At 45.7% G+C, this 72,089-nt stretch overlaps 1 protein-coding gene across 1 annotated transcript; it reads left to right on the forward strand.

Moving 5' to 3' along the window:
* The first annotated feature begins 21,748 nt into the window (after positions 1–21,748).
* LOC109770790 (uncharacterized) lies at positions 21,749–34,585 on the forward strand. The gene is given in 5 exon segments (XM_020329501.3): positions 21,749–21,962; positions 33,649–33,716; positions 33,891–34,046; positions 34,262–34,285; positions 34,287–34,585. Coding segments are annotated over 5 exon segments (627 nt in total). The 3' UTR covers positions 34,452–34,585.
* The last annotated feature ends 37,504 nt before the right edge of the window (positions 34,586–72,089 follow it).

Below are 72,089 nucleotides of genomic sequence, written 5' to 3' on the forward strand. Positions count from 1 at the left end.
AAAGAAACTAAGTGGGCGTGCATCCAACTTGCTTGCTCACGAAGACCTAGGGCAATTTGAGGAAGCCCATCATTGGAATATACAAGCCAAGTTCTATAATGTAAAACTCCCACTAGTATATGAAAGTGACAACATAGGAGACTATCTATCCTGAAGATTATGGTGCTACTTTTGAAGCACAAGTGTGGTAAAAGGATAGTAGCATTGCCCCTTCTCTCTTTTTCTCTCATTTTTTTTGTTTGGGCCCTTTTCTCTTTTTTATGGCCTCTTTTCTTTATTTGGGCTTCTTTGGCCTCTTTTATTTATTTTTTTCGTCCGGAGTCTCATCCCGACTTGTGGGGGAATCATAGTCTCCATCATCCTTTCCTCACTGGGACAATGCTCTAATAATGATGATCATCACACTTTTATTTAATTACAACTCAAGAATTACAACTCGATACTTAGAACAACAATATGACTCTATGTGAGTGCCTCCGGTGGAGTACCGGGATGTGCAATGAATCAAGAGTGACATGTATAAAACATTATGAACGGTGGCTTTGGCACAATACGATGTCAACTACATGATCATGCAAAGCAATATGACAATGATGAAGCGTGTCATAGCAAACGGAACGGTGGTAAGTTGCATGGCAATACATCTCGGAATGGCTATGGAAATGCCATAATAGGTAGGTATGGTGGCTGTTTTGAGGAAGGTATATGGTGGGTGTATGATACCGGCGAAAGGTGCGCGGTATTAGAGAGGCTAGCAATGGTGGAAGGGTGAGAGTGCATATAATCCATGGACTCAACCTTAGTCATAAAGAACTCATATACTTATTGCAAAAATCTATTAGTTATCGAAACAAAGTACTACGCGCATGCTCCTAGGGGGATAGATTGGTAGGAAAAGACCATCGCTCGTCCCCGGCCGCCACTCATAAGGAAGACAATCAATAAGTAAATCATGCCCCGACTTCATCACATAACGGTTCACCATACGTGCATGCTACGGGAATCACAAACTTTAGAACAAGTATTTCTCAAATTCACAACTACTCAACTAGCATGACCCTAATATCACCATCTTCACATCTCAAAACAATCATAAGGAATCAAACTTCTCATAGTATTCAATGCACTTTATATGAAAGTTTTTATTATATCCCTCTTGGATGCCTATCATATTAGGACTAAATTCATAACCAAAGCAAATTACCATGCTGTTTAGGACTCTCAAAATAATATAAGTGAAGCGTGAGTGTTCATCTATTTCTTCAAAATAAATCCACCGCCGTGCTCTAAAATATATAAGTGAAGCACTAGAGCAAACGACAAACTACTCCGAAAGATATAAATGAAGATCAATGAGTAGTTAAATAATTATTTAGCTATGTGAAGACTCTCTCTCATTTATGAATTTAAGATCTTGGTATTTTATTCAAACAGCAAGCAAAGCTAAAGAAAATAAAATGATGCTCCAAGCAAAACACATATCATGTGGTGAATAAAAATATAGCTCCAAGTAAAGTTACCGATGAACGAAGACGAAAGAGGGGATGCCTTCCGGGGCATCCCCAAGCTTAGGCTCTTGGTTATCCTTGAATATTACCTTGGGCATCCCCAAGCTTAGGTTCTTTCCACTCCTTATTCCATAGTCCATCGAATCTTTACCCAAAACTTGAAAACTTCACAACACCAAACTCAACAGAAAACTCGTAAGCTCCGTTAGTGAAAGAAAACAAAACACCACTTAAAGGTACTGTAATGAACTCATTATTTATTTGCATTGGTGTTAAATCTACTGTATTCCAACTTCTCTATGGTTTATAAACTATTTTACTTGCCATAGATTCATCAAAATAAGCAAACAACACACGAAAAACAGAATCTGTCAAAAACAGAACAGTCTGTAGTAATATGTAACTAACGCAAACTTCTGGAACTCAAAAACTTATACCAAAATAGGAAGACCTAGATAATTTGATTATTGATCTTCGGCAATTGGAATCAGTATTTTATCACGTTCTGGTGATTTTAAACAATTTGTTTCGTGAACAGAAAGTTTCTGGAATTTTCAGCAAGATCAAATAACTATCATCCAAGAAGATCCTATAGGTCTTACTTGGCACAAACACTAATTAAAACATAAAACCACATCTTAACAGAATATAGATGGGTTATTTATTGCTAAACAGAACCAAAAATCAAAAGACTCAAATAAAATTGGGTTGCCTCCGAACAAGCGCTAACGTTTAACGCCCCTAGCTAGGCATGATGATTTCAATGATGCTCACATAAGACATAAGAATTGAAACATAAAGAGAGCATCATGAAGAATATGAATAGCACATTTAAGTCTAACCCACTTCCTATGCATAGGGATTTTGTGAGCAAACAACTTATGGGAACAATAATCAACTAGCATAGGGAGGCAAAACAAGCATAACTTCAAAACTTTAAGCACATAGAGAGGAAACTTGATATTATTGCAATTCCTACAAGCATATATTCCTCCCTCATAATAATTTTCAGTAGCATCATGAATGAATTCAACAATATAACCAGCACCTAAAGCATTCTTTTCATGATCTACTTGCATAGAAATTTTACTACTCTCCACATAAGCAAAATTCTTCTCATTCGGAATAGTGGGAGTATCATAAGAGACTTGAATACTATAAATTGTTTCCACATTAAAGGAGTAATATTCATAAAAAGGGTAATCATAATCATGAGAAGTTTTATAAATATAATCATCACTACTTTTTATAGCATAAGTTTCATCACAATAATCATCATAAGTAGCAACTTTGTTCTCATCATAATCAATTGAAACCTCTTCCGAAATAGTGGATACATCACTAAATAAAGTCATGACCTCTCCAAATCCACTTTCATAAATATTATAAAATTCAACATCCTCCAAAATAGTGGGATCATTACTTCCTAAAGTTGACACTCTTCCAAACCCACTTTCATCAATATAATCATCATAGGTAGAAGGCATGCTATCATCATTATAAATTTGCATATCAAAACTTGGGAGACTAAAAATATCATCTTCATTAAACGTAGCATCTCCAAGCTTGGTACAAACATTAATTGCAGCAAATATATTCTCAAAAACATCATCTTCTTCAAACATAGCATCCCCAAGCTTGGGCCTTTTCATATCATAAGCATAATCACTCTCATCATTAGTAGTAAGGATAGCACCAATAGTATAGCAATTATCATATTCTTCCAAGCAAGTGTCAAAAAGATTTTCAAGATCATAAGAAGTATCATTATCTTCCCAATCATAATCATCACAACAAGTAATAGGCATAGCGAGATCATCATCAAGTGCATCATCTTCCACAATTATTTTTGATTCATTTTCATGAGGCACAACAATAATAGGAGCAACATTATTTGGGAGAGATATCTTTTTACCTCTATTCCTTTTTCTTTTCTTCTTCTTCACCACATCATGTGTGGGTTCAATCCTCTTTTTGGAGCTCCTTATTAATGAGATTGGTTGAATAGAAGGCTCCTCCTCGTTACCTGATTCATCATAAGAAATAATAGGAGGATATTGGGAAGTCTCTTCCCTTTCATTAGTATTTTCTTCACCTTCTATTTGTTTTCTTTTCTTTATGTAGTTGGCAATATAAGGATGTTCAATGCAATTCACCGCACAATACATATAAATCTCTTCTAGATCAAAATGAAGAACTCTATCAAGGGCAAATTCTGGAATGACCTTAGTTATACGTTTCATATCTTCATAACCCAAGAGCAAACTAAGTTCATTATGATGTGCAAGGGAAATCAAGTCATCGCAATTTTTGGACACGATACGATCATGAAACAATTTGCATTGGGTATTGAAATGATCATGTTCATTGCAAAGTTCACAAGTACGGCGAAGAAAATTTAAATTTTTAGCACAAACATCTAGCATTTCTTGCAACAATTTAGTTTCTAAATGCTTATGCCTCTTGCGATATCTATCTTCCCTATTTGGTGTGTACTTGAAAACCCAATACACTCCACAAAAATCGACATGCTTATAAGAGATATTTTCATCATGACTAGTGCAATCATCATTAGTACTATGGATATTCAAGGAGTTCATACTAACAACATTGCAATCATGCTCATCATTCAAAGATTCAGTGCCAAACATTTTAATGCATTCTTCTTCTAACACTTTGGCACAATTTTCCTTTCCATCATACTCACGAAAGATATTAATAAGATGAAGCGTATGAGGCAAACTCAATTCCATTTTTTTTGTAGTTTTCTTTTATAATATAAACTAGTGATAAAACAAGAAACTAAAAGATTCGATTGCAAGATCTAAAGATATACCTTCAAGCACTCACCTCCCCGGCAACAGCGCCAGAAAAGAGCTTGATGTCTACTACACAACCTTCTTCTTGTAGACGTTGTTGGGCCTCCAAGTGCAGAGGTTTGTAGGACAGTAGCAAATTTCCCTCAAGTGGATGACCTAAGGTTTATCAATCCGTGGGAGACGTAGGATGAAGATGGTCTCTCTCAAACAACCCTGCAACCAAATAACAAAGAGTCTCTTGTGTCCCCAACACACCCAATACAATGGTAAATTGTATAGGTGCACTAGTTCGGCGAAGAGATGGTGATACAAGTGCAATATGGATGGTAGATATAGGTTTTTGTAATCTGAAAATATAAAAACAGCAAGGTAACTAATGATAAAAGTGAGCGTAAACGGTATTGCAATGTGTTGAAACAAGGCCTAGGGTTCATACTTTCACTAGTGCAAGTTCTCTCAACAATAATAACATAATTGGATCATATAACTATCCCTCAACATGCAACAAAGAGTCACTCCAAAGTCACTAATAGCGGAGAACAAACGAAGAGATTATGGTAGGGTACGAAACCACCTCAAAGTTATTCTTTTCGATCAATCCATTGGGCTATTCCTATAAGTGTCCCAAACAGCCCTAGAGTTCGTAGTAAAATAACACCTTAAGACACACATCACCCAAAACCCTAATGTCACCTAGATACTCCAATGTCACCTCAAGTATCCGTGGGTATGATTATACGATATGCATCACACAATCTCAGATTCATCTATTCAACCAACACATAGAACCTCAAAGAGTGCCCCAAAGTTTCTACCGGAGAGTCAAGACGAAAACGTGTGCCAACCCCTATGCATAGGTTCATGGGCGGAACCCGCAAGTTGATCACCAAAACATACATCAAGTGGATCACATGATATCCCATTGTCACCACAGATAAGCACGGCGAGACATACATCAAGTGTTCTCAAATCCTTAAAGACTCAATCCGATAAGATTACTTCAAAGGGAAAACTCAATCCATTACAAGAGAGTAGAAGGGGAGAAACATCATAAGATCTAACTATAATAGCAAAGCTCGTGATACATCAAGATCGTGCCAAATCAAGAACATGAGAGAGACAGATCAAACACATAGCTACTGGTACATACCCTCAGCCCCGAGGGTGAACTACTCCCTCCTCGTCATGGAGAGCGCCGGGATGATGAAGATGGCCACCGGTGCGGGCTCCCCCCTCCGGCAGGGTGCCGGAACAGGGTCCCGGTTGGTTTTTGGTGGCTACAGAGGCTTGCGGCGGCGGAACTCCCGGTCTATTCTGTTCCCCGAAGGTTTTGGGTATATTGGTACATATAGGAGGAAGAAATACGTCAGGGGAGCCACGAGGGGCCCACGAGGGTGGAGGGCGCGCCCAGGTGGGGTGGGCGCACCCCCCTGCCTTGTGCCTTCCTTGTTGATCCCCTGACGTGCACTCCAAGTCTCCTGGATTGCTTTCTTTCCAAAAATAACTTCTCCGAAGGTTTCATTCCGTTTGGACTCCGTTTGATATTCCTTTTCTTAGAAACACTGAAACAAGGTAAAAAACAGGAACTGGCACTGGGCTCTAGGTTAATAGGTTAGTCCCAAAAATAATATAGAAGTGTTTAATAAAGCCCATAAACATCCAAAACAGATAATATAATAGCATGGAACAATCAAAAATTATAGATACGTTGGAGACGTATCAGTACACAGAAGTGCTAGAGTTAAGCTTAAGAAAAAATTTCATGATGACTTATGAAAGGACTCTTTTGGAATAGTAGAGGTCTAGCTGACTTGGCTAAACAAAGGTTCTTAGCGGAGACAACGATAGAACAGCACTTAGACTTCATTGCACTTTTGGAAACTGGACGAGATAATTTCACATCACAGTTTCTTCAAACTCTCTCCAGTGGTATCGATTTTGACTGGCACATCTTACTTCCTAGAGGAAGATCCGGCGGGATTTTACTAGGAGTGTGGTGTGAGACGCTAGAGGTGCTTAATGTGGTTCAGGGAGATTTTTCGGTTAAATTTAGGGTGCGATCAAAATTGGATGGGTTCCGGTGGTCTCTTGTAGCTGTATATGGGGCAGCACAACCTGAATTCAAACCAGACTTTTTGGCTGATTTGGTGCGGATTTGTGGAGATGAAAATCTGCCAATACTAGTCGGGGGGGGGGGGGATTTTAATATTACCAGGAGGAGAGATGAAAAGAACAATGACAATTTTGATGGACGTTGGTCTATGATGTTTAACATGATTATCGAGAGTCTTAATTTGAGAGAAATAGAACTCACCAGTAGACAATTTACATGGGCCAACTCGTTACCCACTCCGACTTATGAAAAGCTGGATAGGGTACTTGCTACTGTGGAGTGGGAACAAAAATATCCGTTGGTGTCGGTCCATGCGATGCAGAGAGCGATCTCGGATCACACACCACTTTTATTAGTCTCGGGTGAGGCTACCCATGTGGCAAATAAAAATACCTTCTCCTTCGAACAAAGATGGTTTGGGCGAGAAGGATTTTTGGAGATCATTGCACGCGAATGGGCTAAGACGGTTAGTGGAAGGACGCATGTTGAGAGATGGCAAAATAAAATTAGACATCTCCGACAGTTTCTGAGAGGTTGGGCCAGAAATGAGACTGGGATTTACAAACAAGAAAAAGAGCGTCTTACTCAATTGATTGAGGCACTAGACTTAAAGGCTGAAGCCACTCTTCATTCTGTTAATGAGCAACGAACAAAGTCCAAGGCTGAGCAAGGTCTACGAGCTCTCTTGAGAGAGGAGGAGCTTAAGTGGGCATTGTGCGCGAAAATGCTTAAGGTTGTCCAAGGGGACGACAATACACAATTCTTCCATATGGTTGCAAATGGTAAACATAGGAAGAAGAAAATCATACAGCTTGAATAGGACAAGGGGACAATAGTGGGACATGAAAATCTGAAAGCATATATCTCTAATTATTATAAGAAACTTTTTGGACCCCCGAATACAAGTACGGTGTCACTTGATGAATCTGTGATTGATGATATACCGCAATTACAGGCAGCAGAGAATGATATTCTCTCTGCACCGTTTACTGAAAAAGAGGTTCTTCAGGCAATATCACAAATGAAGCCGAATAAAGCACCAGGACCAGATGGGTTTCCAGCTGAATTCTATAAGAAATGTTGGCATATTATTAAAGATGATCTCATGCCTATGTTTCACGATTTTTTTCAACTTAAGTTTAGTACGATAACGCTGCTACCTAAGAAAGATGAGGCAGTTCGGATCGAACAATTCCGGCCCATACGTCTGCTGAATGTGAGTTTCAAAATTTTCACAAAGGTTGGAACCAATAGATTGACACAAATTGCTCATTCAGTGATCCAACCAAGCCAGACAGCGTTCATGCAGGGGCGACACATACTGGAAGGGGTGGTCGTTCTGCATGAAACGCTTCATGAGATCCACTCGAAGAAACTGGATGGGGTTATCTTCAAAGTGGATTTTGAGAAGGCATATGATAAAGTAAAGTGACCTTTTCTTCAGCAGGCAATGCGCATGAAAGGTTTTAGTGAAGCCTGGAGGAACCAAGTGGATACCCAAGTCCAGAAGGGTAGTGTCGGAATCAAGGTGAACGATGATATCGGTCACTATTTTCAGACACATAAGGGGTTGAGACAAGGGGATTCCATGTCTCCTCTTCTGTTTAATATTGTAGAAGATATGCTGGCCGTCATTATTGGCAGGGCCAAGCAGCATGGCCATGTAGAGGGTCTAGTTCCTCATCTAGTCGATGGAGGGGTATCCATTCTACAGTATGCTGATGACACTATCCTATTCATGGAACATCACATGGCTAAGGCACGTAATATGAAACTTATCTTGTGTCTCTTCAAACAATTGTCTGGCTTAAAAATTAATTTTCATAAGAGCGAGTTGTTCTGCTTTGGGAAGGCCAAAGACGAGGAACACACCTACAGACAATTGTTCGGATGTGAATTAGGTGTTTTACCATTCAGTTACTTGGGTATACCGATCCATCACCATAAGCTATCCAATAAACAATGGAAGTGTATGGAAGAATGAATTAAAAAAAACTTAGCTGCTGGAAGGGCAAGCTTATGTCATATGAAGGTCGGCTAGTCCTTATTAACTCAGTACTGACTAGTATGCCGATGTTTCTACTTTTGTTCTTCGAAATCCCAAAGGGGTTCAGAAGCGACTTGATTTCTTTAGATCTCGTTTCTTTTGGCAGTCTGATGAGGCCAAGAGGAAATACCGTCTTGTGCGATGGGATATCCTTTGCTGACCTAAAGACGAAGGGGGTCTCGGTATTGAGAACTTAGAAATTAAGAATAAATGTCTTATGAGCAAATGGTTATACAGGTTAGAGTCATAGCCGGAGGGTATGTGGTCTCAAATCCTGCGCAATAAGTATTTGCACTCGGAAACACTAGCCCAGGTTACCATGAGACCGGCTGACTCGCCATTCTGGAAGGGACTTATGCGAACGAAGGACTTGTTCTTTCATAGGGTCAAATTCTTGGTTGGCAATGGGATGTCAACAAGATTTGGGGGGGGGGGGTACGTGGTTAGGAGAGACGCCCGTGGTCGTCCAATATCCTACCCTCTATAATATTGTGCAACGTAAGGAGGATTACGTAGGCACAGTCCTTCAAACTATTCCCTTGAACATCCAGTTCAGACGTGTGTTAGTTGGTGAGAGATGGACCGCCTGGATGCACTTGGTTCGGAGATTGATAGAAGTTCAACTCTCCGACCAGCCGGATTCGACACAATGGAAGTTAACTAAGAATGGGATGTTTATGGTGAAATCATTCTATATGGACTTGATTAATTCTGGCTCACTCTCAAGGTCGTTGCACATTTGGAAGGTTAAGGTTCCTTTGCGTATTAAAATCTTTATGTGGTTTGCCCACAAGCAAGTGATACTCACAAAGGATAACTTAATTAAAAGGCGATGGGTAGGAAGTTCACGGTGCTGTTTTTGTGATGATGATGAAACAATACAACACTTATTTCTTGAATGCCCACTTGCCAAGCTACTTTGGAGAACGATTCATATAGCTTTCAACATTAATCCTCCAGTTGATATTGCGTCATTGTTTGGGACGTGGTTAGCTGGGGTTGAACAGATTACTGCGGCTCGTAATCGGATTGGAATATGTGCGCTATTATGGGCTATATGGAACTGGAGACAACACACTTTAACTTTCTTTCAGGTTATCTTCAGACCTACAGCTTGGATCCATATGTGGTCCTTACTCACTCCTATGGACTCCAGGAAGCCTTTGGTTACTGGGTGCAACCAATGGGAGATGGTAGCTCGGGTTTTATTCAACCGGTTCGGATGGCGCTCGCATAACAGGATAGGAATCTAGGGAGCCTATCCTTCTTATTACCGTATCGGTTGTCTTTATTACCATGTAATTTTCCTTTTTACTTTTTTCTGCTCCGTTTATGAGCTGTAAGACTTTTATGACGATATTTTGTGGATTGTTAATAAGAAGACTGCATGCATCATCATGATGCAGAGGTCAGGGGCATGCCTCCATTTCCAAAAAAAATATGTCTGGGATATGCACCGTAAAGTGATCCACGTCCTTGACCCGCTGGCTTGCTCACACGGCTATACTGAATTTAAGGTTTCCCATGAAGCTATTGCTAGCAAACTTCATGTTGCTCTTTTCACATGCCTGTTCAATTTTTTATCAATTGGCACACTGACTGCGTAAACTTGGTAAAGAAGTGTGAAACGATCACATATGAGACATTTTTAAGGTCAGCTTCAACACCGAAATATTGAAAGAGTATTATTATTAACTAAAAAAAATTCATTACACTGATGCGGCCAACTTTGTCCTCCTTACATTTATATGCACATTGTAGATCTGAAACTGGACCTGCCATGTTACACATGATTAGGAACATCGATGCTACTGGTATCAAGGAAAAATTAAACAAGGTGGCTTGCTTTTCTCATATAAACTTTTAAAAATATTAATCTGTGCACTTGTTTTTTCTTCCTAAAATCTCTTCTACCCTGATATTTGCAGGATAACATTAAAGTGCAGAAGCGTAAAATCATTGCTGAACTTCTTCAAATTGAAGGAAACACATCATCTGTTCCAACACAAATTTCTGATTTGGTGCGACATGACATGTGATCCATTCAAATAGAAGGAACCAATCATGCTAGAATTTATTTATCAGGTTTAATCTAATATCCTTTTAGTTGCCTATGCTCCAACTTGTATTCCTTATGATTCTGTATTTTGATTGGATCTCCAACTGATATTGCAAATAAATTGAATTGCTTTGTTTGTTTTTCCTTTACCCAATTCCCTGCATCACACATGTCCCAATTTTTTTGTTATCTATGATGGTGACTCTTGATGTATTCTTTTTTCAACTTAGTTAAAATGAATTATATCTTCATTGCCACTGTTTAACACATTTGATATTGAGCCTCCTTTTATGTGTACCATAGTCCCACGAATATAGATTGTAGAAATCATAAGCTTCCAAAACTGAATCAAATGTAAGTCCAATTGCAGGAGAAACAACAGATTCAGTTTTCCTTTCAGCAAAACCACGGAAAGCACTCTAAGGCACTGATCCGTTCTGCACTGGCTGCCCTTTCATCCAGCTTATCTCGATGCCTTTGCCTGTCAAAGTTCAGTCTAACGTTTGAATACAGTAATTCAGATTTTTTTTACTTGCTATCGTAATTTTGTCTATTGCAACAACAAAATTATAAACATTTGAAATACGAATAATTACCTTCGAACCCAACCATTCTTCTCTCTTTCTACATCCATTATATTGGCCGTCCTAGTTACATGAGCGTCACAATTAATATCTTGGTTTTCTAACTCCAATCTTGTGCTGTTGTTAGACGAGATATCATCTCCATCTTCATGCAGCACATCTTCCTCCTCATGCACCGTACGCATTGGAATCCTCTCCACAGAACCAAAAACAATAGATCTGTCCACTAGAACAATTGGTCTGAAGAATTCGCAGTCCTGAAGAGTACTGCTTCTTGTTAGGATGATCTCCTCCGTGTGGGCCCAACGGCCCACCGGGCCCTTAGATCCGCGCCCTGATCGGGGCGCCCAGCCCACTATGGCTGGCGGGCCCCTGTCACACTGCGCCATATAAAGAGGTGGGGGCCGGCGGCTCGCAACACGAGGTTCGCAGCAAGACGCACCGCCACCAATCCCTTCCGATCTAGGGTTTTCTCAGTAGTGACGGGAAGCACCGCCACCACCTCGTCCAGTCTCCGCCATCATCATGCGCCACAGCACCACCATGGCCTCCGGCTCGAGCTCGTCAGGCCAGGCAGAAGGTAGGTCTACCGGATTGATCTAGCCTACCCGATCCCATGGATTCAACACTTCCTTCAAATCATGGTGGCATAGTTATAAAAATGTTTACAAATCAAAACAGTGAATTTTCAGATCTTAAGATAGAAGTAGAAATGACATGGAAAACACATACCTAGTCTGATACGACCAGCTGTCTCCCATTTGCCCGAAACCACAGTAACTTCACTTACTTCTCCTCTTTCCTGGATGCGCCAGGTTGAGCTTTGGAGGAGAAGATGAACATGAAACTTTCGGGGGAAGGAGAAGAACTCTGTGGGCACCTAAAGGCATACGAGGAGTGGTCTCAAAACGAATCTGAGCCAGGTGAATTAAATGTCCTGTTCTAGCATGCACTGAAAGTGCATCCATCATTCAATAATGGACCCCTCTCACCGCGTATCAAACGATTGTATGCAGCTCGTATATGAGCATAGAAATGCTTTCTTTCAATTAATGTGGCGATCTGGCGAGAGTAACGCATGACGAAGATTTCAGAGGGGACAGCACGTCAGAGCCACAAATCCTCGTCCATGGAAAGTGTACGTTGTCTAAACATGTGAAGGTAGGTGGTGGTAATTAAGTTAATAAGATGTACTGGATAGAGGTGGTGGTGTTGTTTCTGTAAGAAACACGTGCAGAACCATTTTATTTTATTTCAGTTCCCTATGTCTGGTGTTACGATGTGTGGCATTGATATCAAGAAAACCGATTGAAGAAATCATTTTCCGGAATCCTTGTGTTTTCTTTAGCAAGGGCAACCCCCAATTTTCACCGGACACGGATCGTCTGATGTGCCTTCAACGTGCTGGCCAAAATCGGTCATTGGTTCACTGGCCAGCCCATCCAACGGAACTTTGAAGTCTTTGAAGAACTTACTTGTTTCTCTATACACTGAAACTTGCCGCGCCAAAAATTGCAGCGCAGCGGCCTCGTTGCTATCCAGCTATAGCCGTTGTGTCGCCGTCAAGCTGCCGCCACACACCGCGTTATACCCAACGGAGCTACCTCCGCTGTCGCTGCATCACCGTCGAGCTGCAGCCGCTGCGTTACCGTCACTGCCATGTCACCATCGAGATGCCGCGCGCAGTTGCATCACATCCCATCCTCTGTCTAGTCCTCTGAAGTCTCAAGTGCCTCAAGTTTGCCAGTGGTCTGTAGTTGTGCCTGTTTCTCACCCCAAAAATTGCAGCTGCGGTGGACGCATTGCTGAATCAAATAGAGCCATTGCTTGCTGAAATACTAGGACTCAGAACACATAGTAAACCTTGCACGTACAGCCGTGCCAAGCACAATTCAAATATAGCATAGTCTGTAGTTTTATCAGGGAAACTGAAGTGCTATTGCAATTTTAATCCCCTAATCAGCCAAGCATTCTTCTAATAGAGTACTCAAAGTTGTAGAACTGAAACTCAAGTGCTACTGCAATGTTTAGCACTGAATCATCCAAGAATGCTATTTGTACTAACAAAGTACTGAATATTTTAGCAATGAAACACAAACTATTTTGCAATACTGAACACTGAAACTCAAGTACTAACAGAGTACTATTACTACTTATATAAATCCCCAAAATACCAATAACATGAGTGTATTTCACAGGACTACTGATACATCGACTTTCCATTGCATGCAAATCTAGAAAGCACTTCCTTTAATTATCAAAAGAAGTTGTCACGGCAAATGGCTTCAATGTCCTCTACTGTAGAAGTCTGCATTCCAAAAAATAATTTTATCACGATGTGCAGCTGCTTTGTTGAACATACTAGCAGCACACAATTTCACATGACACCTACCGTCAAGATATCGGTAAAACTAGGTGCAATAATATAATTATCTGCGAAACAATTACTCCCGGTCACATTCTGGTTGCTCCAATAATCATTGTTTCTATGGAGTGGGATTGTGACGATGGTCCCATCCCATCTTCTCTTTATTACTATACTGGGGTATGTGCTCTTTAATCTAAATCATGGATAGGTGGAAATGCACAAGGCTGGATTCGACATCGAAGCGTCCGAGTCATACATGTTTATTGAGATCGTCTTGATTTTATATCTGCCACTATCCCCCATGTTTTTGTGTATTGCAACATAGTATTTAATATATGAAAATGGACGCCAGAGAGTTAAGAGGAAGTGTAAAGCATGGATGAATGAAAGATGATGGCCTTTCCTACGAGTTTATGCAAAAGTGAGGTCAAATATATAGGAAAGGGAAAGTGTTGTTTAGACATGTGGTTTTGCTGAATAAACCAAATCGTTTGACAGACTTCTTCGACACCTCGGCGAGCGCCTTCATGGGAGGCGTCAGCTTCCTCGCTGGCTTGCTGCAGGCATAGCAACGGGAGGGCGGACTACCATCACCAGGGCCACTGCGGCCTTGCCACCGCCCTTGCTGCTAGCCTTGGTTGACGTGTCGCGGCCTGAAACAAGTTTTTATTCCTAAATCTCTTCCTTGGTGCAGGCGGCGGCGCATAGTTCAATTCTGGGGGCTTTGTGCCGCAGCGGTGGCCGTTAGGGTGGCGGAAGGGTCTTGTGATTCCATTCCTCCAGAGTTGGGGCCATCGATGGTGGCGATGGCGGTGGTGGTGGCGGACCTAGTAGTCTACCAATTTCTCGGCCTAGTGATCTACCAAAAAGAATCTGTGCACCTATGCTATGCAGAAAATTGATAATTGGTGTGTTTTTTTTCTTTTCTAGCCCCTCAAATATTTGTAAGTTTGTAGAAATTTCTAAAACAACTTTGTCAAAAATTGAACAGCGTATATGATATATATATATATATATATATATATATATATATATATATATATATATATATATATGTATATATATATATAGCTCGTGTTAACTATCGTGTTCCTCGATACCAGGTTTTAGAAACAAAAAAAAAGACCAATTCGACAAGCACAATTATTATGATACACAAACAACTATACAAAAACATGTTTATACAATAAAATTGCTTTCCGTCACACTGAGTTGCTTTTGAAAGAATCAGTCCATGCCTAAAATTTAAGGTAACAACGTTTGCACGGAAGATAAAGAGAGAAAATTTTAATTATAATAACTATAGGCTAAAAACTTGCTTTTCAACCCGAAAAATCATAACCAATGATCAATTTATTGATTTAGTATAGAATAAGCATGTTTGGACAACTAACTTGTTGATACTAAGTTGCTTCAAAAGTAGTATTACATATCGTAAAAATTGTGTATGATTAATTTTACTGATATACAAAGAATTATGTACTAAAATCTTCCTTTTAACAAAACAATTAATTAATCAACTTACTTTTTGTAACATCAAAGTTGTTTTAGGACGCGCTTGGGATAGATGTATTTTGTATGGGGGTGTAGAACTTACAGGTGTATGTTACCGGCCGCTTAGCAATTTTAGGTTGGAAATAAAACGATGGGCCAAGCTCTGTATTTCTTACAGGCGTAGCTCAAAGCAAAACGATAATCCAAACAGGGCTTTAGATCTTTTTTGAGAATGTTTCATGTCAAATCTAGTTTTGAATACCATGTCATGAGAAATGTAACGGCAAAAATGTGATTTCAAGGAAACAAATGCAGACTTGTTGAAATGTGGCTCCTATCACTACAGGATGTAATATCTTCTTTCCAGCGAGTACAATACTACAAGTCATGTTTGGATGCCAGAAGATGGGTAGTGAAGTCCCGCACCATAGAAGATCGTGCGATCATATTGCTACATGTTAAAGGCACCAATTGAGTATTGGTTTCTTTCTCGATGCCTCCCAGTCATACATTTTCATTGATATTGTCTTGATTTGTGTCCTACCATCATCTCCAGTGTTCATGTGTACTGAAACATATCAGATGAAAAAAAGTCAAGAGAGAGTTGTCTGGAAGTGTGAAGCGCGGATGAATGAGAGATGATGGGATTTCCTGCATGTTCATGCGGCAATGGGGTCAAATATAAAGGATAGGGGAAGTGATATTTAGACATGTGAGGGTAGGTGGGGAAAATAAAATGCACCCTATAGAGGTGGCGGTCTGTTTAAAGACATGCAGCTTTTTCAACTATACTTTACTTTTCACGGGTCTGACTTGTAATGTATGTCCCTGTGATCAAGCAAACTTGCAGAAGAATTATTTTCGATAACAACTAGATTTTCTTTAGCAAAACAGCCTATAATTTCAGTTAGCAGAAACAAAGTATTCTCAAATACAACAAAATATATAGAAACAACAATCCTTTGCGTAATCCATGGGGTTTCTTCTTTGTTAGGTAAGTAAAGAGTAGTAATTGGGACGTGTTTTGTTATCTCTGGTGCAAGGAGGCAAGTTAGTTAATCTGGTATGTGACTACTGTTTGGGGCATCTAGGTGCCTAGACTCCTTTTCTTTCCACCAGTAGATTACTTAGATATGTGCTGTTACACTTGACACGCTCAAAATAAGCAATTATGTCAAACAAACAACTTGCAAAAAATGCTTGGTTTATTGCTCATAATTGAATGCGAATAATATTGCTCTTCTTTGCTACATTTTTTCCCAAACTCCTTCCATTTTTTGAAAGATCATAAGCTCCTTCCCAGTACAAAATTTTACATGTGATCTTGCTTAGCGACCCAAGTCCTTGACAAAGACATCTTTAATAACCCGAGTATAAAAATTGGATGATCCTCACCATGTACTCTACCAACCCAATAACCATTGTGTACCGACACATCATCGTCATAAACAACGCTCTGCTTGATCCCCTCGTATTGTTTTTAAGTTCACTGGTTGAGGTCCAACATCAATGCAAGACTGCGCCTTTGGTTGGACGTGGAAATACCACTACACCTGCTGGTTGCCAAAGGAGTTCTCCTCGTATTTGTTTCTTTCCCTATGCCTCCTAGTCATAGGTGTTTACTGACATAATCTTAATTTTATGTGCACCATTATCTCCTGTGTTTATGTGTATAGAAATCTACCTAATATATGAAAATGGTCAAGAGATAGTTTTGTGTACGTGTAACACATGGATGAGAGATGATGGGTTGTCCTATGCGTTCAGGGGAAATGTGGTCAACTATATAGGAGATGGAAAGGGCTGTTTAGACATGTGAAGGTAGGTGGGGAAGTAAATAAAATGCGCCAGGTAGAGGTGTTCGCCTGGTTTCTACTCGTATTTAAGCACACGCAGATTTTACCATTTCGTTCTACTTTTCGTGGTGTCCGAGTTTCGATGTCTGGCGTCGTGATCAGGAGAACTGATTGGAGAAAAAACATTCAGCAATCTTTGCATTCTCTTAACTAAGGGCAACTCCCAGTTCCACTAACAGAAACAACAGGGCGAGCACGAGACGCCTCCCGGGTCGCTCCTAGGACGCTCGAGTGCACCCACGCAGCTTATCCCGTCCGGCAGTGTTCTCTGAGATTCATGCCACAAACTGTCACAGTGCAGGTCGTTTGAAGTTGGATGGCTGTTGTCCCGGTCCATTAGTATATTTTACTCCTTGCTACTCGGTTAGGCAGTGTCAGGCAGTAGCCCGCAGAGGGCGGTGCTGTCAGGTGTCAGCGCTGCTGTCTGACCAATGTAGCTGATGTCCCACTTCATGATGTATCAAGTTAAAGTGCCGGGCCCATGTTTGTCCATACATATCATTTATCCATCACGTTCTGTCCATTCCATTAAACAACATCTGTCATCTATAGCACAGTGCAGCTTATTTTACTTTATTTTTTGGAATAGGCAGTGTAGCTTTTGTTAGAAGTATAATTATGTTTAAGTTATAGATTAGAAGTTAGAGATAATATTGGTTTAAACCACATACGACTTGTCCCCTACTCTAAGTCTCTCTCTCATATTGTATTTCTATATATACCTCATACACGGGTCAGATCAATACAATACAATATTCAGCCATCCTATACTTTCCACATGGTATTAGAGCGGTTAGTCTCATGACGCCGATCCTAGGTTTTTTCACCAGTTTCGCAGCGCGCCGCCCCCGGGGAGATTAATCTCCTCTCCCCGGGGGTGCGGCATCCGATCATCAAAGATAGATCGGTTCATTAGATTAGATTCAATTTTCGAATTCCCAATCTCCATCCAGTAGATTTTTTTTAGTCACCAAATAAATCTCATAGCCCTTATATTCCAGTAAAAATAAGTGCAAGTTCATGGCGGCGATCATGGTGGGCTCAAGCAGGCGCTGCGGACACTGACGCGACAATCTGCACGCGTCTCCACTCTCCAGCTTCATCGACCGGCGCACTCTCCAGCATCAGCTTCTCACGCACGCGCCATCAAGAAGCAGCAGTTCACGCACGGGTCCAGGTATGGGCATGCATATGTATCCAGTCATGTACCTATCTCCCGTAGCTTCCAGCCATCAGCCCAAGCGACTGCGTCATGCATCAGCCGGTCTGGGCTCGTCCGCGCACGGGACTATGCACCAGCGGAACACATCTACCCCGAGCCGGACTGCAACTACATCAACATCTACACCGAGCGATCGACTCCTCCACCGAGCCGAACTGCATAACCTACACCGAGCTGTACGACTACACCAGGCTACAAGCCAATATACTTCGTAAGCACGTCTACGAGAAGCGATTTCAACATGCACCATCCACACGCCAGGCATGTGTGGAATCAGATGCAATCTTCATCGACTTCTCCGGCGCGACACGGCATCGACACATGGTCGCCGCAGAGGGACGCCTTCAAGTGACGCATCATCGTCGACACGCCGCTGCGACGCCATCGCTGACACTTCATCGCCAAGGTCTTCATCAACGTGGTCTTCATCATCATCATCATCGTCAACACACCGCCGCCACCTCGTTTATAAGATGGACACCTAGCGTCCTCTGACAGACTTTTCTGCAAGACGCGACATTGACGACGGCAATGACCGCGTCACGACGGCGGCATCGACCGCGTCATCCACGACGGCAAGACTGCATCGACACGGCGTCACTATAGTGACGACCCTACAAGGCCACACAGTTCTGGCAAAACCGGTGTGTGCTCGCTGGGCTTTCTCCGGTCTTGGCAAAACCGGTGGACTCATCGCCGACGACACCCTCTGACATCCGCAAGGTGCATCGTCCACGTCTGCAGCTCCGGCATAGCGCATTTTTTTTTGCATCTCCGGCTTTGTGCGGCTTCATCATCCACGACGACCACATCATCGACCACGACTACCTCGACCACGGCTACATCACCATGATCGGCTACCTCAACATTAATGGCTACGTCTACAGACATTAATGGCTACGTCTACAGCAACTCATCGGCAACAACTCCAGTCAACAGCGTCCGCCTCGTCACTTGCGTCCACGACACTCCCGCTGTGACTGCGGGAGGGAATAGAGGAGAAGGCAGGAAGGCACTAGAAGGGGACGCAGTCACCGCCCTAGGTGCCGACCCATCAGAAACACAGTTGATGATGGCGCAGCGGAGAAGACGACAGAAGCACAAGATTTCAAATTCAGTCGTCATCGTCCGCTTCACTCCCGCTACGACTGAGGGAGAATGTTAGAAGTATAATTATGTTTAAATTAGAGATTAGGAGTTAGAGATAATATTGCTTTAAACCATGTACGACTTGTCCCCTACTCCAAGTCTCTCTCTCATATTGTACTTCTATATATACCCCATACACGGATCAGATCAATACAACACAATATTCAGCCATCCTATACTTTCCACAGTTTTTCAAAAATATGTTTCAACTACGCTGGATCACAAGGTCGTGACGGCTGTATCAGGCGTATGTATTTTGTACCAAGACTTTAATCACGGTGTCCCATGACCAGTAGTATATGGAAACGTTAGTAAGCATCTGTCATGACATATGCTGTAAGTAGTTTCCTACCAGAAGCTAAATTGTGTTCTTAAGCTCCTTCGAGGCAGTTTTATCAAATGTTTTAGAATCATGGGCTGGCAAGTGGGCAGCAGGGTTCCTCTCGAGATGTCAATCAGCTGGATGTGACAGGCGTGAACAGTGGCCTAGGGAGGCTGGCGGGTTCCAAATTTCTTTACTCTTGCCGCCGTTGTCACTCTGCAACTTGTCTGTAAAACACACTTCGGCGCCAGTTATTAAATCGAATCTCAAGGTTGGACACCTGTCTACCAGCGGCCAGGATAAGGTGTGTGCATACACCCGGAAGTACAAAATCCGGTCTCACTGCGGAGGCCACACCAACCGCCGGCCATAGACTACTCCCATCGTCGCCGTTCCCCCGCCGCCGCTGGAGGAGGCCGTAAGTGCTGACAGCGGCGGCGGGGCGCAACCCTCCAGCTCTCTCCTTCCCTTATCTCCCTGTTGGCCTGCCTCCTTTCGCCACCGATCCACAACATGCGTGTCTTGATCTCGATCTTGTGTGCTGCTGCAACGTGATCTGGTACGTGCCATCAACGAAGGCAACACCACCAGTAGTAGTATCCTCCATGATGTGAAGCACATCTGGTGTTGTGTCGCAGCGGCTGGCAATGGCTGGGTCAGATTTAGCAGCGTGCGTCGTGGGCGGGTTGGATCCAGCGGGATCTAGCCTGTGGAGGCTTGCAGGCGGTCGGTGGTAGTGCTCCGAAGGTGCTTGATGCAGCCGATGGCTGGGTGCAGTTTAGTCTGTTTGGCGGCTTTCGAGATGTGTGCCACCATTGTTGGGCGTCTGGGTGGTGATCCGCGCCGTGTCTCGGTCGGGTGCCGGTCAGGCGGATCTTGGCTGGCTTGATCCGATTGTGGTGGATGCTTGGTGGTGGTGCATATGATTTGGCCGTATGGCTTGGCGTGCCAGGCTTACCTATGCCTTCCGCCCTCACAACGGTCCGTCTTTACTAGATATCTGTGTTGCTTCGGTGATGGCCGGGGTGTGCCCAGCATCAGCACTAGGTGCTAGCATGCGCGGCTGTTGTCTGCATAGTCAGATCCGCCGTCTCAGGAAATGTTCGGTGTGTGGTGTTCACTTTGGTCTGCGATTCCAGTGCTGACTTGGACATTGCGGCATGACTTCTTAACTGGCAAGTTGGTGGCGGCAACGCAAAGGACATCGTTCATGGTGGTGAACGCCAGGTCACGAGTTCCGGAGTGAAAACCCTAGGTTTGGCCTTCACTGGTTATACCTGGCAGTGGCGTTTTACACTCCCTTGTTGAAGGCACTATCTGGAGATTACTTGGTCCTTCTTTTCTAGGTGAAAACCCATGATCTGTCCTATGTGGTTCGATCCGTCGATGACGGTGTTCGTGCATTGTTTCGTTGTTGAAGGTGTCGTTGTTGGGGGAACCTTCTCGTTGTTCGGGTGTTGTCAAAGGCAGTGGTAGTAGTTGATGTTTGTTGTAGTGGGTAATTCGCCTTGACCCCTATGGATCCTTTTCTTTCTATTTGGCTGTATGCATCATACTTATGCAGAGGCTGCGTGTGTACTCGTTGTGTTTGTATCCGCTTGATGCGTCATTATGAGTTAAATAAAGAGCACCCTATCGAAAAAAAAACAGAAACAACAGTGTTTTGGCTACCAGAAAACAAAATGAAAAAGTGTTTGTAAATAAAAAAAAACTACCTCTTTTCCGGTTTATAAGGCTTATCTTAAAATTTCCGTTCTTCCGTTTTGTAAGTCTCATTTTTATTACTCCTCATCACGCGCTCATATATGAAGGTGCATTAAATCGCCAATACATATAAAAGTTTTTGGTTATTTATTGGTCATGTATGCATGCATTGCAATTAATGTATTGGTAAACATTTTTTTTTACAGAAAACAAGTGCATTAATTAAGTATTTTTGTAAACTACAAATATTATTCAACCACTCATCATCTATCTTGGTTGATGGGGTTTTTGAATTAAGCCCAATGAACCAGAAAGCAGGGAGTAGAACCAACAGATAATCGTCCTCTATTTTGCATCCATTTAACACGCGATTTTGCTTAGTGGCCTAAATCCTTTGGCAGAGACATCCCCAATCACGTCCGAGTATAAGAAATGGGAGCACGCTCATCACCTTCTCCACCAACCCAACCCAATCACCATCATACTAGCCACGGCCATGGCCCATGGAGCTCTCCAGACTGCCGCTAGTCCGGCTGCTCTGCTTACTGGCGGGCTCGTCAACGACAGCCCTGCCAGCCCTGCTTGGGATGGACAGGGTGAGGCAGCAGGTTGACAGGGCGAACAGGCGTGGCCCGTCCATTGGGCTCGTCATGTCGTACGTCGAGGAGGACACGGCGCTCCAGGCCACCGGCTACTTCAGGTCTTGGCGTGTCTACGGTGAGTCCCCGCCGCCGTTTCTGATCCGAATCGATTTCCTGTAGATTGAGCAAGCACTGGGTGAGTTTGGGCGTTCCTAGTTGTCTTTTCGGTTGTTATCAGACAGCTGGCGCGCGGTGAGTGCTGAACTGATTCTAACTGAACCCAGACACCAACACACAACACAGAACAAGTATAGATGATACCGTAGTGTTAATAACACTTAAGAGTGGCGAATGTAAATTTCAAATTTCAGAGAAACTTGAAGATCTGAATGCAGATTGATAATTCAATCGTTTTGGATAACAGCTACGAAAACGGGGTTCAGAAAGAGACACGCAAGAACATAATATAATCCATTAGAAAGATAAGATGGGAAGGGGAGATAAAATCATAACCAAGTTCTGCGCTGCACTGTAATCATTTTTACATGTTCACTAATATTGCTATTCTGCTGATAGACTCAGCTCTCATTCGAGTTCCATAATGGAGTGTTTCGCAGTTCTGTAATGCATATATGTATTTATCTGGTTTGCTCTTTTTTGGAGTTAGCTCTGTTTTCTGGTTGAAAACTGCCTCCCGGGTCGCCCGCACGGGCGAGTCCGGAGGCCACCCCGCCACCACACCCAGCGGCCTTCCCACCACCGTCCACTCCCACCCGCCGCCGCCGGAGGAGGCTATCGGTGCTGACGGCGGTGGCAGTGTGCTGCCCGTTCCTTCCATTCTCATCCATCCCCCCTCTCTCTTGTCCCCATCTAGCTGACTGATCTACGTCGATCTGCACCGCACGCCCCGATCCGATCTGCTACGGCGTTGACTGGGTATGCTCCGGCTGGACCTGCTGCGTTGGGCGCCTCGGAGGGCTCCGGAGCTAACCCATTAGCCGTGGTGCAGCCATGCCCATCCCCCACCCCGACGCATGAGGCAGGTTCTACTAGGCGGCTGGATTGCGTCGGGTCCAGCCTGGCCGAGTTGTGTCGCCGAGGGCGTTCCATCCGGCTTGGCCTAGCCCAGCGGCTCCTCTGGTGACGGCGGGTGGGTGGGGGATGGCACTGGAATTGCGTCATGGCACCGGCCGAATTGCGGTGGGCACCGGCGTGAGGGTTCCTCTCCCAAGAATGGCTGGTGATGGCGCCTAGTAATGGCGTGGTTGCGGGATGCAGCCAAAAGGCTCCTTTGAGTTTTGGCGGCACCCACTTCGGTCAGATTATCTTCGACGTCAAGATGCAATCTATGAACAATGACTTGACACACAAGTATGGGTGGGCAGCGGGCCTATCGCACGTGGCTGTCGTGATCGTGGAAAAGTGGTGGTGACAACACAGTTGACTTCGATTTGGCGGTACTTCGAGTGCCCAGTCCGTAGCTTCGTGGTGAAAGCCAAGGTTTAAACCGACATGGATTTACCTGGCAATGGCGATGCAGAAGCATCGTTACCTTGTTGAAGGCATTGCTCGGATATGGTGCATGGATTTGTTTTTTAAGGTGAAAATTTAGAATCTAGCCTTTGATGGTTGGATCCGGCAACGGCGGCGCTTCAGTGTCGTTCCCTTCATGAAGGCGTTGCTATTGAAGAACTTTTCCGGTCATCTTTGTGGTGTCCAAAATGATTGGTGCGGATACGGTCATTGTTGTAGCTTGTCTATCAATGTCCTATGTTTTGGGGTTTCTTTTTTCCTTTTCCACACTTAGGCATAGTTTTGGTCTTATATGACTTTGCTACTTGCCGGCGTGTCGCTAATTTTTTTTAAATAATACATTTTTTTTTGTAAATTACAGAAATATTACGCTGAAAAAATAATTTTCAAAAATAATACACCGTCGGCCCGCTGCAGGCCGACAAAGCCCAGTCAGCCCACAGCAGGCCGACTGGTGGCCCATCAGCTTGCTGCTGGCCGATTGGGCTGTCGGCGCCCAGATCAGGCCCAGTCGGCCTGCAGTTGGCCGATAGGCCTGCAGTGGGCCGACTAGGCTTGCTGTGGGCCGACTGGTGCGTGGCTAGCAATTTTTTTTGAACGATCGGTTGTTTATTTTGTAAAACTTTGACATATTCCGCAGAACCCTTTCCCGCCACCCATTTCCCGCCACCCCTTTCCCGCCACCATTTCCCGCCAACCCTTTCCCGCCACTCGTCCACCCGTTTCCCGGCACCCGTTTCCCGCCACCCATTTCCCGCCAACTCTGTCCCGCCACCCGTTTCCCGCCACCCATTTCCCGCCATACTGGAGCTCGCTTTCTCGCCACCCATTTCCCGCCACCCCTTTCCCGCCACCCATTTCCCGCCAACCCTTTCCCGCCTCTCGTTTCCCGGCACCCGTTTCCCGGCACCCGTTTCCCGCCACCCATTTCCCGCCAACTCTTTCCCGCCACCCTTTTCCCGCCATACTGGAGCTCACTTTCCCGCCATTTTCTCCTGTCTAACTATAAAACCCCCTTCAGACGGAGGTGGATAAGCATTGCAGTGTAGTGTAGTTGAGATGTCCCATTATCCTTTCGATCGTAGTTTTCACCCTGGGATGAGCAGGACTCTTCTGAGGCTAGCTACCGATTTTAGGATGGATAATAGGATAGTTCCATGGGACGAAATCACCGGTAGTGACACCATAATGAATGAGTTGGCTCACCAATTACGTAGGTCTGGGTGGCCTGAAAGGACCTATGAGGAGGTACGTAAAGAACTTCTTAGGTTGCGTGACAGGTGGAAGAAGGTAGTGGTGCCGAAGAGTGAAACTTTCAGAAGGATTGCAGCAAATAATCCATGTTTATGGACTGAGGAGAGCGAGGACGAAGATGATATCTTCATGCCGCCGCTTCCGGGTTCTGCATCGTCGAAGGGCAAGAGTTCTTCATCATCGAAGGGCAAGGTTTCTGCATCGTCGAAGGGCAAGAGTTCTTCATCGTCGAAGGGCAAGAGTTCTGCATCGATCGAGGATGACGATGATGACTTCATGTAGTTTTTATGCTGTATGTTGTGAGTTCAATTACGTGCCATTTAATTTAGATGTAGTTCTATCTAGTTGTTTGTAATGTCTCGTTGTATGAATATTATGTTCTATCTAAATATGATCTTGTAGTTCCGATAACAGAGTACTAAAATAGAGTAGGCATATGTCTCGTACATAAGTACATAGTCATTTGTCTCATACATAGAATAGACATAATTCTGACACAGAAATAGATGGTAATGTCTCTACTGATAGATAGGAGCGTCAGTGATGACGTCTGGCCTGGCGGGGAGGCGGATCTGGAATGACAAATTCATCACATATAACTCGGTTTCCTGTAGCAATGCAACTCAACAACCCTTTTCCATTCCCATTCGCTCAGCATTTCTTGAATCTTGCCATCATCAGTTATGTCAATCAATTTTCTTTCCCCAGGGCCATCTGACTGCTTCCTGCTGACGTAGTACACAAAATCGTCTTCCTTCAACCCTTGCTTCAACATGAATGTAGTCTTCAACCAATCAAAAGTGATGTCCACTTCACTAACTTGCACAACAGTTGGAGAAAAGCCTTGGACATGAACAACAGGGCTAAGCACCCACTGAGTACCCTTAGCCATCTGCAACACACAAATCGCATTGAGTACCTAACCTACCCCTTAATATCCCCAGTAACAAATATTAGACATGTCTATATATTACCAAGCTATATATTACAGAATATTAACGGAGCAACTAATACAACTAATTAGTTGACATCTAAATATATTAACAAATACTACCGGAGCACCTACGAAAAATAAAATGTGGGCTGAAATATACCCTTGAAGCGTGCGTGCGAACGAAGAACGATGAACGGCGGCCACCAAACTGCCGGTGCTCCGGCTCGAACGAAGAACGACGAACAACAGCTTCACCTCGACCACACTGCCCCAACTTCACCACCACACTGCAATGCTTATCCAGCTCCGTCTGAAGGGGGTTTTATAGGTAGAGAGGAGAAAATGGCGGGAAAGAACGACTGCGGTAAGGCGGGAAAGGGTTGGCGGGAAACGGGTGGCGGGAAACGGGTGGCGGGAAAAAGTTGGCGGGAACATATGGCGGGAAAGGGTTATTCATCATCGAAGGGCAAGGTTTCTGCATCGATCGAGCATGACGATGATGACTTCATGTAGTTTTCATGCTGTATGTTGTGAGTTCAGTTACGTACCATTTAATTTATTTGTAGTTCTATCTAATTGTTTGTAATGTCTCGTTGTATGAATATTATGTTCTATCTAAATTTGATCTTGCAGTTCCGATAACAGAGTACTAAAATAGAGTAGGCATATGTCTCGTACATAAGTACATAATCATTTGTCTCATGCATAGAATAGACATAAGTCTCACACAGAAATAGATGGTAATGTCTCTACTGATAGATAGAAGCGTCAGTGACGATGTCTGGCCTGGCGGGGAGGCGGATCTGGAATCGGGGACCATCCCAACCTGTCGGGTGCCCTAACGTGACGAGGAGGAATCTCAGACTCTCCCTGGTCATGTTGTGTATCCTGTGTGGGGCCTGGTGGAGGAGTCGAAAACATGTTCATCCACTGGGTTTGCTGCGACATCTGAGCCTGTATGTTGTCCTCAGGATGTTGATCACTCCGCCACGTATCATGTGATGCCGACATAGACGCCTGATATCCATAGGCTCCTACGCGATGGAACGTATCATCATGAAGAATGAGGTCGCGTCAATTAATATTGAAAACAGTAAATATGAAGACACATACCTGCTGGGTGTGACGTCTGCTCTGGCTCAAACACGAAACTGGACGAGGGACCGTGCTGCTGTGGCTGTGGAGAAAACACGAAGCTCGACGAGGGACCATGTTGCTGTGGCTGTGGAGAAAACACGAAACTCGACGTGGGACCATAGTGCTGCGGGTGCCACGTAGAACTGCCAGGTTGGTCAGGACGGGGTGGCCTGGCTGTCGGCTGAGGTGCTAGACGTGGACGTGGTTGATGTCGGTGCATGGAGTGACGCGGCTGCTCCTGCTGGTGCTGAACAACATCGGTTCTCCGGGTGCACGTGATAGCCTCGTACACAGTCCGTATCTTATTCTGAATTCTTTCCAAGAAGGGCTGTACCACTGGACGATGCTGAAGAAGAGGTCCAGACGATAGTGATCGTCCAAAGGTGGTCACGTCGTCGTAGAGTTCGCGTGTCAAGGTAGCCTGCAAATTTCCATGACGATTAATTAATGTCTGTCTCTTGCACGTCGAAGTATGTGACAACATTACGTAAAGAAAATATATCTTACCGCGTACTGCCTAGAGCCGGAAGTATCATAGCTCGGGTACATATCCGACGGAGTAGGATCCGGTATCTCCTCTGGGTGGGAGTACTCAACAATGCGTAACCGTGTTCCGGTCATGTAGCGCCGCAAATAGAGATTGAATTCATCGAGATCGAAATTGTGATTCTCGTGCCATAGATTTCTGTTTGCTGTCTCCCATTCTATAACATACGGCTCTAGTCTAACTTGCCAGTCAGCAGTTGTCCTGTTCATGCCCTTCCTTGTCGTCCTAAAATTGTGGTGTGTGTTCAACAATTACCTAAAGCTTCGAATGGAGTACTATGAAAGATAATGCAACATTGAAAAACTGGTTAATACCTGTGGATGTGTGCTGGCAGCGGGTTCTCTATAGGGGGAGGTAGCTCCAACTGCAGAAAACCAAATTGCCTCATAACCCTCTGTTGTGCCATCTCCTCGACGAAGACATCGAAGATGATCTTAGATTTTGTCATCCAGTAATCTCGGTCCCTTGTGCATAGCACAGACATACCAGCAGGGTATCTCGCTTGTATGGCTGCTTCCGTGTAGGGCTGCCAGATGACCCCGGTGTACGCATCGAACTGCTCGTTCAATGCTGTGTATGCCTTCCTGGTCTGATCACTAGCAAAGCGTCTCTGCAGAGAAGAAAAGTTAGTAGCCGCTAGCATAACTATCTCTTCAGCAGAAAAAGTTGCATTAAACTACAACACGGTGCATACCTCGCGACGAGTCCAACACAGACCGAAAGTAGGCATGTCGATGCCGTCAACATCAAACATGGCGTCTATAGGCTCATGAACACGTACATCTGGTCGCCCTATAGAGAACCTCTCCCACGACCACAGCTGTAGGAATAGAGGGCATCCAAGAAGGGCTGGCTTTCTCGATGTAAGCTGGCAACCATTGCACATACCTCGGTATGTAGCCGCTAAGACCGCCGAACCCCAACTCCTCTGTCTGATCTGATCCGCCGTCTGAGCGCTCGCTATCTCGAGTGCCATAGGGATGTAGAGGGCGCTAATAGTGGTGACATGGTTCTCCGTGAACATCACCTTGCCAAAAAGCCACAGTAAGTAGGCCTCCAGGCTCCGAGTGATCTGTTCCGCAGTCAACGGCGCCCGGAAGTTCTGGATCTGCATTAAGCGAAGAGAAAGTTTTAGTAAGCCGCAATTATTTTCTGTAAAACTTTATGCACGATATCTTGACGATAATAGGTAGGGGAAATTACCCGGAAATTTAGCAACCACTCATACTTAGGTCCATGATGCTCCCATACCGGATCCGGAGCATCCGGAAAAACACCATGAAAACGTTCTGTAAGAGCTCGCTCCCAACCAGCCGGTGCGTCCAACGGTCCTACGGCATGACCTGCCAACGGTAGTCTGAGCAAAAGTGACACATCCTCCAGAGTAGGAGCCATCTCTCCCCATCTGAAGTGAAACGTGTGGGTCTCTGGCCTCCAACGGTCCACTAAGCAGCTCAGCAAAGACCCATCGATGGCTAGGCGTTTCTCACCCGGGATAGACTCAACCAGACGCGCGAAAGGTAAAAGGCCGGCCCATTTCAACCTTCATCAGAGAACTTTTCAGTTAGTGCCTCCCATTTCAACCATTAATATGCATGTCAGTGTGCAAATTAATAAATCACGTAGCGCTGAAGCCATCCTGAGTGTATCTTCCAGTTTTCCTTAGGAGTGCGAGTGACCAGAGGCTCAAGCTTGCGCTCATACCATATCGCAGCACGATGACCCCTATCAATGTCCCCATTCAGCAACCACAATCCCGACATTCCTGCACATACAAAATTCAGAACATAGTGTCACACTTAATAAAAATTCAGAACATAGTGCCACACTTAATAAAAATTCAGAACATAGTGCCACACTTAATAAAAATTCAGAACATAGTGCCACACTTAATAAAAATTCAGAACATAGTGTCACACTTATTACAAATTCAGAACATAGTGCCACACTTAATAAAAATTCAGAACAAACTAGTGCTAGCTTAGCTTCTTCCTCTCGCCCTTACTCCTCTACTGCCTCTACCTCCTCTTCTTCCCCGGTTGCCTCGTCCACGCCCCGTGACGAAAGTGGGACAATTAGTGTCCCTATGGCCAAATTCATTGCATAGAATGCATTGCCTAGTCGGACCTCCTGCTTCAGATTCATCCATATCATTTCGGATGCGCTGACACTGCCGTCTGCCTCTACTTGTACGCATATGCTCTGGGTTTGGAATGTAACGCCTTTCGGCGGGGTTGACGCTGTTGAAATTACACATTGATCGAAAACCCATCAGCTCACCTGTCCAGGTATTGAGGACAGCCTCTTTCAGAAAATATGAAGACACAAACGATATTGCGTCCATTCCAAGCTGCCCGCAAGCAGCAAGTACATGTGAGCAAGGTAGGTGAAGCAATTTCGGTTTATTGCATGTGCACTCACACGTTGGCCAGGCTTCATTGCCAATTTTCACCTCATGCGTCCTCAACTCATTTGCACATCCGAATTTGTTGTTGGCTAAGCGGACCTCAAACCTTCTTTCTTGATTACCGATGGCGACTACAGTGTGTGACCTAGCTTTTTGCATCTTGTTCTCCATGTACTTCGTGACTCTTTCACAGTACCGTGTGTTTGGGTTGTTCAAGATATGCTGCTCTGCTATTTGACGTCTGTCTCTGAAATACTTGACGGTGCCATAAAATACCCTCAACGATGGCTGTAAGTGGCAATGCATGGTTTCCTCTGAGGACAAAGTTGTATGTTTCCGCGAGGTTCGTTGTCATGACACCGTACCTTGCTCCATGTGTGTCATGTAGCAAAGACCACCTCTCTAGAGGCTCATGCTCTATCCACTGCTCGAAGGTTTTAATGGACCTCCCGAGCCTTCTCCTAGTACCAGGTGGGTCAAAGCCTGGCAGGTCACATAGCCCAACAGCCTCCTCCTCCACGGCCGCTGTTCCTGTTGCCAACTGTGCAGCTACTGCTTCAACATGTGCCCTCACCGCTGCATCTCTTGCAGCTTTCCTGTCCCTCACGTGTCTCTGCGTGCACACATTAAGTCTGTCGCGTATCAAATTGTACTTCCATAACTAGTTCTGCTTGCAGAGTTTTTTGAACAGATTCATCAGGTTCTTATTTCTAAACTGCGAGAAGAAATTAGCCCCGAGATGGCGCATGCACCAACGGCTCTGCAAGTCCTGCCATGGAACTTGTTCCTCAGGGCCTGGGTTTGTTAGTGTCCTTATCACACTGAGTATACCTGCATGCCTGTCATGAAGGATGCACACATTGGGCTTCTCCTTCACAACTGATATTTTCAACTGCCTGAAGAACCATGTCCAACTTTCAATGTTCTCACTCTCCACAAAAGCAAATGCCAGTGGGATGACTTGATTTTGGCCGTCTTGACCTATGGCTGTCAGGATCTTACCCTTGTACTTGCCTGTGAGAAAAGTACTGTCAACACATATCACCGGTCGGCAATGCCTGAAAGCTTCGATGCATACACCGAAAGAGAAGAAGAGACGATGCAACACCCTCACAGTTGGGAACTCTGGCATGAACATGTCTTGGATATCAATATAGGTGCCTGGATTCCGCTGCTGCAGGGTGTGGAGGAGGTGGACAACAGAGTCATATGCATCAAAATAAGAACCAAATCTCCTCTCAAGCGCTGCATGCTTAGCCCTCCAAGCCTTGCCATAAGAAATTCTGTACTTCAACCTGGCGAAGACTTTTGTCTGGACTGCCTTCACTTCCATAGCTTTGCCTTGCACTATCTCATCGTAAAACAATCGAGCAATTAGCGTGGATGAAAGGTTGGCATGGTCTTGAGGGATGCACGGAATAAGACAAGTGTGATTAACTAAGTCACTTATCACCCAACTTGTGCCATACTTAGGGAGAAAGCCGTGCACCCTTGCGGGACAATCTGCGTTCTTGCATACCATTGTCAGGAATTTCTGACTGGACACCTCAGCTTTGAAAACCCTTTGCGTGGACATTGCCCAATTAATTATTGCATCCTTCAGGGCTTGCTTGTTCGGATACATAGCACCCGTCGCAATATTGTTCTGGTGATATTGCCAGGCTGAATCATGTCCATCATTCACGGTCATTGCAAATGATAAGTCATGATTCCACCATGCAGGATTCGGGACCTCCTCTGCATTTTCTTCTTCATCTGACTCGTCAGAATCATCGGCATGACCCCTTTCAACATCGGTGTCTTCTTCTTCCATCTGGTTCTGCATCTGCCCATCTACCTCGTCAACGTCCACCTCGCCATTGTAATCACCATCGGCATTTCCTCCTTCTACCTGACTACTCTGCCCTGGTTCATAACCATAAGCATTTCCTCCTTGTACCTGACTGCTCTGTCCTTGTTCGTAACCATAAGCATTTCCTCCTTCTACCTGACTGCTCTGTCCTTCGTAGCCACCCTCGCCTTCATGTGCAGTGACCTCCTTCACGACGGGAAGCACTAAAGCAACAGGATTGCATCCCCTTCGTTCACAACCTTGTAACCGCCGCACCCAATCGGAGTCTCCCTCTATTGGCCTCAAATAAAAGTAAATTTTTAAACTTGACCGTGTCCACAATGCATGAACACCGACGGTGTGTGTTTCAGTATCAAGACCTAAACCTGCCGCAATCCATTCTTTCAACTGACTAACAGACCATGTTTGTGGTGCGCTGATTGCCACCTCTATGTGAGTAAATTCACTCAGATCTGCTCCCAACTCATTTGTTTGGACAGTACCAGGACCATAGTAAAATCTCAACTTCACTACATCGGACATCTCGACTCACCTATTTTTTTCAACAACGAAATACAAGTATTAGACATGTCTATATATTACCAGGACCATAGTAAATTTCACGATCAATATAATTTAATCTATGTGGACGATTATGATGAGTTGCTTGACTCTTGTTTTAATAATAATATAATAAATAGGCCCATGTTTATTAATAATAAATAGGCCTCAAATAATAATAATAATAATAATATAACCGACAAATATGATAATTCATTTTATTTCAATTATATGGCCCATGTTGATGTATTTTTAATTTTAATCAATTTTAAAAATATTTGTCTCTTCTTTCGAACTTTTTTTTTCATGTTTCAAACTTCTTATCACGCACCTGTGTACGTGTCAACTATTAACCAACAACTTATTATCCCCACTAACAACTAATACAATTCACACACCTAAAACTATATTACGAAAATTTGCCGTAGCAACTACAAATATTTACGTATACTACCGGGGCAAATAACAATAATCACACACAAATTTTATTTCACATCGAACGAAGCGTGCGTGCGAACGAATAATATGTACGTATACTACCGGGGCAAATAACAATATTTATGTACACTACCGGGCCAAATAAAAATATTGCGGTATACTACCGGGCCAAATAACAATAATCGCACACAAATATTTACTTATACTACCGGGGCAAATAACAATAATCGCGTATACTACCGGAGCACCTACAAAAAATAAAATGTGGGCTGAAATATACCCTTGAAGCGTGCGTGCGAACGACGAACGACGAACGAAAAACTGCCGGTGCTCCGGCTCCAACGAAGCACGACGAACAACAGCCACGACCACCACGAGCTACCCCGTCACCACCACGACCACCCAACTTCACCACCACCACACTGCCACAACTTCACCACCACCACCTCCACCAAAATGCTCACCACGACCACCACGAGCTACCCCGTCAGTAGATCGACACCTCTTTTGGCTGCCCTAAATGAGTTGAACCCATTCACGGTGCCAAAAACGCGAAAATGTAGCTCATTTAGGTGCACAAATGGGTGCCATTTTTCTGTAGAGAGAGGAGAAGGAAGAACACAGAAGAAATGAGCAACGGGAGAAGAAGAATGGAGGAAGGAGAGGAAGGAAGGAGAGGATAAGGCCGGGCCGGCCAGCGTGTCAGGCTATAGCCCCCTGTCGGCCAGCAGCTGGCCGATCGGCGGGCGGTAGGCCGACAGGGGCGCACAAGCCGACAGCCCACTGCCTCCCCCTCGCGCGACGTGGCCCGACCAACCACAGGCCGCCGCATGCCAGCCGGGCCTGCAGTCGGCCTGCTGCTAGCCGATCGAGCCTGCTGCTAGCCGATCGGCCTGCAGCGGGCCGACGGTGTATTATTTTTGAAATTTCTTTCTTTCGCATAATATTTCTGTAATTTAAAAAAAATGTATTATTTAAAAAAATTAGCGTGTTTATGTGTGTGTTGGTGTTGGCTGTGTGCATCTTAGTTATGCAGAGGCCGGGTGTGCACTCCTTGTGTTTGTATCTTCTGGATGCTTCATTTTGAGTAAATAAAATCCACCCTTTATCGAAAAATATATGTATTTATCTTCCTCTTCCTATGGCCTGAAGAATACAGTCTCACCTCGTATTCTTTCAGGGCGGAGGTTTCACATTGGGAGTGATAGAGGTGTGAATGTTATATACGCATTGACAGGACAACGCAGGGTACTAAAGCCTGAACTTCTGCATTTAACATTACTACTGCTATATGGACGACTCCTTATGATTTATCATGATTAATCAATAATTACTGCAAGGCACTAAAATCAACAGGCTATGAATCCAAATTTTAACTGCAGTATATGCTTACCCGTTACCACTATTTCTTTGTTATTCCAGTTGAATGCGGTTGTCACTGTACAAACTCTCCTTGATGTATTTAGTGTGTCTGGTATTGTCTATTATGGCACAGCAGGAAGCTCTAACGATTCAATGTCATTTGGCGATGTCAGTGTCCCCAAGTTAGTTGCTTATACAGGCGCTTGGACATGGAAGGTACCCTCCTACTGTAATTAGCTTTTACTAGTCATTAACCCGTGCAACTGTACGGGCTAGCAACTTTGGAAGGTGAGCGCAGCACTGGTGATGGTGTGTTCCATATCTCATAGTTTTTACTTAAATACCTGGCAGCATTTGTGCTCCAACATTTCGGTTCATTCATAAAATTCAAGATATCACTAATTAAGAGAATTTACTTGCTACTTCAATAGACAACAACATCTCCTGGCATAACTGTAAGTTGTGATTGTGTTCCGGGGAGTATCTGATCTGGCTGGAGGGGAACCAACATGGTCATCAACAAGCCTGATGAACCTGGCTTCTATTAATGCACTCAAGGTGGCAGTGGAGTTCATCACTACAATTGGCAGGCAGATGTCAACACCATCAGCACAAAGTTGAAAAAAATGAGACAAAAGAGAGCTGCCATGTCCATGGAGCAGAACTGTAGAATAGTTTTAAACAGCAATTGGAAACCCAAGTTTACTCTCACTTTTCTTAGCTCTCCAGCGTAAGGTGCCAAATGACCTTGGAGTTTCTTTTTTTTTTTCGAAACGGAGGCAAAAGATTTGCCTCATCCATTAATTAAGAAGAAGTTTAGAGTTGCTTTTACAACAGAAAAGCAAGATAAGATACATAGATTCTACTCTCGTGGCATTGATGTTTCCCAAGTGCTTCGCGCCGGCGGCGATCCAAAGCCTAGCCTCATTCTTGATGTTACCAAAAATGATGGATGGCAGTGTCGATTTTTGTTGGAACACCCTAGCATTTCGCTCGCACCAAATATTCCAACAAGACAACATGGTGAGGGTTGCCATTGCCTTCCGATTTGCCACGTTCTTCTCGGACATGTTGATCCACCAATCCTTGATGGAGCGCTCGTCATTCCAGCGATAAGTGTCCATGCCGTCTAGCCCAAGCCAATCCTTGATCATGCCCCAAAGCCTCCTAGTGAAACGACACTTGAAGAAGAGATGATCCACCGTTTCATTAGTCTGCTTGCAAAGAGGACATAAACCGCAATTTGGCCAAGCTTGCTTCTGGAGCCTATCCACCGTCCAAAGTCGGTTTTGAGTTGCAAGCCATGCAAAAAATTTGACTTTTGGGGGCGCCCAGACCTTCCAGATCGTCTGGCCCATGGGTGATCGCGTGGCGCCAAGGAATTGAGCCTTATAGGCCGAGGTCACGGAGTAGTGACCACTTGTCGTATGCTTCCATATGATGTCATCTTCGATTCCGTCCAGAAGGTGAATAGACCGAGAGCGAGCCCAGAGAGTCACAATTTGTGTAATGTGCTCCATTCTCCAGTCCATGGGCAGCCTAATTTTTTCAAGCCAAGCATCGCCATGCATGGCCTCACGCACCTTCCACTTTTTTCTCGAGGAGATATCAAAAATGAGTGGTGCCAAGTCCAAGGGCGCCACCCCATTGATCCAAGGTGAATCCCAGAAAGGTGCACGGGCCCCATTGCCAATGATGATGTGCGAAGATGCGTAGAAGAGAGCTCGGTCCATCTTGTCGCAAGGGTTGTCAAGGCCAACCCACATCTTAGATGGATCCTTCCATTCGAACCATAGCCATCTAAGTCTTAGCGCCCGCGCAAACTTGGTGAGGTCAATGACGCCAAGACCCCCAAGGTCGGTTGGGCGGCAAACGTTGCGCCAACTCACTTTACACTTGGCCCTGGTGGCCTTGTCCGTGCCCGCCCAAAGGAAAGCCCTCTGGATCTTGTTATAGTTATGAAGTGTGCTGGCAGGAGGGTTGAGGGAGATGATGTGGTAGGTCAGCTGCGAAGTGAGGACTGACTTGACAAGAGCACATCGCCCCATGGTCGTGATGTTTTGCCCATCCCACGGCACAAGCCGTGACGCCGCCTTATCTTCAAGGAACTGGAAATCCCCTTTTCGAAGCTGCCAAACCGAGAGTGGTAGACCCAAGTATTTGATGGGGAAGGCAACCTTGGTGGCCGGCAGGCTAGCAAGAATCGAATCTAGATCAATAGCCTCACAACGAATTGGGACAACCGAGCTCTTCTGAAAGTTGGTGCATAGGCCCGACACGTTGCCAAAGCAGGTGAGCACCTTTGAGAGGTTCTCAATATCTTCCTTGATAGGGGCCATGAAAACCGCCGCATCATCGGCGTAGAGGGAAGTGCGGAATATTGCCCTCCGTCCTCGAATCTTATGGAAGAGACCATGGGTGGTTGCAAGGTTGAGGATTTTCTGCAGCGGGTCAATCGCGATGACGAATAGCAACGGTGAGATAGGGTCCCCCTGTCGAAGGCCACATGCATGCAAGACCGGAGGACCGGCCACTCCGTTGAGCAATGTCCTTGAGGAGGACGTATGGAGTAGGGCGGTGATCCAGTTGCGAAACTTGGGTGGGAACCCTCTTCTCTGCAGAAGGTCAATGATGTACTCCCATCGGACCGAGTCAAATGCCTTCCGGATGTCGAGCTTGAAGAGGAGTGAAGGCGTTTTACTTTTGTGCAGCTTGCGAGCAAGACCCCTCACATACATGAAGTTGTCGTGAATACTTCTCCTTTTGATGAAAGCACTTTGCGCATTGGAGATGAGCGAGTGCATGTGAGGGGCAAGGCGGTTGGCAAGCACCTTAGCTATGATCTTAGGAACGGCGTGGATGAGGCTTATAGGTCTATAGTCAGAGATCCCTTCTGCTCCCTCCTTCATGGGGAGAAGCACCACGTTCGCCGAGTTAAGCCACTTGAGGTTGGCCGTGTGGAGGGTGTTGAAACAGTGGATGACATTCATCAAGTCCACTTTGATGATGGGCCAACAATGCTTGAAGAAGATGCCAGTGAAGCCGTCCGGCCCCGGTGCCTTACCACATGGCATCTGATCAATCGCCGCTTTAACTTCCTCTTCGGTGATGGTGGAGTCAAGCTCGCCCAACTCATGGTCCTGGTCCTCGAGGCCTAGCTCATCCCAATTGAAGTCCATGGACCTCCTGGTCCCTTTTCCTAGAACATTGGAAAAGTGCTCATAGATCAAGTTCTCTTTTTGTTGATGGTCCGTAACCCAACCATTGTTTGTGTTGTATCCTGTGAATGAGATTCTTCCTACGCCTCGCGTTTACCCTCCGGTGGAAGAATTTGGTGTTTGCGTCACCCTCTCTCAGATTGGAAATTCTCGCACATTGCTTCTTTCTTGCTCTCTCTAATACCGCCAAGCTCACTACCCTCCGTTTGAGCTTGGCCCGTAGATCTTGCTCAGGGATGGAGAGCGCACGCCCCTCTTGAGCGGTGTCCAGCCGAAGGATCACGAGCAGAGTGGCATGGAGGTGCACTTTAGACTTGGAGAATAATTTCCTACTCCATTCGGTGAGTCTTAGCCCTGTCTTCTTGAGCTTGTGAAAAAGCCTCTGATAAGGCTCTAAATGATGGCAATCTTCATTCCAAGCGTTAAGCACCACCTCATTAAATCCCGGCATGGACGTCCAAAAATTCTCAAATTTGAAGGTTCGTGGCCTACGGGGCCCACTATCATCCGCAAGAAGAAGGGGACAGTGATCGGACAGCGACGAGGAGAGGGCATGCAACACGTGAGTGCTGAAGGAAGTGTCCCAGTCAACGTTGCAAAAAAATGCATCTAACTTGCACAGAGTCGGGTTATCTCTTTCGTTGCTCCAAGTGAACTTGCGGTTCTGAAGATGTATTTCGTTGAGCTCACAAGCATGAAGGGCGTTGCGAAAACAGTTGATGCGTGAGCGATTGATATTTCTCTTATTTTTGTCCCTAGCGCGATAGATTTGATTGAAATCGCCCAACGCGAGCCATTTGGTCCCGGGCGCTGGCTTTTGGGCGAGCAGTTCCGCAAAGAATGCGTCTTTGCAAGAAGGTTCAGTTGGGCCATACACCGTAGTGATCTTGAACATATTCCCAGTTGCACGTATGAGAACCATGGCCGAGAGACAGTAGACGGTGCTGACCACGTCGGAAATCTGGACAGCATTGTCGTCCCATAACATCAGTATGCCACCCCTAGTGCCAGTAGCTGGCCGATGAGCAAAGCTGCGCAGCCTATTACCACCCAGGTAAGAGGCAATGAATTGGTCCATATGATCAAGTTTGGTCTCCTATAGGCAGGCAACATGACAGGTTGTTGCTGCAATGGTTTCATGGACGGTGGAACGCCGATTGACACAGTTTAGGCCCCTTACATTCCAGCAAAGAAAGTTGATGTTTTCTCCTAACATATGAAAACTAGCACAGACCCTAACACAGCCACAGCCCGGCTAAAAGCATCGCCCACAAGACAATCTGGGCTTCTCTGCCACGCATTCCACATAGGCAGGAAGCCTAGACAAACACCAAAATAGCATCAGGTGGTCTCTACACTCGACCCACCTCACTGTCATGGCATCCAAGCATGCATCCATGAACAACCCCTTACAGTACGTAGACTGAACCACATAATATTGTTCTATCATAAGGAACTATGGAACCCAATGGCAGACAACAGAGACCTAGGCAGACGGCGCCGTTGCCGTGGCCTCATGGTCAATCGCAGCCTCACCCCCGTGGTTGATTAGGGCCTCCTCCACTTCTCCAGCAACAACATCATCAACTTTGAACAAGCCTCGCAAGGCTGCCATGACCGCCTCTGGGAGTTGCTCCTTGAACTGGTCTTCGAATGCCTTCAGCGTCTTGTCTGTGATATCTTCCCCGTCTTGTACAATGCCAATCGAGCGGCAGAGCAGCCCCTGCGCTTCCTTGGCCATGGCAGTGGCAAAGCCAGCGCCGCGAGCCATGATCCGCGCACTGTTGCGCCTCAGCGAGAACCCACCATTGGTGGTGATGTGCATGCCAGCCAGGGTCTTGCGCCTGCGCGTTGGGGCCTTGACTGGGGAGGAAGCCGGCGAGGGAAGCAGAGGCTGCTAGCTTTGCTGAAACAGAGCCTCCAAACCCGTTGGAATTGAGCTCTCCACCATAGCAGCCCCGGGCATTAGGGGGGGCGTACGCCTGGGCGTCGTGCTGGATAGAAGGAGCGGTGTTGGCGAAGCTTCGAACCCAGGAGGACGCGAGCCAGCTGGGGATGGAGTGGCCATGCGTGCCGGAGAACAGAGCAGGGCCACCTGCGGGCTCACAACAGCGATTCTGGAAGCGAGAGCAGCGCCCTCGAGTTCGCCACGCTTGGAGCGGGGCGAGGGCGGTAACACCGTGGTTGGCGAGAGCGGAGGAGAGGCCTGCGGTGTGAGGCTCTCCGTTGAACGGCGCCTAGCCCCACGCGGCGAGGCCTGCCTCGCCGGGCTGCGGCCACGCCCACCAAGCAGCACGGATGAAGGAGTAATGACGTCGCCCTCCGCCGCACGCACCCCATCAACGCTGGCCGAGCCAGAACCTGCAAGCATGCGTGGTGGAGACACTCCTTGCCTGCGCCTCCCATCGCCTCCACCGCCACGACCGGAGTCACGGTCGCGGCCATGGTCGCGCCCCTGGTCACGGTCCCGGGGCCGGCGGGAGAGACTGCGACGGATTTTAGCTCCCCAGCCCTGGCCGTCCCTTGAGTCGTTGCGGCCACGGCGTCCATCATCATCCCGGCGACGGTCGCGGTCACGGTCGTCATCACGGTCCCGCCTATGAGGGTCGGCCGGCCTGGAGATGCGCTGCCGCTTGTCCCTCGGCTTTGTTTCGCCATCAACAATGCCCATGCGATAGTCGTATCCCTGGGACACGATGTTTGGCCCTTGGGTCGGGTCCTCGTGGATGGAGAGGTGAACAATCACCCGGTGTTCCAGGCCATGCCTCCCGAAGATGGGCTCGCCGCCGTTCCTTCCTGGTAGCGTGACCCAGCTCACACGCGGCACGTTGGTCGGGCTGGACGTCCATGCCCAAACCGCCAGCACCTCAGTCGCTGTCTTCATCTTGGATGCCGGCTCCACGTAATCCACCGAGCAGGCGGAGCCGATGGCCGTGGCGATGGGCTGCTCCTCCCAAGCGTGCAGTGGCAACCCCTCGAGGCAGAGCCGCACGTGGTGTCGGTGGTCAACATGCTCGGCATGGGCTTCAAGGCGCCACTGACGAATTTGGAGCTTGGTGGCTCCAAAAGGGATCTCGCGGCGGCCGACGGCGTTGGTGCAGTGATGCTGGTGGTAGAAGCGCACCAAGAACGCCTCCGGATAGTGGCACACGACGCTGATGTCCGGCTCCAGGACGCCGAGCTCCTTGACGAACGCCGCAGCCACCTCTTGCGTGGATGCGCGCAGATCACGGTCCGGCCAGGCCACAACCGCGTGGGCCTCGAGGACGGTCGCCTCCTGCAGCATGGAGGGCGTCGAGTGGATGATGGCGAAGACCTCTGCCGGCCTTGCTCCATGGTCGCCGCTCCAAGCCATTGGCGCAGCCGACGCCGACGTAGCAGATTGCAGATAGGGAGGTGGCGGAACAGGCCGTGGTGGCTGCCGCGGCTGCTGCCTCACAGCCTGCGGACGTGGAGACGGACGGCGCTGGGACAGCGGAGGCGGGCGAAGATGAGGCGCCGGCGGGTTGGTGCAGAAGCAGGCGCGGTGGCCCGAGCAGAAGCACCTGCGGCAAGTGATGGGGTCGCGGCACGCAGCAGCGCGATGGCGGGGCTTTAAGCAGTGAAAGCAGCGCCCACGAATCCACTCCGGAGGGGAGGAGCGAGGCTTGAATGTCGTTGGTGGAAAAGCCGCTCGGCGCGGCCGATTTGACCCGACGGTGACCCATCCTCCCTCGAGCCCCTCGTCGGACTGCGGAGCAGGCGCGCGCGTTGAATGCGCCTCGCCCTCCACCCTCTTGAAGCAGGCCAACCACCCGCCCGCGGGCAGGCCAGAGTTAATGCCGCCCCCGCACGGCACGCCATCGCCCGCATTGAATGGGACCGCGCCGCCAGAAGCGGAAGCCGCGGCGCGCAGGAGCTCGGGCGGCGTCTCGGGGACGAAATCCACGTCGTTAGCAGGCCTGACCGGCCGCCCCGGCGGCGGAGGGGGTGGGGTCTGCAGCTCCCGATCTAGATCTGGGGACGGAGCAACGACGGTGGCAGCAGCAGGGAAGCCCCACTGCAGGGCAGCGGCAGGGGCGGCGGGGAAGCGCAGAGCTTGGCTGGCCGACGGAGCCGGAGCGGCGGCCGCCAGTATGGGCTGGGCGGGCGGCGCTGGCGGGGCTCGCAGTCGCGAGAGCGGTCGCGAGAGCACGCCATCTTCGTTATGTAATGTGTTTCTTTCAAATTCGATGAGTCAACTGATCTAGTTTTCTCTTTTTTCTTTATAAATGTGACTGCGTAATTGATGCATCTCCAGCGTTTTTTGTAATGTTTTAGGCCTATGTCCATCATTTATGCTATATTTTTTAATACTATTTTGGAAGTAACATATTTTTTTTGAATAAAAGGAAGTAACATATTAATTTAGTGCCTATTGTCAGTTCCTATTTGGTGTTGTTTTTGGTTCCAGAAAAATACAGAAGTGTTTAAAATACCCCAAGAAATGATGTGGCCTAACGAGGCAACGGTCGAGGCCCATAGGCCCCAGAAGCGAGTGCTAGGGATACAAGCGGGTGTCCCGCATAGTCCTGCATAAATAGAGGATTAGTTCAAATTGAACTAAATCTAAGAGGGGTATTTATAATTAACCGAAACCTATTTTGCCTACGAAGCGGGGTGGATCGGGCGCCGCTCTGCACCCCTAGCGAGTGCTATAGGGCACTGGCGTTATGCACGTGGGCCTGCCATGTATTTCGTGAGCTCCTGGCCAGAACTTGCGGCAACCGTCATGGTGGCGTAGATGGATGCCAAGTCAGATTTCAGATTAGCCTATGGAAAAATCCTGGAGGGCTAGTGCTTACATGTTCACATATCTTGGTTAGAAGATATACACGAGATCAGGAGAGGGTACGATCCTAATTGAGTACAAACAAATATTATGATCCAGTATCCGTTGTCGGACTTCCTTGCCAAGCAACATGACAATTCGCTATATGTTGAAGACGCCATTCGCGTATTTAATTCTTTCCGTATGCATCCTATTCATACGCGCATTGATATCATCTTTATCTAGTGTACAACATCAACTCAGGTGCGTTAAGTGAAAACTAATCATTGTATGAAAATGTTCAGATGACAGAGCTACGTGGAAGTGTAAAACTTGGATGTGGTTCCTTGTATGTTTCACAAAGATGGGGTCAAATATATAGGATGGAAAATGTTGCTCGGGACATGTGACGAAATTAATAAGATATACCGGGAAGATATGGCAGTGTGGTTTATGTAGAAACATCTGCAGATTTACCATTCTATTTTAATTTTCCTCATGCCTTAGTAGTTATGTGTCTAGAACTGAGATCAAGAAAAATGATTGAAGAAATCATTTTCAGCAATCCCATCGCATATAAAATATAGACCATGCTCATCACAATTCTGCACCAACCCAATCAATATCTCATATTTATATGAATTATCACTTCTGCTCTGGTACAACCCCTAAACACATTAACAGAGAAGATCTGCATACCCCTTCATAATAATAAAGAGTAGGATGGTCTTTTCTAAATATACATAGCCCGATACGCAGCCAGTACATATAGTCCCAACACGGGCCAGTCCTGCCCATTGGCTGCGTTGCGCAAACTAAAATTTAAAAAAAAGGTGTGCCTAGGAATCAAACCCCAGACCTCACACATGTTTAAGCGAGTCCAAAGCCAGTGGAGCTGGCGAGCCCGAGTACCTACACCACTATATAAGAACTGGCGGTAGAACCTTTTTTAAAATAATTTATGAATTGTTTTCGTAATTCAAAACACTTTTTAAATTTTGTGGAAACCCAAACAATTTTTTGGAATCACAAAATATTTTTGGGAAAATAAGAACAAAATTGAAAACACAAACATTTTTCGACATTACGAACAATTTGATGAAAACGTGAATATTTTTTAAAAACAGGAACAAGATTGAAAACACAGTTATCTTCCAAATTATGAACAATTTCTGAAAACGCAAAGATTTTGTGAAATGTCCAGAACTTTTTTTGGATTTGTAAACAAATTTTGCAAAACTTGTGTTTGCAAAAATATTTGCAAAAATTATAACATTTTTTGAATTTGTGAATAACATTTTATAAAAAGAAGCAAATACATTTTTTGAATTTGTGAATAACATTTTGCCAAAATATCTTTTGTAATTTGCAAAATAAGCATTTTTTTATTTTTGAACATTTTATGAAAAGAAGCGAATAAATTTTTAAAGTCTAATTTTTTTTGAATTGTGGAACATTCTTGAAAAAGAAACTAACATATTTCGGAATTCTTTTGTTTGGAATTCCTAAACAGGAATATTTTTGAAAATTTGAACAAATTTGAAAAATTCTGAAATTTACGAAAATTTATGAACAATTGTTGAAAGGATAATTACACATTCAGAGGGAAAATTAAAATGTAAGAAAATAAAAAGCAACAGAAAAGGAAAAAATAAAAAAAAGGAGACGAAAAAAGAAACAGAAAAAAAGAATAACGGAAAAGAAACAGAAAAAATAACGGTAGGGCCGGCACAAAAGTAGCCCAACGGGAGCGAAGCTGTGGTCTAGTTGGGCCAACGCCTAAGTGCTTTTTTTCTTTTCTAATATTTCGTTTTTTCTTCTCTTTTTTCGTTATAATTCATTTTCCCCCTTTTTAAAGTTTATAATTATTTTGAAACTTGTTCAAAAGTTTGAAATATTATTTGGATACAAAAAAAATGTTCTTGGCTTTTCAAATATTCTCTATAACTTCCAAAAGGCAAATTGGAATTTCAAAAAATGTTCCCTGTTTAAAATTAATGTCCGGGGTCGTGATCAGGAGAACTGACTGGAAAAATAGTCAACCCTCTTTTAACAGCACACGACAAATCTTTGTGATGCATACAAGGCATATAACATCATAGCCTACAAGGTGTTGAGGACATAACTTACAAGTTTTTAGGCCTTGGCAAGTTGGGCTATGCTAGGGCTAAAAGATAATTAGATATATCTGGTCGAGCTTGGCTTGGCTCATGGTAGGGACGAGTCAAACATGCCAACTTGGCTTGGTCTGCTGAACTCTATGCATGAGCCAAGCCTGCGTGGGGTTATTTCTAGCTTGGGCCAAGCCCCTAAGCCCACTTGGCTCCTCCATCCCTAAGCATAATCTACACGGTTTGCTGGGGAGCTCCTGTTCGACGCTCGCTGCGTCAAACAGTCGAGCAATCGCACAGGCGCGCTCCCCTGTTGGGCCAGCCCATATAGCAAGCGATGCACTGTAGCTAGCCGGGTCACTGCAGAGAGTAGGCTACTGTAGCAGACGGGCTTTGTATGTCCAGTGTCCTCTAGCAACCGACTTTTAGTGGTTTAAAAATTTCAAGCTTTTTTTGTAAAACGAATACTTTTTTGAGAACGCAAACAATTTTCGAAATTTCCGCACATTTTTTTATATTCCGTCATTTTTTGAAATTGGGAACATTTTTTGAGACCTAGAAACATTTTTTTAAATCCAAACTTTTTATTAAAAAGCGAACATTTTTTGAAACTCCCGAACAAAAATTGAAACACGAACATATTCTTGGAATTTGCGAAAAATTATTTAAATGAAAACATTTTTTGAAACTCCCAAAAAAATTTAAAAGCATGAACATTTTTTGGAAATTGGCGAACAAATTTTGAAAATGGGAAATTTTTTTGAAACTCCTAAACACAATTTGAAAAGTTGAACATTTTTTGAACTTATGGATTTGTTTTTGAAAAGCAAACACTTTTTTTAATAATATGCGAACATCTTTTCGAAAATGAAGAACATTTTTTTGTATTTGTGAACAAATATTAATAACAAGAACATTTTTTGAACTTCTAAAACATTTTTAGAATTTCAGAAAAGAATTTGAAATTCTGAAGAACACAAAGAAAATAAAAAAGAAGAAAAAGGAATTGAAAAATGAGATAAACAAACAGAAAAATGAAGAAAGAAAAATAAAAAAGAAACAGGAAAAAGAAAAAGAAAGAGAAAAAACTAGTGAAAAAACCGGTTCAAGAAGCTTCTAGAAGGTTCACAAAACCGGTCAGGAACCTTCCAGAATGTTCCCAAAACCAGACAATGTAGCACGTGCGAAATCTCGTAATTGGGCTGGCCCATCTTGATCGCTAGCTCGCTCGCCTCTGTGCGAAGCAGCGGCAACTTGACGCAACGAGCGTCCGTTAGGATTTTCCGGTTTGCTGTCCAACTATCAATGGAAGAGTGTTCTTCTTGTGTGTGGCAACATGACCACTATTGGGTGCCGAAGGATTGGTTCTCGTATTTGTTTCTTTCCCGATGCCTCCCAGTCATACGTGTTTGCTAACATCATCTTAATTATGTGTCCACCATTAGGTCCTATGTTTATCTGTACTAAAATCTACTTATTGAATGAAAATGGTGAAGAGAGAGTTATGTGGAAATTTAAAATGCATGGATGAATGAATTGGAGATGATGGGCTTTCCTACGTGTTCAAATGAGGTGAAATATATAGGAGCGGGTACTTTTTGTTTAGGCATGTCCCGTGTAGGTAGTTGAGGAAATTAATAAAATGCACTGGGTAGAGATGGCGGCCCGGCTTCAATATAAACACATGCATATTCTATCATTCTATTGAAGTCTGAGATATGATGTCTGGCTTTGTGATCAAGAAAACTAACTCGACACATTATTTTCAGCAATATTTACATTGTCATTTGCAAGGGCAACTCAGTGTTCAGGACCCTCGAAACCAAAAGGAAATAAAAAATAAATCAAAACAACCAATAATCCTCCTCTGTTTTCCCCAATACAGCACTCAACACGTGATTTGCTTGATGGCCCAAATCCCTTGACAGAGACATCTTCAACCACATCCAAGTATAAAAAATTGGAGCACACTCATCACGCTCACCACCAACCCAATCCAATCACTTCAAAAACTCAAATTCAGTAATTTTTCTAATTTGCACTTTTGGTAGCGATATCTCATTCCTCGAAACTGCAAATATTCGTTGGGGTTCGCGAAGAGGACGGAAGCTAGGTGGCGGCGGCAAGCATGAAGAGCCCAGGAAGGTCGAAATGGATGGGGTGGGTGGGGTACTGTCCTGTGTGCCACCAACGGGCAGGCAAGAGAGGACAACGCATGCAAGTGTGGCATGTCCGCACGGACGCTAACCCCGCCCAAATTTGGGCTAGAAATGGGTCAAAACGGACAGTGAACCGAACATCGGTCCGTTTGCACCGACGCGTCGTTCGGACAGAAACGGAAACAGACGGATGAAATCCGTTGGCCCGTTGTAGTTGCTCAAAGACAACGAAACAATGGGCTGGCTCCACGCTGCTGCCGCCGGATGAGTGCATATTGGGCGTCTGAGCGCACGGGCGCGGTGGTACCACTGTTGGCCCAGCAGGGCTGGGCAAGGCCAACTGGCCAAGGTCGGCTTCTGTGCATCTGTCGTCTGCCGCTCAGGCCATGGCTCATGGTATACAACAACGACGAGTCACCAGCGAGGCATGCTGCTGCAGCGAGTGAAATTGGGAGAGGGCTGAGGGGATCGCAGACGCGAGGCAGGTGGTTGACTGGTTGGTCAGTTGTTCGCCCGGGTCGGGGACGAGTTTCAGTGCTTTCTGGGCATTGTCTAATTTTTCTCTCTGCCCTATCTTCTATTCTCCCATGGTATACAGACCAAACCAACATTCCGAGGGTGGGTTGCAACCCACTCTGTCCACCCTGTAGATGTGCCTTGCGCGCGGGCACATACACTATTTTTTTGTGTGATCCATCCCCAATTCGTGTAATCAAGATTTTCCGAAAACGCCACCCGACAAGCCCTTTGCGATGGCGAAACACCAATAAGTGATATATCTAGCCCTCGCCCATGAACACACAATAAGTGATATCAACCAAGGAATGTGAACAAAGTACACAGCAACGTAGCCTACAAGGTGTTGAGGACATAGCCTTCTAGTTCGTGGGACTTGGCTTGCTGGGCTGCGCTCGGGCTAAAAGCACTAGTAGGAAAAGGGGCTTTTACCCCGGTTCATAAGGGCCTTTAGTCCCGGTTCTGGAACCGGGACTAAAGGGTCGTTACTAATGCCCTAGACCTTTAGTCCCGGTTCTTACACGAACCGGGACTAAAGGCCGTCCACGTGGCCGGTGCGGGGAGCCCAGGCAGGAGGGCCTTTGGTCCCGGTTGGTGCCACCAACCGGGACCAATAGGCAGGGCCTTTTGTCCCGGTTGGTGCCACCAACCGGGACCAATAGGCATCCACGCGTCAGCAGCTGGCAGGAGCTGAGGTTTTTGTTTTTTTTAAAGGGGGTGGTTTAGGGGTTTTGGGGGTTAATTTAGGTGTTTCATATATTGTGTTAGCTAGCTAATTAATAGAGAGAAGTGTCCTCTCTTATCTCCGTGCTTGGTCGACGCTACATACTATATACGTATGGAGAGGAGTAGACACGCTAGCTAGTAATCAAATGAAGGAAACAGAAGATCGTCATGAACATACGCGTACAGAGAGAAGTGATATCGACCACCTCTCCTTCTCCGAGATATTGGTCGAACAACAAGTTCTCGTATATCTATCCGACACTACCGGCTACATATATACAATAATTATCTCTTACAATACAATCTCCTAATTAAATTGTAGGAACACAGGGTCCACATAGTATTCTCCGTTTTCAGCGATCACGTGGTCAAGGAAGAATGCCGCCAATTCCTCTTGAATTCCTCGCATACGATCTTCTGCTAGGAGTTCATCCCGCTTCCGAAATATCTAATTTGAAGAAGGGGGTCAATACATATATATATATATATGAATAAATGAAACTCAACACAAATGATGGTAATAAAATAAAATTGTGAATATTATTGCTTACCCACTTCATATTGTTCTTCAGTGTAGCCCCGCTCACAGGTCGTGTAGCGGATGGACTCGCAAACGTAGTATCCACAGTAATTATTCCCGGGTTCCTGCCACAACCACTTTACAAGAAATAGAGATCAATCTAACTGATAAGCAAGCATGCTAAATGGTATTGATGAAACTAGCGCTTGAATCACTAGGAGATGCGCGGAACATGCTACTATAGTACTTACTTTCGGGTGATTAAATTGCAGCTTCTTCGGCAGTCCCGGAGCTTTTGAGGTGAATTTTCTCCAAACCCTGCCAGACAAAGAAAACAATTACTTGATATCAGGAAATGAACAAAGTTGCTGATATGGTGGATAATGATCGATTTAACTTACTTCTCAAGCATTTGAGTCATGTTCGCATAGTCCTGGGGATCTTTTCGTCTCGAGTCTAAAACGGTTACTACTCCCTGCTCAAGCTTAATCTCTAGGAGAATATAGTGGAAGCTGCGCATGCATGCATAAGTCATCAATTACGTTACCATAACCTGGACTAATAAGGGAAACCGAATATGCACAAGACAGTAACACTCACTTGAAGTTGTAAGGAAAGAGTATTATATCTTTGTTTTGATTTAATACCAACGATTGTAGCAAGTTGGCCTCGGCTTCTTTGGGATCTTTTTCAACCGTATATGCATCTATGAGATTTGTGTTAATGAACCCAATATCACCGATTTGTTTTTTCTTCAATTCGGCGATCTTCAATCTGCATAATATAGTGAGGATAAGTAGTACTACTTACAGACAGTAGCAAGTGATCGTTGTTTTATCGAGGGCCTTTTGATTGTAAAACTGGAAGAAATCCTCAAATGGAACATTCAGCAGATCAATTCCAACGAGGTCATGCTCCGGTTTAACTCTCAACGTCAAAGTACCAATCCCGTCAGACTCTCTGCAGGTTTTCATGTACCAATCATGTAGTCTTCGCATCATCGTTGATAGAGATCTTTCATCTTTGACGAGAGGTTTCCCGTAATGGTGTTTGTGTTCGTCCACCTCCATGATTTCATAATGTACATCGTGGGGCAGGTAATCTCCAAGATTGCTATAACCGGGCACCATACTCGGATCATTAGCGACGATGTCTTTTGACACCTTGAGCGGGGGGCACGATTGGTTCGCTTGTTCGCCGAGCTGGGCAATTTTTTTCCCAGCTCGTCGTTCTTTCATCCTTTTATCACTGACAGTACTTCCCGACCGCTCCGCTTCGGCATATGTCTTTGCAAGAACGCGCTCATAGTTGCCTCTCGACGGAGACTTTGGTGGTTTTGTCAGGGCAGCCAGAGTGCGCTTTGCTTTCACCGGATCTACCTTCTCCTCCGGAGGTGGACGTTTCTTTGCTTTCACCCCTTCAAAGAAGTTCTTCACTTCGGCTCGCACGATCTTCGCATTCTCCTCCTTGGTCCTCTCGTATGGTAACTTCTCTGGAGTCTTCAGAGAAGGACCGAATCTGTATTGCCTCCCGCCTCTGGTAGTTGTACTGCTAGACGCCGGCAGAGCAGACGGAGCGGCTGCGGCTGTCTTCTTTCCTTGCTTACGAGGCGGAGGAGAAGGACTACGACGCGCCGGAGCAGCCGCAGCGGCGGCGGGTCTCTTCCGCCCTTGCTGACGAGGCGGAGAAGGAGGAGGCTGGCTGCTCTGGCGCGCCGGCGCTAGCGGAGAAGGAGGCGGAGTGCCGCCACACGCCGGAGAAGGAGGCTGAGTGCCCTGATCACTCGCCGGAGGAGGAGGCGGAGGAGGAGGCGGAGTGCCCTTACTCGCCGGAGCCGTCCAGTTCGGAAGCTTGATGAGCTCCTTCCGCCATAGGCACGGAGTCTTCAGAGCTAAACCCAGCCGAGTCTCCCCTTCACCGGTAGGGTTGTCAAGCTGGAGGTCCTCAAATCCCTCCGTTATTTTATCCACCATCACCCTAGCATATCCTTCTGGAATCGGCCGGCAGTGGTAGGTTGCGCCGTGTTCAGGAGGTAAAACAGAGCCAACAGCCGCCTTGACTTTGAAGTTCTGCCATTCCGCCATAAGGTGGCAATGTTGAGACTCCGTGATAGCATCCACGGGGTAGCTAGTAGGAGCCGCATGCTCCAGCTGAAGCTGCTCGGTGGAAGCCACGCTGCTTCTCCGCTGAGATGGCGGTGTAGCTTTGGGGGCAGTTTCGGCATCTCGATTGCCGTCTCGTTCCTCTAGCGCTTGAACCCTTTCGTGCAGCTTCTGAATTTGGATCTGCTCCACTTTTTTCCTCCTCTCCTGGGTTTTGTAACCGCCCGCGTCCGGAAAACCAGCCTTCCACGGAACGGAGCCTGGCGTGCCTCGTGTCCGTCCAGGGTGCTCAGGATTCCCGAGGGCCATTGTGAGCTCGTCGTTCTCTCTGTCTGGAACGAACGTCCCTTGCTGCGCTGCATCGATATAGTGCTTAAGCTTCTTGACGGGTATTGCAAGTTGCTCGTCCGTCCAACGACACCTCCCTGATATAGGGTCCAAGGTTCCGCCAGCCCCGAAGAACCAAGTCCGGCAACGGTCTGGCCACTTCATTGTCTCTGGTTCGATCCCTTTATCAAGCATATCCCTCTCAGACTTGGCCCACTTAGGCCGGGCTTTGAGGTAGCCACCTGACCCCGTGCGATGGTGAAGCTTCTTCTTCGCAGCATTCTTCTTGTTTGTCGCTGACATCTTCTTACTCTTTTTCGATGTCTTGTGGGCCACAAATGCGGGCCAGTGATCTCTGATCTTCTCATACCGGCCGATGAATTCTGGTGTCTCTTCTTTGTCGACAAACGTTTTCAGCTCATTCTTCCACCTCCTGAATAGGTCTGCCATCTTCTTAAGAGCATGAGACTTGATTAATTGCTCTATAACTGGCTTCTCCGGATCCTCCTCTGGCGGTAGGGTGAAATTTGCCTTCAGCTCAGTCCAAAGATCATCTTTCTGCATATCATTGACATAAGACACCTCAGGGTCTTCCTTCTTAGGCTTATACCATTGGTGGATGCTGATCGGGATCTTGTCCCTAACTAGAACCCCGCACTGAGCAGCAAAAGCATCCTTTGTCCGGAGGGGTTCAATCGGTTGGCCATCGCGCGCGATTGCTGTGATCTCAAACCTTTCATCCGAGGGCAACTTTCTCTTCGGGCCTCGTCTCTTTACCGAAGTTGTGCTCGATCCGAAGGGCTAGAAAAAAGAAGAAAGACGAGTGTTAATTAATATGTGTACATACCAAAACAATGAATGCATCAATTAGCTAGTCAGCACAGGCTTAACTAATATATTTACCTGGCCGGACTCTGTTCGGTCACCGGAGCCGTCACCACGGGCTCCTTCTTGCACCAGCATTGGGTCACCGGAGCCATCGTAATCATGTCTTTCCTCCTCCACTCTTCGATCACCGTAGCCTGCTTCTTCACCCCGTTCTTCCAGACCATCATTGTCGTTAAGATACGACAAGATATCACCTCCGGCTAAGATTATGTCCCCCAACACCTCTTCTGCTTGCTCATCTCGTCCGTGCTCCATTGTTTCTGCAAATATTACAACATGGCAATTATTACACAAACATGACAGCAGGTGGATATATTAGTGCAAACGTAGACCTAGCTTATTCCGGGTTTGGGGTGGCCTAGGCAACGCTTCAAGGGTAGGGGCGCGGCGGGAGGGGGTAGGAGACCGACATCGTTTTTTTCTAGGGTTTGGGTGTCCTCGAGAGTTTTGGTCGAGCGAGAGGGCCGGGGGGGGGGGTGCTCCCGTGGTATAAGTTATCACGGTCGAGAGGGGGTATACATATCGACCGTCCATCATGTCGAAGTTATCTGGGAGGGAGTTATATATATCGACAACGACGACATACATACACGGGAAAATAATGTTATCGGGGAGGGGGTATTTCGACCCCCCCCCCCACGTGTTGAAGTTATCGGGAGGGGGTTATATCGACAACGACGACATACATACACGGGAAAATAATGTTATCGAGGAGGGGGTATATCGACCCCCCCCTCGTGTTGAAGTTATCCCCCCTCGTGTTGAAGTTATCGGGAGGGGGTAATATTGACAACGACGACATACATACATGGGAAAATAATGTTATCGGGGAGGGGGTATATCGACCCCCCCCACGTGTTGAAGTTATCAGGAGGGGGTTATATCGACAACGACGACATATATACACAGGAAAATAATGTTATCGGGGAGGGGGTATATCGACCCCCCTCGTGTTGAAGTTATCCCCCCTCGTGTTGAAGTTATCGGGAGGGGTATATATCGACGACGACAGACCCGATAAAACATAAGAAAACGAAGAAGAAATAAAAAGAGGAGAAGAAGAAAGGAATAGAGGAGAGGATTGAAGAAAAAAAGAAGAAAAAAAAAAGAGGAGAAGAAGAAAGGAATAGAGGAGAAGAAGAAAAAATAGAAAATATTATTCTATTTTTTCTTCTTCTCCTCTATTCCTTTCTTCTTCTCCTCTTCTTTTTCTTCTTTTTTCCTCTTCTTATTTATTTCTCCTCTTCTTGTTTCTTTCCTCTTCTTATTTTCTTCTTTCCTATCCTTCTTTTTCTTCTTCTTCCCTTCCTAGCTAGATATATAAAACTTTTCTAAAATTGTAACTTTTGCATATATAAAACTTTTCCATGGATCATCATTTCTCATATATATCCATTGCCATATATAAAAACTTTCTATATATGAACAAAAAACTTTCTATGAACAAAAAAACATTTTTGACATATATATTCATACATTTTGAACATCTACATACATACAAATTTTTTTTGTTCACATATACATTATAGCCACATACACATATACATCACATATGAACAAAAAAATTAAACTAATAAAAATAAAAAAAACATATAGCCACATATGAACAAAAACATATAGCCACATACATACACATATACATTATATATATATGATCAAAAAACAATTAAACTAATAAAAAAACAGAGCCGGGGCGGCGGCTCTCACAGCGGGGGCGGCTAGGACGATGGCGACGGCGGGGGCAGCGAGGGCGCCGGCGCGCGGGGGCGGGACGGGGCGGGGGCGGCGAGGGCGCCAGCGAGCACGCGCGGGCCGGGCAGGGGGCTCGGGGCGCCGAGGCGGCGCGCGCGAGTGGGGGAGCACGAGGCGGGGCGGCGCGTGGGGGCAGGGCGACGGCGACGAGCACCGGGCGGCGACCCGTCGAGGCAAGGGCGCGGGGCGACGGCGACGAGGAGCGGGCGGCGACGGCGAGCACGGGCAGCCTGGCGGCGTCGGGGGCAACTAGCGAGGGATCTGAAAATTTCCCAAGTGTTGGCTTATATAGGCACACCTTTGGTCCCGGTTGGTGGCACCAACCGGGACCAATGCCACCCTTTAGTCCCGGTTGGTGCCACCAACCGGGACCAAAGGTCCCTTTTCAGCAGCGCAAAGGGCGGGAAGCGGCGGCCTTTGGTCCCGGTTGGTGGCACCAACCGGGACTAAAGGGGGGGCATTGGTCCCGGTTGGTGCCACCAACCGGGACCAAAGGCCTTGCGCTGCCCGCGGCCAAAAGTTTAGTCCCGCCTCGCTAGTTGAGAGGGGCTCGGAGTGGTTTATAAGCCCCACTGCGGCTGCCCTCTCGAGCTCCTCTCAAATGCAGGCTTACGGGCCTAATGTCACACTGTGCTGTCTGTGGGCCTATTGGGCCTTCTACGGGTCTGAATCCTGGCCGAGGTTGGGTTTCTAGTCGTATTCAGGCCGTGGTGGCCCAATAGGTGGCAGTTTTTTAAAAAGAATTTCCAGTTTTTTTGTTCTGTTTTTTGCATTATTTATTTTCTTTTGTTTTTTGCTTTATTTTTTAATTCTTTTTTGCTTTTAGGTCAGCAAAATTATAAACTGTCTGTTAGTGCCATTAGTTTTAGAACAAATATAAACTTTCTATTAGTGCCATTAGTTCTTTATGAAAATTGTTTTTGCTGTATTTATTTTTTTGTTTTCTTTTTTGCTATATTTATTTTGTTTTGTTTCTACTTACAACAAAAAACTTATTTATTTTATTTTATTTTGTTTTTAATTACTTATTTATTTTACTTTATGATAATTCTTTTTGCTATTAAAGTTTCTATCAAAAAAAGTTCTTTATGAATAGTGTAGACTGCACTGCACATAGCTCGATGCAGTCTACCTTATTCCTCAAGGCTTGAAGCTAAGCAACGTGAGCATTGCGCCTCTTCTTCATCGTCTCTGCACTCAGGGCTTATAAACCGCTCCTAGTGCCTCTCAGCTAGCGAGGTGGGACTAAAAAACTGCTTAGTAAGAAACTCTAGTACCGGTTCGTGCCACGAACAGGTACTAAAGGTGCTCGTGGGGCCACAGCCTCATTAGTACCGGTTCGTGGCACCAACAGGGACCAAAGGGTGGAATTGGTCCCGGTTCGTGCCACCAACCGGGACCAATGGCCTTGCACAGCGGCGTGGTGGTGAGTTTAGTCCCACCTCGCTAGCTAAGAGAGAGCCGCACCTGTTTATAAGGTGCGGTGTGCCTGAGCTGTCGAGCTCCTCTCTAAAGCAGGCTTACGGGCCTAACCTCTCTGTACATGCCTGTGGGCCTACTGGGCCTTCTGCGGGCCTGAATCCTGGCCCATGGATGGGTTTCTAATCGTATTCAGGCCGTGGTGGCCCAGTAGGTGGCATAATTTTTAATTTTTGGCCTGTTATTTTTCATGCATTTACTAATTATTTTGAGCTATAAGACCCTAAAATTGAAAAGCATTTCAAATGAACTCTAAAAAGGTTGAAAGTTGGCATGGTATCATCATTTCATCCACATAGCATGTGCAAGAAAGTTGAGAGGGTTACGGCAAAAACTAGATGCACTTCTTGTACAAAACGGACAATGGTATCATACTCGTCTATTACAAAGTTGGCATGGTATCATCATAATAGTTGCGGGAGAAAGTCTTCACTTTTTCTTCGCTTGTGTCATTTGCTTATTGCGCCGTAACCATGGATAATCTTCATCGTTTATCAGGATGCTTGGGTCAGCCTTGACTTTGAAGGGAGGAATTTCATGAAACTTTTCATAATCTTCAGACATGTCTGTCTTGCCCTCCACTCCCACAATGTCCCTTTTTCCTGAAAGAACTATGTGGCGCTTTGGCTCATCGTATGATGTATTCGCTTCCTTATCTTTTCTTTTCCTCGATCTGGTAGACATGTCCTTCACATAGATAACCTGTGCCACATCATTGGCTAGGACGAACGGTTCGTCAGTGTACCCAAGATTGTTCAGATCCACTGTTGTCATTCTGTACTATGGGTCTATACCCCACCTCCTGACAGATTGACCCATTTGCACTTAAACAAAGGGACCTTAAAATCATGTCCGTAGTCAAGTTCCCATATGTCCATTATGTAACCATAATATGTGTCCCTTTCCCCTCTCGGTTGCTGCATCAAAGCGAACACCGCTGTTTTGGTTGGAGCTCTTTTGATCTTGGGCGATCGTGTAAAATGTATTCCCATTTATCTCGTATCCTTTGTAAGTCAATACAGTCGAAGATGGTCCCCTGGAAAACGAGTACAACTCATCACAAACAGTGGTGTCACCTCTGAGACGTGTTTCCAACCAACTGCTGAAAGTCCTGATGTGTTCACATGTAATCCAGTCGTCACACTGCTCTGGGTGTTTGGAGCGCAGACTGTTCTTGTGTTCATCGACATACGGGGTCACCAAGGTAGAGTTCTGTAGAACTGTGTAGTGTGCTTGAGACCAAGAATATCCGTCCCTGCATATTATTGAGTCCCCCTCCAAGTGTGCCTTTTCCAGTCAGTCTCCCCTCATACCGCGATTTAGGGAGACCTATCTTCTTAAGGCCAGGAATGAAGTCAACACAAAACCCAATGACATCCTCTGTTTGATGGCCCATGGAGATGCTTCCTTCTGGCCTAGCGCGGTTACGGACATATTTCTTTAGGACTCCCATGAACCTCTTCAAAGGGGAACATATTGTGTAGAAATACGGGCCCCGGAATGACAATCTCGTCGACTAGATGAACTAGGACGTGCGTCATGATATTGAAGAAGGATGGTGGGAACACCAGCTCGAAACTGACAAGACATTGCGCCACATCACTCCTTAGCCTTGGTATGATTTCTGGATCGATCACCTTCTGAGAGATTGCATTGAGGAATGCACATAGCTTCACAATGGCTAATCAGACGTTTTCCGGTAGAAGCCCCCTCAATGCAACCGGAAGCAGTTGCATCATAATCACGTGGCAGTCATGAGACTTTAGGTTCTGGAACTTTTTCTCTAGCATATTTATTATTCCCTTTATATTCGACGAGAAGCCAGTAGGGACCTTCATACCGAGCAGGCATTCAAAGAAGATTTCTTTCTCTTCTTTCGTAAGAGCGTAGCTGGCAGGACCTTCATACTGCTTCAGAGGCATGCCGTCTTTTTCGTGCAAACGTTGCAGGTCCTCCCGTGCCTCAGGTGTATCTTTTGTCTTCCCATACACGCCCAAGAAGCCTAGCAGGTTCACGCAAAGGTTCTTCCACGTGCATCACGTCGATTGAAGAGCGGACCTCTAGCTCTTTCCAGTAGGGTAGGTCCCAAAATATAGATTTCTTCTTTCACATGGGTGTGTGTCCCTCAGCGTCATTCGGAACAGCTAGTCCGCCGGGACCCTTTCCAAAGATTACGTGTAAATCATTAACCATAGCAAGTACGTGATCACCGGTACGCATGGCGGGCTTCTTCCGGTGATCTGCCTCGCCTTTGAAATGCTTGCCTTTCTTTCGACATTGATGGTTGGTCGGAAGAAATCAACGATGGCCCAGGTACACATTCTTTCCGCTTTTGTCCAGGTATATACTTTCAGTGTCATCTAAACAGTGCGTGCATGCGTGGTATCCCTTGTTTGTCTGTCCTGAAAGGTTACTGAGAGCGGGCCAATCGTTGATGGTTACAAACAGCAACGCGTGCAGGTTAAATTCCTCCTGTTTGTGCTCATCCCACATACGTACACCGTTTCCATTCCATAGCTGTAAAAGTTCTTCAACTAATGGCCTTAGGTACACATCAATGTCGTTGCCGGGTTGCTTAGGGCCTTGGATGAGAATTGGCATCATAATGAACTTCCGCTTCATGCACATCCAAGGAGGAAGGTTATACATACATAGAGTCACGGGCCAGGTGCTGTGATTGCTGCTCTGCTCCCCGAAAGGATTAATGCCATCCGCGCTTAAACCAAACCATACGTTCCTTGTGTCAGCTGCAAACTCAGCCCAGTACTTTCTCTCGATTTTTCTCCACTGCGACCCGTCAGCGGGTGCTCTGAACTTCCCGTCTTTCTTACGGTCCTCACTGTGCCATCGCATCAACTTGGCATGCTCTTCGTTTCTGAACAGACGTTTCAACCGTGGTATTATAGGAGCATACCACATCACCTTCGCAGGAACCCTCTTCCTGGGGGGCTCGCCGTCAACATCACCAGGGTCATCTCGTCTGATCTTATTCCGCAATGCACCGCATACCGGGCATGCGTTCAGATCCTTGTACGCACCGCGGTAGAGGATGCAGTCATTAGGGTATGCATGTATCTTCTGCACCTCCAATCCTAGAGGGCATACGACCTTCTTTGCTGCGTATGTACTGTCGGGCAATTCGTTATCCTTTGGAAGCTTCTTCTTCAATATTTTCAATAGCTTCTCAAATCCTTTGTCAGGCACAGCATTCTTTGCCTTCCACTGCAGCAATTCCAGTACGGTACCGAGCTTTGTGTTGCCATCTTCGCAATTGGGGTACAACCCTTTTTTGTGATCCTCTAACATGCGATCGAACTTCAGCTTCTCCTTTTGACTTTCGCATTGCGTCCTTGCATCGACTATGACCCGGCGGAGATCATCATCATCGGGCACTGGTTCCTCTTGATCTTCAGCAGCTTCCCCCCTTGCAGCATCATTGGGCACATCGTCTGGTTCCTCTTGATCTTCAGCAGCTTCCCCCGTTGCAGCATCACCGTATTCAGGGGGCACATAGTTGTCATCGTCCTCTTCTTCTTCGCCGTCTTCCATCATAACCCCTATTTCTCCGTGCCTCGTTCAAACATTATAGTGTGGCATGAAACCCTTGTAAAGCAGGTGGGTGTGAAGGATTTTCCGGTCAGAGTAAGACTTCGTATTCCCACATATAGGGCATGGACAACACATAAAACCATTCTTCTTGTTTGCCTCAGCCACTTCGAGAAAATCATGCACGCCCTTAATGTACTCGGAGGTGTGTCTGTCACCGTACATCCATTGCCGGTTCATCTGCGTGCATTATATATAATTAAGTGTGTCAAAAACCATTACAGAACATCATGAATAGATAATTAAGTGACCAAATTAATAGAAGTTCATCATCACATTAGAACCAAAGTACATACATAGTTCTCATCTAACAACATATATATAGCTCTCTAGAGCATCTAATTAATTAAACCATACATTGAAACTATGTAAAACATTTCAATGCGAAAACAAATGCGATCATAATCGCAACCAAGGTAACAATTGATCCAACGGCATAATGATACCAAGCCTCGGTATGAATGGCATATTTTCTAATCTTTCTAATCTTCAAGCGCATTGCATCCATCTTGATCTTGTGATCATCGACGACATCCGCAACATGCAACTCCAATATCATCTTCTCCTCCTCAATTTTTTTTATTTTTTCCTTCAAGTAATTGTTTTCTTCTTCAACTAAATTTAACCTCTCGACAATAGGGTCGGTTAGAATTTCCGGTTCAACCACCTCCTAGATAAATAAAATCTATGTCACGTTGGTCGGTATATTTGTCATAAACAATAAATGAACCAAATAGTTATAAAAAGATAATATATACCACATCCGAATCATAGACAGGACGAGGGCCGACGGGGGCGGATACCAAAACCATCGCACTATGTAATAAGAAGGAATAATAAAAGTAACAAAATTAGACAAGTAACTATCTAAAGTACGAATTTTTTTCCTTTCAGAAAGAAGATAAGAACAAGAGGCTCACCACGGTGGTGCTGGCGACGAGATCGGCGCGGGCGATCGACGGCGGTGAAGACGGGGACGGGACGTGACGGACCGCTAAACCTAGACAAATCTCGGGGAAAATGGAGTTCGGAGGTCGAGTTTCGAGAGGAGAAAGATTAACTAGTGTGGCTCAGACATTTCATCGAACACCTCATGTGCATAGGAGGTGAGTTAGAGCACCCAAATGCCCTCCCCTCGCCGGCCAAAAAAAACAGAGCACTGTGGAGTGCTCTGCTGTGGCGATGGGGTATATATAGGGAACTCATTGGTCCCGGTTCGTGGCACCAACCGGGACTAAAGGCCTTTGGTCCCGGTTGGTGCCACGAACCGGGACCAATGCCCTCTTTAGTCTCGGTTGGTGGCACCAACCGGGACCAAAGGCCTTGTGCTGGAACTGGCGCGGTGCGGTGCGCTGACCACTTCGAGCTCCTCTCAAATGCAGGCTTACGGGCCTATTCTGTCACTATTTGCCTGTGGGCCTACTGGGCCTTCTGCGGGCCTGAATCCTGGCCCATGGATGGGTTTCTAGTCGTATTCAGGCCGTGGTGGCCCAGTAGGTGGCATAATTTTTTCCTCTGTTTTTTTTCTCTTTTGCTTTATTTGTTTTGTTTTGTTTCTACTTACAACAAAAAACTTATTTATTTTATTTCTAATTACTTATGTATTTTACTTTAATTATTTTATTTTTATTTATTTTACTGCTGCTATTTTTATTTATTATACTGCTGCTATTTTTACTTAATTTATTAAGGTTTATTTATTGTAGGTTTATTTTATTTTATTTTATTAAGGTTTACGAGTTGTGGGAGGGACGAGGGGTGGCGACGTGCTGTGGGACACGATGCAGGGGCTGAGGAGGGAATTTAGGGTTAAGTTTTTATACGGGAACGGTTAGACGGGCTTTAGCGGGCTTTCACCGGGCTTGTGGGGTTTTACCAGGTCATCGATGAGAGTTTCCAAAAATGTCATTAGAAATCCGTCATGGATTAACAGGTTTCTTGTAGTGATATGTCAAGCACAATGAGTGGTGATCCTCCGGCCTCCCACTCACACGCAGCCGCCGCCACCCTCCCGCTCGCTCGCCGCCGCCGTCGTCACCAGTCCCGGCCATGGCGCCGCCGCTGCCGTCGTGCCCCTGAAGACCTATTCATCTTGCCTGAAGGTGATCCTGTGTCAGATCCTCCACTTAACCCGCATGGACCGGCTCGTGGGTCACTGACAGTGGGTCCCTTGGGCCCACTGGTCAGGTTTGACCAGTCGCCCCCGCCTCCTTCCTCCTCTGGCCGAACAGAGGCGGGGCTCCGGCGATCAACGCCGGCGAACAGCGGCTCCTCGCGGGGTCCTGAGGGCGGGGATGGATCCGCCAGGCCGGGGCGGTCCTCCCGGTGGTCGAGGAGGTGGCGGGGATGGAGGGAGTCGCCGGCGGCGAGCTCCGCGGCGGACGGCAGCTTCGGGAGGTTTGGGGCTTTGGCCTACGGTGGTTCCTCGACGCAGCTGAGGGTTTGGGCGGCTCCGCACGGTCGAGGGGAGGAGGATGGTGGTGCTATACGGACGGGGGGGGGGGGGGCTGGTTGCGACTGAATGGACCGGAGGGCGGCGGCGGTGAAATTCCCTGTATAAAAAAATGAACATAGATGCGCTAGAGAAAATTAAACCTAAATTCACAGTGAATTTCAATTTACTGTGAATTTAGGTGAAATTTCCTGTATAAGGGCATCTATTTTCACTTTAAGAGAAGCTCAACAAGGCATAGAGGAACGGGCTTATAAACTGGTGTGAGCGCCCTTCGGTTGGCGAGGTGGGACTAAACACTGGCCGCAACTAGGACCAGCCCTTTAGTCTCGGTTTATGGTATGAACCGGGACTAAAGGGTGGTGGGCCAGGAGCGTGGACCTTTGGTCTCGGTTTGTCCCACCAACCGGGACCAAAGGGGCCGGACGAACCGGGACCAATGCCCCCCACGAGGCCCGGCAGGCCCCTGGCCGCACGAACCGGGACCAATGCTCACATTAGTCTCGGTTCGTGACTGAACCGGGGCTAATGTGAAAACTGCACTGTGACCTAAGCGCTGTTTTCTACTAGTGAAGATGACTAACAAACTCGGGTTGAGCTAGACATGGCCCGTGGTAGGAACGAATCAGACACGTTGGCTTGGACAAACCTGCTCATCTCTCTGGTCGAGCCAAGACAGCACTGGTTGTTTCTAGCTTGAGCCAAGCCCAAAAGCTAACTTGACTCAACCAGCCCTAAGCGCATAGCCTACAATATTTGGAGTCTAACCATCAATGAAAGAGTCTAATCCTCGGGCATGGTAACATGACCACTCTGGGGTGTCATAGATTTTGTCAATGTATTTGTTTCTTTCCTTATGTCTCCCAGTCATACGTGTGTTTACTAATATTGTCTTGATTTTCTGTCTACCATTATCTCCCGTGTTTATGTGAACTCAAATCTACTTACTGTATCTAAATGGTCAAGAGAGAGTTATATGGAATTGTAAAAAAGCATGGCTCAATGAGAAATGATGGGCTAGCTTTCCTACGCATTCAAGCAAAACTAGGGTCAAATATATAGGAGTGGGTAAGTGTCGTTTAGACATGTGAAGGTCGATGGGAAATCAATAAAATGTACTCCCTCCGTTCCTAAATACTTGTCTTTCTAGGCATTTCAACAAGTGACTACATACGGAGTAAAATGAGTGAATCTACACTCTAAAATATGTCTACATACATCCGTATGTGATAGTCATTTGAAATGCCTAAAAAGACAAGTATTTAGGAACGGAGGGAGTACCAGATAGAGGTGGCAGCCCGGTTTCTATATAAACAGATGCATATTCTACCAGTCTATTTCAGTTTTCATGGGATATGAGATATGACGCCAGCCATTGTGATCAAGAGAACTGACTGAAGAAATTATTTTCAGAAATCAGCTAGGGAATCCCCACTAAAAAAAGAAACAGTGTTTTAGCTACCACGAGCAAAAAAAGGGAAAATAGAAATGACAAATAACCGTCCTCTGTTTTGCCATGTTTTCCATGTACAACACTCAACACGTGATTTTGGTTGATGACCCAAATCCTTTGACAGAGACATCTTCAACCATATCCAAGTATAAAAAATTGGAGCACACTCATCACGCTCACGGCGCACCACCAACTACCGAGCTAATTAAACTGCTGGATCCCCTCATCGTGCTTCTAAGTTTGCTGCTCGCTGGCTTTGCTGCTGCCTGTCGATGCTAGCATCCGCCATGGAGCTCTCCCGCCTTCCGCTGGTCCTGCTGCTCTGCTTGCTGGCCGGCTCATCGACGACGACCCTGCCGGTGCTGCCCGGGATAGACAAGGTGCGGCAACAGGTCGACAGGGCAAACCTGCGCGGCCCGTCCATCGGTCTCGTCATGTCGTACATCGACGAGCACACCGCGCTCCAGGACTCCGGCTACTTGAGGCCTTGGCATGCCCAGCCGTTTGTTGTCCTGTACGGTGAGTCTCCGCCTCCCATTTCTGATCCAGATTGCTCGCCTGTAGGTTGTGCAAATGAAGCACTGGATGAGTTTGACTGTTCCTGGTACACTTTTTGGTTTCTTCAAACAGCTAGCAGTGAGTGTTGAACTGCTGCTAACTGAACCCAGACACCAACACATAACACAGAACAGAATGGGGCAACAGGTAGACATGATAGTGTGGTGTTTATAACACTTAAGAGTCGGGAAACTTGTACGTATATATTCACGTGCCTTGGTTTACAAGGCATACACGGGATTACACTAGAGGTTAGAAAGAAAGGTTAGGGTCCTAACTACCGAACAAATATGCATGCGAGGTATGCCACCATATATATCCAGTTGCTTTATTTTCATTCTTTCTAGAATCACAACAGCTTTATTGCTTAATCTATATGTTTATATGAATGAATTGTAGCAATCTTCGGTGGAAAGAGCAGTCAAATAAATCTACCCGGCTGAAGAGTGCTAGCCGGACTATGAGAAACGATTTCATCTTCCAAAATATCATTCCAAGCTTACAAACGTGCAGGCACAAATTAGAGGCAGAAATGAAATGGCTTACCTACAGGTCAAAGAGGCAGGAGTGCAGGGTCAATGCCTTGAGATGATGCTATTTGTAGCACTTGATCTTGCTGTATATGTTGTATGTTTATTTATCTTTTCTGCCGTTTTCTTTGTTTTTTATCTGTATAGCTCTTTTGTTATATTTCTTTTCCTTTCTTTTTGGAAACCTCTTCGTACTATTTATTTAAAATTAATATAAAAAACAGCAGAGTCCTGTTGTTTCCCTAAAGAACAAATAGAGTGCTAGCCGACTTAGCTTAGGTTATTTGTAACCGCCGGATAGTCAACGATTGTGAAGGGTCGGGATGCAGTTTTGTTCCTATGGCACAAGCATGGATGAGTCAAGCAAGACCGTGGCTACACTGGTTGGTCTTGCTACAAGTTAAGCCAACCATCTCTGAATATGTTTCTTTCCCTCTGCCTCCTAGTCATACAAGTTTATCGGTATCATCTTGGTTTCGTGTATGCCACCATATCTCGTGTTTAACTGAATCTATTTATTACACAAAAAAGTTTCAGAATACCAAGTTATGTGGACGTGTAAACGTGGACGGGGTATGCATGTTCACACAAGGATGGGGTTAAATATATAGGATGGAAAGTGTTGTCTAAACATGTGAAGGTAGGCGGTGGAAAGTTAATAAGATGCACTTGATATAGGTGGCGGTGTTCCTTTCTGTAAGAAACACATGCAAAACCATCAATTATATTTCAGTTCCATATGCCCTACCATGTGTGGCATTGATATCATGAAAAATGATTGAAGAAATGATTTTCAGCAATCCTTGCGTTTTCTACTTTTCTTTAGCAAGGATAACTGCCAATTTTCACCAAGAGAAACAAATGATCTTTTTTAATGTAGGAAGATAAAAACAAAAAAGAATAATAAACCATAGCCTTTGTTCTTCCTAAGATAATTACAGGGTACTAACTTTTCCGCAAAAATAAATTACAGGGTACTAACTGGAACATCTTTCTGTCAGTCTGTAGTGCACAGGAGGCTAGTTGCAACTATGTCTCTCTAGGTAAATTAAGTAAGTCTCTATGGGCAAAAACTTGCACAGATTAATGGCTGACAGAATCACGGAGCCCAACTAAAGACTTTAATTACCTCTCTTTCAGTTTTCATGAGTCTTGATCTTTCGGTGATGTGGACAAGAGAAATGACCGATGAAATCACTTTTATCTATCCTTGTATAATCTGTGGCATTTCACTTTTCTGAGGTAAATACTCAATTCTAACTCGAACGTGTCTTTTTCATCTCTAATGGACAAGGAGGATAGTCAAAATGAGGCAGGTAAATGCACATTACATATAGTAGATTTTTGTTTCTACACTTCTATTGTACAGAAGCACTCAAATTAATTAAGTCTCTATGATTAACAACTTGCAAAGCTTGCTGTCAAACTGCAAATATTCCTCCTTTGTTTCGGCATGTTTTTGTTCCAAAAGCTCTGTTCCAATATAATCACATTTAAAACCATGGGTATACATAACAATTCAAATCCTTAAGGTTGACATCATCTTCATCTGTCTAAGTAGAGAATTGGAGCACGCTCATCACATCCTCCACAAACCCATTCACCATCTTATACTGGCCAATCACCGCATTCTCTAACACACGCCGAAATATGGACCATAGACCGATGGATTTTTATCCAAAAAATGACACTTTTCTTGACTTACTTTGCATCAAAGAGATAAAAACATAATGACTTCTCACCGGCCTGTATATACATAGGCAAGACAACACACACATCAATATGAGGCAAAATACATAGGCAACACCGGCTAATAAGACCAATAGAGTGAATTAGCTAGTTGGTATGTTTAGCCACCTAATCCATTTCAGCCATGGCCATGTACATAGATCTTGTCCTCCTATAATAAGTGGTTCTTATCATCCTGCTATTCTACTTAATTACTTACGGGCTGGTCGATGGTTGTGCCTGGGATAGACCAGGGTGTGACGACAGGTTTTGCCAGGGCGAACAGGAGGGTTTGTCCATTGGATTTGTGATGATGTCGTACACCGACGGGGACATCAAACTTCGTGCCTCTCGCTATTTCTTTGCCTCTGGGGCAATAGATATTGTAAACAAGTACAAAAAACATGAATTTGGTTATATGAATAATAGAATGATCTGTTCATGTTGCGACTCATCAAGGAGCTTTCTTATTACCAGAAATATAATTTCAGAACACCAAAAAATAGAACTGTACTTATCGATCCATCCTTGTATTGAACAAGAAGTATAAGGAGATCATCGAAGTGCAGATCACTCATCAGACCTCACATACATGTACTAAACATTAAGATATTAAGAAGCAACTTGCTTGCACATTCTTCACACTGAGCTGACAACAACTCATTGCTACCCTGGATCCAAATTGCACAAACCAGCAAAGGAACCAACCAAAAATCCATTGTAATCAGGCTTTTAACAAAACAATACACAACAAGCCATTTGTGATGCATAACAACGCAAAAAAGAAGTGTATAACAACGTACACTACAAGGTGTTGAAGACATAAGCTACAAGTTTTTGGGCCTTCGCATGATTGGCTGCACTCGGGCTAAAAGCTGATTAGCTAACTCGGGTTGAACTGGGCTTGGCACGTGGCAGCAACAAGTCAAACAAGCTGACTTGGCTCGGCCTTCATATCTCTCAAGAAGAGTCAAGCCCGCACCAAGCTATTTCTTGCTTGGTCTGAGCCCAAAAGCCCGCTCGGCACATCCAGCCCTAAGCATACTCGACGAGGATCGCAATCCAACCATAAACGCAAGAGTGTGTTTGTCGCTCATGCCAACACGACTGCTCTTGGTTGTCAAGGGGATCACACATGTATATGTTTCTTTCCCTATGCCTCCTAGTCCTAGTCATATGTGCTCATTGATAGTCTTGGTTTTGTGTCGATCGTTTCCCCTTCTTTTTGCGGGTGATCGTTTCCCTTACCTGTGTGTATTGAAATGTACCGATTATATGAAAATAACCAAGAAAGAGTTGTGCGAAAGTGTAGAGCGTGAATGAATGAGAGATGATGGCTCTGCCTGCGTGTTCACGCGAAAATGAGGTGAAATATATAGTAAAGGCAAAGTGATGTTGCATTCCTTTGAAGGTAGGTAGCAAAATTAATAAAATACACCGGGAAGAGGTGGCAGCTTGGTTTCTTATAGACACACGCAAATTTTACAATTCTATTTTACTTATTGTCAGGTCTGACATGATGTCTTGCACTGTGATCAAGAAAATTGACTGTGGAAATTATATATTAAGTACAAAAGCAGTGTTTTAGCTATCACCAAATAAAAAAATCAAAAATAGAAACAAGAACAATCTTGTTTGTTTGCAATGTTTTCCCGATACAACATTTAACAAGTGATTTTGCAGAATGACCCAAACCAATTTCGAGTCGATATCGAGCTAGTTTCAATTCAAATTAGATGATGTAAATTCTATAACATAATTTTCTATATTTGATAGACCACAACATGATATTTAGCACATGGCCTAACCACATGCCGTATTGACGCCTAATTTTCTGTACGTTTAATTCACTTTTCATGTTTGCTCTACGATAAAAAGGGAGAGAGAATATACCTACACAACCTACACCGTAGGTGTAATAAATATGCGTACACGATGTCTTGCTCCTTTTGGTATATATAACAAGATCATTATACATAACTGTTGTACTGTGTTAGCCATGGAGGTGTCAAAGATCAGCTTGTCTTTAGATGAGCTACGTAAGGAGCTCAAACTCATCTCATTTTATTTTTGAGTTGATCTCATCTATTCTGTTTCTATCTACATCCTCTGCCCCGTATTGTATAAGAACATTTTTCAAACTGTTTTAACTTGAAAAATGTTCTTATATTATGGGACGAAGGGAGTATCTATTAGAGAGCATCTACAGCCGGACACCCCAAACCGATCTCAAACGCCCAGGTGGATGGCCCGGTCATGAAAATTCGACCCAGACGGGCACCTCAAACGGTCCTCAAAAGCCCGGGATGACCGGCACCTCTCATATCCAGCCCAAATATGCGGTGGATATGAGGGCGCCCGGGCGCATCGCCACGTCGGACTGACAACGGGGTCCCATGCGGAATCGTTCGGAAACCCGGCGGTCCGACGGACATCTCCTCTGGTGGGCGGGTGAACGTCGTGTGGCACCACTCTGGTTCGCCGCCGAAGTCAAATCTGGCAGGTGTGCCCCAACCCTAGCCCATCCACCTCCTCCCTCTCCGTGCCGCCAGCCCGAGCCCATCCACCTCCTGTCTCTCTGTACACCACTCTTCCCATGCTCTTCGGCTTCGCCATGGCCCGGCAAAAGATAACCACCTATGCTATGGTCATGCCGGAGTGCCTGTACCAGATCGTGCAGGAGATCCGAGCAAGGTACGCCGTGCGCGCCGTCCGCATCGCTGTTGTGCTTCCTCCGGACTCGTTGGAGGCGGAGGAGGAGGAGGAGGAGGAGGATGAGGAGGCAGAGGAGCAGCACTCGGCTCCGATGGAGGTGGAGGAGGACGAGGAGGCAAACGAGGCGGAGCAGCAACATGGAGGACGCGGAGGCAGAGTTTGCCATCGCCCCAGTGGACGAGATGGTGAAGCAGCAGACCATCATGTAGTCCATCCAAGATGAGGCATATGTGGAGGACAACTAGAAGTTCATCCTGGCAGGAATAGGCGGCGACCGACGCGCTCTTCGACGAGGTCGAAGCGAAGATGTATGTGGAGGCCGGCACGGAGGACCGCAGGAGCCGGCGCTGCGGCTGCCGCCCATGTACCCAGAGCCAGGCACAGAGATAGTGGACATCTTCGAAGAGGACTAGGGTAGTTGATCGACGTAGTGCTTGAAGATTTCTAGTACGAGGTATCCGGATGCAGATGTGCAAATTTGATGACCGATCGGTCACTGCCAGATTTTTTTGCCTAGTCGAGCTGTAGATGCTCTTACTCTCTCCGTAAAGAACTATAAGAGCGTTTAGAGGGTGTGTGTGTGTGTGTGTGTTAAAATAAAATTATGATAAAAAATAGGCTAGAAAATCTCACATTAATAAACACCCGGCCTTTAATTCAACCAACACAAACATACAATATTTAAGCTACCACAAAATAATAAGAATAAGTAAGCAACAAATAATCATCCTCTGTTTTGCAATGTTTTTCCAGTATAACACTCAACACGTGATTTTGCTTAATGACCCAAATCCTTTTTTGGTAATTGATAATTCTTGGTTGTCTTCAAACTGCTAGCAGTTTGTTTTCAAAATCGATAAGCTTTTTTCATAATTGATAGACAGTACTTTTTTCAAAATCGGTGAAGTTTTTTCAAAATTGATGAACTTTTTCAAATTTCTGACTTTTTTCCAAAATCGATGAACTTTTCTAAATCATGAATTTTGAAAATTTGCCAACCTATTTCTAATTCTTGAGTTTTGTCAAACCCACATACATTGTTTTATTCACAAATTTTTAAATACTAGAAAAAGGTTTTTCTCCCTAGACCAGATTTCTATTAAATACGGGAAAAGCTAGTCATGTTTTTCCTCCCTAGACCAATAGATTTCTATAGAACAAGCGAAGGAAAGGCAAGTTATGCCCCTGTGCCGCTGTGCGAACGAACGAACGACGGGTACGACTCGTACGAGCGAGGAACAGACTTGGCGATTCATGGGCCGGCCCATACCCGCGCGCCCCTATGCGTTGTAACTCTTAACCGTTGCTAAAGGGGCCGGTTAGGAGCTGCCATGTTTGCAGTCCAACTATCAGCGGAAGAGTGCGCTCCTTGGGCGTGCCAACATGATCACTATTGGGTGTGGAAGGATTCATTCTCGTATTTGTTTCTTTCTTGATGCCTCCCAGTCATACGTGTTTGCTAAAATCATCTTGATTATGTGTCGAACATCATGTCCTATGTTTATGTGTATTGAAATCTACTTATTATAAGAAAATGGTGAAGAGAGAGTTATGTGGAAATGTAAAATGAATGAGAGATGATGGGCTTTCCTACGCATTCATTCGAAAATGAGATGAAATATGTAGGAGCGGGTAAGTGTTGTTTAGGCATGTCACGTGAAGGTATGTGGGGAAATGAATAAAATGCACCAGGCAGAGATGGCCGCCCTGCTTCTATATAAACACATGCATATTCTACGATTATATTTCACTTTTCATGAAGTCTGAGATATGATGTCGGGCTTTGTGATCCAGAAAACTGATTTGACAAATTATTTCCGTAACACTTACATTTTCTTTAGCAAGGGCAACCCCCAGTTCCACTAACAGAAACAGTGTTCAGGTACCCCAAAACCAAAAGGAAATTAACAATAGATCAAAACAAATAGAAATATCAAAAAAATCCTTCTCTGTTTTTGCCATGTTTTCCCCAGTACAACATTCAACACGTGATTTTGCTTGATGACCGAATCCCTTAACAGAGACAACTTCAACCATGTCCAAGCATAAAAAAAATTTGGAGCACACCCATCACGTTCACCACCAACCCAATCCAATCACCATCGTGGTCGTGGGCCATAGACCAGCCGAGCTAATTATACTGCCCGATCCCCTCATCGCGCTTCTAAGATTGCTGATCGTTGGCTTTGCTGCTGCCTGTCCATGCCAGGATCGGCCATGGAGCTCTCCCACCTGACGCTGGTCCTGCTGCTCTGCTTGCTGGCCGGCTCGTCGACGACGGCCCTGCCGGCGCTGCCTGGGATGGACAGGGTGAGGCAGCAAGTCATGCACTTTACCCAGTTACGGAGTAGTGTTTGATAGACCCTAAGTCAGTCGGTCCTCGTCCTGATAGTTTTCGATCTCCGCCTCCTCCATCTCCAGCTTGCGCTACTTACATGCTACTGGCCTTACCTCCAAGCTACATTTTTCCGATGGAACAGAAAACTAGTCATTTATAAAGCCCACCACTAACTACTCACATGCATGATCTTTATTATATGAAAATCTTAAGATGATAAAGTTATGTGGAAGTGTAAACGGAGCACAAGAAGAAGGATTGCCATCAACCTAACTAAAATTCAACTAAACTAAGCCTAAACTAAAGTAAATCTAAAAAATAGAAAAAAGAAGAAAAAAAGGAGAGATGGCAGCGGTGGAGCTCACCAGAGAGAGGGCAGCGGTGGCGACGGGCGGCGGTGGAGGAGGGGGGCTGGGCGGCAGTGGAGGAGGAGGGTGGGGCCGACGGGGCTCCGGGGCAGGGAGAGTGGGGGCGGGTGGCGCCGCGTGGTGGCGGCGCCCGGGCGGCGGCGGCGGGGGCGACGGAGATCGGGGGTGACGGGGCGGCGGGGCGGCGTGGGCGACGGGCCGGCTGGGACGGGGGGCGGCAGGGGCGACGGGACGGCGGGGGCGGGGAGATCCGGGGCAGGGAGGGTGGTGGGGCGGCGGCTGGGCGGCGGGCGGCAAGGGCGACGGGACGGTGGGGCGGAGGGCTCCAGGGCAGGGAGGATGGTGGGGCGGCGGCGGTGCTGGGCGGCGACAGTGCGGCGCGAGGGCGCGCGGGTGGAGAGAGAGGGGAAGAGAGAGGGGTGGGGCCGGGGAGAGTGGGAGGGTGGCCGCTAGAGGCCGTTAGTGGGCACGTTCTTTGCCGTCAGCCAAGGGACGGCAAAGAATCTTTGCCATCGGCTAGCGGATGGCAAAGAGGGGGGCTGGTGGACGCTAGGGTTTGGGCCTTCATTGGACCCCACCCTGGCGGACGGCAAAGAATCTTTGTCGTCTGCCAGCCGACGGCAAAGAACTGGCTGATGGAAAATAGGATCTTTGTGGTCAACCAATTCTTTGTCGTCCATTTTTTAGAAGCAGACGGCAAAGGCCTTCTTTGTCGTCCGCTAGCAGACGGCAAAGATCTGATAGAAGGCAAATTCTCTGTTTCCAGTAGTGACATGTTATTTTTATCGCTAGTGCACAAAGAAGAGTTGTTGCAATTAGGTTGCAAAATGCAAATAAAATTTTAATAGCGATATGCGGTGGGAGCTAGCTTCAGGGCGATGTGAATCGGGGCTGGGCGAGGTCGGGAGCGAGACACTCTCTTCTCGATGGGTAGTTCTTATGGGGAGCATCACTTTTCGATGGGTAGAAGATTTGGGACGCCAGAAACTCCATGACTGTTTGAGGCCAAAACATCCATAAGGCCCCCTCTCCCTGCGACTTCTGATTCAAGATATGTATCTTTGGTCTCACCGCTAACCTGATGCCAAGAATATCGAATTCTCATGGCGGATGTACCTCTCTTCACGCGCAAATGTGTCCATGTAACTATGTAATACCCTGTAATCAGTTAACATCAGATCACAACTTCAGTGATATATTCATGTGGGTGACCCCCACCCCTGGAACACACGCATACCCTATTTTTTGTGTGCAAACGGGACAAATGAGCCATCCTCAAATTCACAGTAATCAAGATTTTTCCCAAAAAACCACATGACAAGCCCTTTGCGATACGAAATAATGTGATATCAACCAAGGAATGTGAACAAATTATATAACAAACGTATCCTACAAGGTGTTGAGGACATAGCTTTCTAGTCTTTGGGACTTGGTTTGTTGGGTTACGCTCAGGCTAAAAGACGACCAGCAAGCTCGGATCGTGCTGGGCATGACCCATGGCACGAACGTGTCAAACAACATAACTCACACAAACCAGCTCATCTATCAGGCCTAGCCAAGACTGCACTGGTTTATTTCTAGCTTGAGACAAGCTCAAAAGCCAACTCTGCTCGGCCAACCCTATGCATAGCGTACAGGGTTTGTATTTATTTCTTTCCGTATGTCTCCCAGTCATATGTGTATTTCCTTGATTTTCTGTCTACCATTACCTCCCGTGTTTCTTTGTATTGAAATCTACTTAATGTATGAACATGGTCAAGAGAGAGTTATATGGAAATGTAAAAAAGCATGGATCAATGAGACATGATGGGCTAGCTTTCCTACGCGTTCACACGAAACCGGGGTCAAATATATAGGAGTGGACAAGTGTTGTTTAGACATGTGAAGGTAGGTGGGGAAATCAAGAAAATGGACCAGGTAGAGG

The sequence above is a fragment of the Aegilops tauschii genome, chromosome 7, assembly GCF_002575655.3.
Source record: "Aegilops tauschii subsp. strangulata cultivar AL8/78 chromosome 7, Aet v6.0, whole genome shotgun sequence".
NCBI classification, from domain to species: Eukaryota; Viridiplantae; Streptophyta; class Magnoliopsida; order Poales; family Poaceae; genus Aegilops; species Aegilops tauschii.